Here is a 72,089-nt window from a genome sequence, read left to right on the forward strand (position 1 = left end):
AGACAGCAAATTGCAATTGATGGAGGGAACAAGTAGTGTATGAGATAAAGATAAGGAAGGGGAAAGTGATATAGTTCCTTCACCAGCAACATTAGAGGGGACTCCATTGGCACTAGTGATGTAAGGATGACGAGACTTAGAAGATATTGTGGAAAACATAGTAGAGTCAAAAGTCATATGATCAGTGGCACCTGTGTCAATTATCCATGTAGTGGGTCGTGTACCTGATTCGGAGTCGGAGAGTAGGGTGGAAGATGGAGAGGCATCAGTAGTTATAACACATGCTGCCTTGGGTGTTTTGTTGCGGGATTTGAAAGCATCCCACCACTCAGGATAACCATGAAGCTTGAAGCACTTCTCAACAAGATGATCACCACCACAATGAGTGCACTTCTCAGTTCCCTTTGCATTGTCAGTTTTGGGACCCCGGGGGGGAAGTCCGGAGGACGTACGGTGTGGTGGCCGATATGGCTTGACCGCCATTGCACTCCCACCGCCAAGTATGGAAGATTGGCGATTATCTTCTTCTACCACTAGTGCATAAGCTTCAATGACTGCTGGAAGCGGATTCATGGCAAGAATCTGACTACGAACGGAATCAAAGTTGGGATCGAGTCCTCCCAAAAAATCGTACACACGTTCCACCTCAAGTGCTTGTTGGTGAAGAGCCACATCATCGGGATTGGTATGTTTGCAGGGACGGAGGCTGTCAATTTCCTGCCATATTATGTGTAATTTTTCGTAGAATACATTCACAGGTTCACCACTTTGAGAGGTGGTGACTGACTGACGACGGAGTTGGTACAACTTGGAGCTATTCTGTGTGACAGTATATGTCTTCCGAGCTGCGTCCCACACCGCATAAGCCGTTGAGCAGTGATCAAATAAGGCACGTACATTTTTGGTCATGGAGTTGAGGAGCCATGACTGCACCAAACATTTGTCTTCATCCCAAGCTTCATAGCTAGGATCATCAATGGCAGGGGCAATCTTTTTACCATTAATGAAACCAGCCATACGACGAGCAGTGATGGCCAAGCGAACACTACGAGACCATGCAGGATAGTTGGACCCATCCAACTTATCAGGAGTAATTGGAGAGTAGTCATGAGAGGACCGGGGTGGTGGTGGTGTTGTGGAGTCGATCTTGGTGGAGTCGATTTTAAAGGAGTCGCCCGTGGAGTCGTTGATGGAGTCGTTGGTGTCACCCATGAGGTAAATATATAAAAGGATGTAGAGGAAGAAATAGCTTAAAACTTCAGCAAACAAGAGCACAAAAAAGGGCTTGTGATCAAGACCAATTTTGAGGCAAGGCAAAGTATGAGGTATGAATAATATAACAGCAAATTATGGGCAAGGATAGGTAGAGATTTAGGCAAGAACAAGGTTATGCAGAGGCAACCAAAATCGATTGCTCTGATACCATGCCAAATATAGTGTAATTGAGAAAGTTGAGAATGTATAACAAGAAGAACAAGATAGGTTTTGCAGAGAATTCAAATCTGCCAATTAAATTTCTTACTTGGTGAAGTGTGTTAGATATACAATTATACAAGGTGATTATTAGTTACAAACAATGCACAAGACATGAAGGGAAACATGGAGAGTTTCCATCCCTAAAACAAGGAATATGAAAACAAGGAAAAATAACAAGGTGGTAGACAAGCCATTTAGGGATGTCTATATTTTGTCTTTGTCTTTACTAACAATGTCATGTAGTGGTGGAACATGGGTTCGAGTTGTATATGGATGACTCAACATTCATTGATTTTTCTTGGTTGTCTCAACTCAAGGTCTGCTTCAATATACACGATTCACATTTTAGATAGTATCATGATGATGAGTCATAGATGCATGCTCCTAGTCCTAGCTAGTGTAAAAATCTAATCTCAACTCAAGTACGAGTAAGCATTTCTATTTGGGTTGGGTGATTTTCTTTCATTTCTCTATTGCTTTAACTGGCCTCAATTACACCAACAAAAGTAGAACAAAAACAACACTTTCTTTTTCTCCAAACCACACAAAGCCCAAGCAAATTCCAAATAATCTCCCTCACAAACTCTAAAAACAAAAATAAAGGCCAGTAAGCCTTTTACTATGATATATATCCTCATTCAAACACGTGCTGCCAACATTTAAAATTTTTTACAAAAATAAAAAAAATCACTACAGTACTTGCAGTAATTTCATGAATTAACAAAGGCATGCGACCAACTTCAATTACTTCCCAAAAATAATATTCTTCCTATAAAAATATTTTCAAAACTCTCCATTCTCTACTCTTTCAATGGAGCATACTCGAAAGAAAAACTACCGGTATAAGGGTCGCAATTAAAAACAACACAAGGATAATATTTCCTCTCGCGGCTTGGGCACTCAAAACTCATGTGTTCACGTTCCTTTTCACATATTGAACAACTCTTGAGGATTGCACGTCCTTGGCTTCCGCCACAATTGGCACAACATGAGCCTCTAAAGCGGCAACCGCAAACCTTGCAATTGACCACACAACCACTGCCAACAATGGCGTTCTTTGGGACATCGGATTTGTAAGGGCAAAGGCGTGAAATGTGATCACCCACCTTTAAACAATACAAACATTCACCTGTGTGCAATTTGTAGATCCATTATTAAATACAACAAAAGCAATACAAATAATTATTTATTATTTAAAAATATAGTGAATGAATGAAGGTGTCTAATTTTTTTTTGGTCTGTAAAATATTAAGACAACAAGGTCTAGACTAGTAAAAATTGACCTAGACTTGCAGATTACTTGATATTGTGTGTGAGAAATCCACATCTACTTGAAGTTTAGACTATGACTTGTATTAAAAAATAAAAAAATTTATGTTCAAAAACATATACCAATAGAACTCTTATCCTTTGGTTCATCAGCCTTCCTACCTGTTTGGAGCAATTACATTGTTAAATAAGAAAAATAAAAAAGATGATGAGTTAAAGAAGTCCCATTAACAAATTACTATATATATTATTAAATATCGGCTATGCATCATGCATACACCATAATAACTTGGCTAGAGAAATCATCTTTTTAACATATACGAGCTAGTTTCAACATAACATAAAACAACAAAAAATACATAGATATTATGTCATAAAATAGAGATGTAGCAAAAATATTTTATTTTTGTCTCTAAAATCAAAATCATACCAATACGATTAGGAGGGAGAAGGCTCTCTAGTATTTTTTTTTTTCCCTTTTTGTCTCTAAAATCAATAGGCCAACGGGATCTAGTATAGAGAAAAAGGGCTTAACTTTTAGACCAATAGTCTCTGGTTCGAACATATATGTGAGAAACTCACCTCTAACTTGCAGTTTAGACTATTGCTTGTATTCAATAAAAATAAAAATAAAAATGAACAAAAGCATACCAAAAATAGGATTTGGAGGAGGGGTCCAGTGCAGTTTAAAATAAGTCGAAGGTGTTTCGAGGCATTGTTTTGCAGCCTTTCGTTCTTCAGCCTTGCTATCTGTTTGCATGCAAATAAATTGTTAAATATGAAAAGAAAAAGGATAAGAAAGGGTGATGATGTCAAAGAAGTTAGAAGGAATGACATTGATCCCATAAAAAAATAACTATATCAAATAAATATAGACTATCAAAATAACTTGGCTGGAAAAAATCATCTTCAAAAACCGATTCAAAATGTTTGCACAATATATATCCTCTAATTACATTAAAACAACACTTTGTTTTTTACAAACCAGACAAAGCCCAAGCAAAATTCATATAATCTTCCTCACAAAGCATTAGGACATAAGGTAAAAATATAATTTTTCATACACAAAAGCTGAGGCATAAAATTCAAAGCCCAAATAATTATATTGCAGATAGTCTTGGTCACCCATGAATTAAAAGAAAAAAGAAAAGCATACCAAGTATTGGTGTATCGCAGTTGAGGGGGACCGTATCTGGCGATAAAAGGTCCTTTCCACCGCCGTCCTTATCGAACACCTCAGACTGGGAATCCAATTTCAGGCACTCCAAAGATGAGTCGTGGTCCATGGCTGTGTTGTGTAGAGCTTGGGGTTTGGCTTTACGGTTGTGACTTGTGAGAGAAAAAATGACGGGTGGTTTGGTTTGGCTTTAGGGTGAATTCATTTGTGAGAGAATAAAAGAAGGGCGATGAATTCTTTCTTGTTAATCAATATTATTGTTCTCCATTTAAGCCTTGATTGAATAATAAATTATCATTAAAAACTAATTGGTGACGTCTTTAATAAGCAGGGCATTAATTTCTTTTTAGTTTTGATTTTCGGATTTCGTTTCCTCAAGTAGCATTTCAGTTTTTTTTTTCTTTGGAGATTTTGAGTTCCAAATAAAGGAAGTTAATGCGGTTTTTCCATGTAGAGGAAAAGGATAGTAACCTAACCGTCATGCCTTCTCTCAGTAACCTTCCCTGCTTCTTGGTCTCTTGTTCATGTTCATATCAATTTTTTGTTGTTGCATTTAATATATATTTATTTTATACTAAATCTTACTGAATATTAGTCATAGCTATGAATTAACGTGATTTATATGATTTAATGTGTACTTTATTTTAGCTAAAAAATTTAGCTAGCCTACTTGTCGAAAAATTACCGATTCCACTCCATTGCAAATACAGCTTTTTCTAAATGATAAAATGAATGAGCTTTTATTAACCACAGAGAAAGTTTGAATCCGGGTTAGTGCTTAATTAAATCAAATGAACCTACAAGTAAAAAATATATAAATGAGTCCTGAAATTCATGGTCCAACTAAATAAGAAAAAAAGACAGATATTTTACATTATAGTCAGTTCATTTTAAAATCTTCCCATGAATTTACTGTTTGATTGAATTTTCCTTTAGTTTCCCAGCAGCCAAACGGCGGGCCGGAGAGATTGAGGTCCAACTACAGAGAAACAAACGTTTATGCCAAATGATTTCAACCAAAACAGAAGAAAAGCCGCAGTGCTGTTTCACACAAATCTCCCCTTGAAGCCCATGGACATGGTATTATGATACCAATGTTTATCTAGTGGACCTCAGGGTCAGGGATACAAATGAAGGCATCCATTTCTTTAAATTTAAAAATACAATACACTATACATCAACACAGACCTTAAGAATAAGGAGAATTAATTAAAGCATAATAAAGTCCAATTAGGCTATCACGACCATATCTTGTATGCACAATAAAGTCCAAGAAAATTCCAAATAATTTTCCTCACAAACTCTAAAAACAAAAATAAAGGCCATTAAGCACGTTTACTATGCTATATATCCTCATTCAAATACGCATTGCCAAACATGAAAAAAACAAAATCAACACAGTACTTGCAGTAATTAACCATTGGAATTTGGATCTGTCTACAAACAATCCAAATAAAATCCGTTACAACTTAATTTCATGACTTGGTAAGGGCATGTGACCAACTTCAATTACTTCCCAAAAATTATATTCTTCCTATAAAAGTATTTTCAAAACTCTCCATTCTCTACCCCTTTCAATGGAGCATACTCGAAAGAAAAAGCACCGGTATAAGGGTCGCCATTAAAAACAATGGAAGGATAATATTTCTTCTCACGGCTCGGGCAATCATAAGTCATGTGTTCACCTTCCTTCCGACATATTGAACAACGCTTGAGTTCTGCACGTCCTTGGCTTGGGCCACATTTGGCACAACATGAGCCTCTAAAGCGGCAGCCGCAAACCTTGCAAAAGATCACACAAGCACTGCTAACAATGGCGTTCATTGGGACATCAGATTTATAAGGGCAAGAGTCTGAAATGTGATCACCCACCTTTAAACAATACAAACATTCACCTGTGTGCAATTTGTAGATCCATTGTTAAATACAACAAAAGCAATAAGTATTGTGAGCACAGGACATAGAATAACAACAACTATACATAGATAAAATATATGTAAATAGAGAAGATAAGCTGCAGACGCATTTTTTTTTTCTTTTTTGTCTCTACAATCAAAAGCATACCAATAGGATTAGCAGGGAGGAGGGAGGGTGTCTAATTTTTTTTTTTTTTCTTTTTGTCAGTAAAATCATTAAGACAACAAGGTCTATCATAGTGAAAAAGGACCCTATCTTGCTGACTACTTGATAGTGTTTGAGAGACCTAAATCTACTTGCAGTTTAGACGAACGCTTATATTTATAAAAAAAAATAAAAAAATCAAAAGCATACCAATAGAACTCTTATCCTTTGGTGCATCAGCCTTGATACCTGTTTGCAGCAATTACATTGTTAAATACCCAAAAAAAAAAAAGGGGTGATGAGTCAAAGAAGTTAGAAGGAATGACATCTATGATCCCATCAACAAATAACTATATCATTAAATATCGGATATGCATCATGCATACACCAAAATAACTTGGCTAGAGAAATCCTATTTTCAACATGACATAGAATAACAACAAATTATGTCATAAAATAGAGAAGTTGCAAAAAATTTATTTTATTTTTTGTCTCTAAAATACGATTAGGAGGGAAGAGGGAGGAGGGTCTCTAGTATGTTTTTTTTCTTCCTTTTTGTCTCTAAAATCAATAGGCCAACGAAATCTAGTACAGAGAAAAAAGGACTTAACGTTCATACCAATAGTCAATGGTTTGAGCCTGTGTGTGAGAAACTCACCTCTAACTTGCAGTTTAGACTATCTCTTGAATTCAATAAAATAAAATAAATAAATAAATAAAATAAAAACAAAAGCATACCAAAAAAAGGATTCGGAGGAGGGGTCCAATGCAGTTTAAAATAAGTTGAAAGTTCTTCAAAGCATTGTTTTGCAACCTTTCGTTCTTCAGCCATGGTATCTGTTTGCATGCAATTGAATTGTTAAATATGAAAACAAAAAAGAATATAATGGGTGATGATGTCAAAGAAGGTAGAAGGATGACACTGATCCAATTAAAAAATAACTTTATACATTAAACATCGACTAACCATCATGCTCACACCAAAATAACTTGGCTTGAAAAAATCATCTTCAAAAACCGATTCAAAATTTTTGCACAATATATATCCTCTAATTACACCTAGAGAAGTAAAAATTAAAATAACACTTTGTTTTCTCCGAACCACACAAAGCCAAATCCAATTTCATATAATCTTCCTCACAAAACAGAAAAACAAAAACCAATTTCATACTGTAAAAATATAATTTTTCATACAAAAGCTGGGGCATAAGATTCAAAGCCCAAATAATTATATTGCAGATAGTACTGGTCACCCTTGAATTAAAAGAAAAAGGAAAAGCATACCGATTACTGGCGTATCGCAGTTTAGGGGGACTGTATCTGGCGATAAAAGGTCCTTTACGCCGACGTCTTTATCAAGCACCTCCGACTGGGAATCCAATTTCAGGCACTCCAAGGATGAGACGTGGTCCATGGCTGGCTGTGTTGTGCAGAGCTTGGGGTTTGGCTATACGTTTGTGACTTGTTAGAGAAAAAAAGGACGGGTGGTTTGGTGGTTTTGTTTGGCTTTAGGGTAAATTCAATTTTGAGAGAATGAAAGAAGGGAGATGAATACTTACTTGTTATATAGGCGCGGGCGTGCACCACAAATCTTTATCAACCGCCCAAAGTAATCAATATTATTTTTCTCCATTTCAGCCTTGATTGAATAATAAATTATCATTAAAAACTAATCGGTGACGTCTTTAATAAGCAGGGCATTAATTTCTTTCTAGTTTTGATTTTCGGATTTCGTTTCCTCAAGTAGCGTTTCAGTTTTTCTTTCTTTGGTGATTTTGAGTCCCCAATAAAGGAAGTTAATGTGGGATTTCCATGAAGAGGAAAGGGATAGTAACCGTCCCTCCTTCCTGGTCTTCTCGTTCAGGATCAGGACCATGGTCTTTAACAGTATCATCACAAGATAACGTGATGCAAAATATGAATCTATCACATCATAACCCAAATTATCCATAATTCATTCCTACTCAGTTCAGGAGGGTCCCAAGCAAAAGAAGCCTGCACTCAGCTTTCATACCAGAATCACTATTAGCCTTAATCCAATCAGAAGCAGCAGAAAAAAAAAAAAATTATTGTTCTTGGATTGAAAGGCAAATCCTTCTCATCACTAAAAATCTGCCTATTTCTCCAATTCCAAAATGTACCAGCAAGTAAAGGCAAATAAAATATTCCAATCCAAACCTGCAGGCCCTTTAGCTTTTGAAAACAGATTACTTAGAAACCAAGGCTTAAACTCAGAAGCAAAGAAATGAGAAAAATTATCCAAGCTCAATGAAACCTTCGACACGTACGTCCAAAGTCAAGCTTTACAAGCAGAATCATCCGTGAAACTCCTTTTAACTTGTTGCACATTAGGGTCCCATACGAATTTTTTTTCAAAGATCCAAACCATTGTATATTAATAAATATTATTTTTCTCCATTTCAGCCTTGATTGAATAATCAATTATCATTAAAAACTACTAGACCCCAATGCACGCATCTTTAATATGAAGGGATGGCATTTATGCCAAAAACGACAGAAAATATACTCCTTTTTTTTTTCTTTTTTTTTTTGGTATGCAGTCCATCTAGGGCCACACATAGAAGTGGTCGAATTAGATATTGCAGGAGATTTTTTTCTTGATTGAGTAATAAATTATCATTAAAAACTAATAGACCCCCAATGCAGGCATCGGTGACGTCTTGAATAAGCAGGGAATTTATTTCTAGTTTTGATTTTCTCATGATTTCGTTTGGGAATTTCGTTTCCTGAACTAGAGCCTAGCCTTTTTACCAACAAAAGGGTAAGTTGTTTATTGATTTCTTGAGGTTCAAGCATGGAAAGTTCTAGTTTAGAGAGTAAGATTGTTTTACTTCCTAAACGAACAACTCAACTCTTATAAAAGCATGGCTGCCGCTGTTGAACTTTTTCAAACTTTCAAAACAACTTGCTTTTATTTTTCAAGAAGAAATTGGTGATTGTAGCCGAGTTTGTTTTTGCATTATGGCTGAGGTATACTTGGAGAAAACTAGCCAACAGTTGAAGGTTTGTCACATTACCACTATTCTTTTTTCTATCATACGTACTTTTTTGAGTTAAATCTATTATACGTACTAGTTACGCGTCTATATATCTCTTGAACCCAAATTCTGTGTGCCCTCCTGTCCCCCTCCCTTTGTTTTTGTCATCTGTCCATCTAGTTAACCAGCTAATAATTCTGTTAACTCATATAAGAAAATTAATCAAATATATTACTTCCTATCCCTTCGTCTTCCCAGGCCATCAACTTAGTAAAATATACTGTTTCCTATCCCTTCCCTCCTAATTAATAGCATGAGAATTCAATCTAAATTCAGCAAATAAATATTATGAACACACAAAAAAACCCAAATCTGTACTCTCCTTTGGTTTATACATATGTTTTATGTTTCTTCTACCTATCGGTATATTCATCTGTACTATCCTTTGGTTATTGTTCTAGTTGATGTATCAGTTTGCTGTCTTTCTTAGCTTCAGTTATTGACAAACAAAAAAAACCCGCAAATAGTATATATACTTGGTTGAGGCATATTCTCCTTCTTTTTTTCTTATCCTTTTTTACCCAGTAAATTTCAAATTTTTATGCAGGTAGAGGGAACACATATCGTTGCAATTCCTAAGGAAGACTGCTGGGAATCAATATATGTTGGTGTCTGTTCGAGGGCTACATGTCCTAAAAGGGAAGGATTTATATTAAAAGACGACGCAACAAATTATTTCTATATGGGGAGTTGCAATATATTTGCAACTATGGTGGGAAATTACATGGATTGTGAAAATATGTTAAATACTGTGAATGGCGTAATGGAACGTGCATGGGAGAAAGTAGTTAATAATGCCATCCATTGTGCACAACAAATAGCTTGTAATTATATTGGCTGGTGGGAAACATGCTCGACACCGTATTTATTTCAGTGGCGTACACAATATTTATTTCAGGGGTGTACTGTTATGGTTGGATGGGATGCAACAAGTGGTCTTCCTTATATATATGACATTAATCGTGATGGAGTGCATTACAAAACCAAATCCAAAGTTTGCAATGGATTTGTGAATGGAAGCGGTCGTGAAAGGGTTTATGAATATTTCAGAGATTGCAATATAGAAAACCAGAGTTCAGCTGAATTGTTAGAAAGTGTGATAAGGGCATTATTATATGCAAGCCTTTTTTATGGAAAGAGCGGTGGAGATCTACGTGTGTTTAATGTAAAAAAAGAAGGCGTTATAGAGGCATATCGACAATCTGTTCTGAAAGCGCTTTTTGAGCATTACAATGCCTTAGCTAGTTATCTTCGCAAGTCATTGTTCTTTCTCTTTCACATTGATAGTTACAAGTATACACATGAACTTAATGTGTATGTGGACGAAAAATTCAGAGAAAAATTTCCAGAAGATTATGTGGGTAATGTTGTCCTAAAGATAGGAAAAGAATACACTGTACGACTGGTACATTTTAAGGAGCCAGTTGATGAACTATATGAGCAGCTGAGAAGAGAAAATCGTGACCGTGATGTGAGTCCTCAATTGGAAGCTCTAATGGAACAACTTGGTCTGGAACAATTTCAGAAGGATGGTGTTTTGTTTGGTATGCCAACACAGATGTTGGTGGCATGTTTAACAGACGTGTTGGGCGTCTAATATTTTGTCTAGACTAGTCATTTGTTTCATTTTGTTTTCTTTTTCTTTAGGGATTATCCAATATAGGTCCCTACAATTTCTATTTCCTAGACATATGCCCATCATTCTATAAATCTATGTGTAAAACCCAATTTCAAACTTAAATGACCAGTAGGATATAAGAGGTCATAGTATTCCTACGTTTTTACATCCTTGCCATCAAACTTCATATTTTTTTTATAATTTATTCCAAGCATTTCATTAACTGCCATAATTGTAATTAAAACTCCCTATTAATAGCATATCAATCACCTCATTTCTTTTGGTTAATATTCCCTCTAACATATTGCCCCCTAAAATTGCAAACCAAAAAAAAAATGTAAATTACATATCTAATAATGTACATATGAAAAATATAAATATAAATATATACATATAAAAATATAGGTATATTATTTACCAAAAAAAATTAACAAAAATAGGTCAGTTACTTTGTAATTGAAATTTCCATACTTTTTTCATAAATTAAAAATAGGTACACAATAATTTATAGAAAATAGGTACGTTGTATAATTGAAATTTATGCATATTTTTTATAAATTAAAAATAGGTGCATTATTTAGAAGAAAAAAATAAGTTCATTATTCTAGGTAAATTGTTTTACTATGTATACATTATTAGAGAAAAAAAAATAGGTACATTATTTAGAGAAAAAAAATAGATACAAAATTTAGCCAAAAAATAGGTTCATTATATTAGGTAAATTTTTTTACTAGGTACATTATTAGAGAAAAAAAAAAAAGGTACATTATTTGGAGAGAAAAAATAGGTTCATTAAAAAAAAATTGTTTTCATAAAACAAACAATAAAAGATGATCAAATTATTTATCATAAAATAAGTAATAGTTGCTTTATTTAGAGGAAAAAAAAAAAGGGTACATTATTTAGAGAAAAAATTGGTTCATTAAAAAAAAATGTTTTTCAAAAAACAAACAATAAATAGATTATCAAATTATTTTTCAACATAATTAGAATGTACACTATTATTCATAAAACTATAATAAAATAAAATGCTAGTTGTATAATTCATAAAAGGAAAACAACATTAATTCCTAAATTTAATATTGAATTTAAATTACTAATATGTTAAATATATTACTAGTCGTAATTCATAAAAGGAAAACAACATTAATTCAAAAATAGATTACTAGTCGTAAAATAGATTACTAATACTTTAATGTGGAATTTAATATTTAATTCAAATAAGTTTCTAAATTAATTCCTACATCCATTACAACTATTTGGAGATCTTTCCAAATTCAATGTGTGTCATTAGTTACACCCCCCATAGCACATTAACTTATAAATAGGGGTAGTTTTGGACTTCGAAAAATACAATAAATCAGATTTTAAGTTATATGAGGTAACTTGCTTAGTTGGATCCTAGTCATCGGGTATTATTTGAAAAAATTGGGTATTTTAAATAGAAAACTAAAGGAAAGGGTTGTTGGTGATTTAAAATGAATTTTAGCCCTGCTCAGGTCAAATGCAGTTCTGGGCAATATAATTAATCTCACCAGTTTCTTTGGGGAGTATTATGACAATGATTTCCATGCTTTATCCAAAAAGGTCTCTCTTTTTGGCAATAACTCACAAGATATTTTTGGGGACTATAATCTCACAAGTTTCTTTGGGGAGTATTATGACAATGATCTAAATGCAGTTCTGGGCAGTATAATCTCACAATATATTTTTCTCCAGAAAAGAAAAATTCAATGGCAATAACTCAAATGTGGTTCAAAATGTCCGCAAACTATCAACATTGTCACGCCTTTGACTGGAAAGGTCTCTCTTTCTCTCTGCTCTTTGCTAAGACTATCGTGCAAAACTTCACATCAACTATTTATGCAGAAACTGACTGACTGCATTGATAACACAGGAAATAAGTGTCCCTATGAACATGAAAAAGAAACAAGCTAACATCTTGACAAAAAGAGCAAGGGTATTAGAAGATGTCCATTATTCAACCATTTATCATACTTGGGGAACACAGGTTTTTAATAGCCATGCACATGAAATTATCACAATTAAACCACTTTTCTTGATAGAAAAAGATCATTCTACAAACAAGGTTCTATATTCCCTATAAACAGCAGCTTCAAAACAAGATTCTGTAATTACATTACATATGAGGCACTAACTGTGCGCAAGCTCAAAAAGTGTACTTCATGAGACAGAATCCTTCCCTTTGTTTTGCGCCAAGGATCCAAAATCTTTAGGTGGCCATATCTAATGACAAAAAATGATCAAAGATAAGAAATCTTAGTATTCTTTCTAGTAGTAGAAAATAGAAATACCAAAACGCAGTTCATTGTTCACATCCATCAGACTTCAGTTCTACCAGTAAAATACATGTTTTCAATTTTCCCTGGGAGAAAGATAACAGCAATCACTTATGTGTATCTCAATGCTTGCAAAATTTTTACCACAACTTCATTACTATTTGAACTTTTATTGAAGCTACACATCATACATTCTCTCCCAAATCATACCACTCATAAATTCAAAGGCATCCTTTTAACAATTCCACTTGGAAACCAACATAGATGTGTTCCTTTATGCTTAGCAAGTCAATCTAAAACCAATGTAAAACAATGTAACGCAAATAATTCAAATTGAGCTGCAAGAAGAAAAGATTCTCACCCTCCAAAAGACTCTGCCTTGAAGAAGCCCATAAGGAACAGGCCCAAATTTTCTTGAATCATTTGACTCATAGATGTTGTCTCCCTCTATCCAAACATGCCCCTTAGGAACCTAGTAGCACCACCAACAACAACAACAATATAATCTCCAAAATCCCAAAATACAAAAACACCAACATTCAAAACCAAAAACCCAAAACCCAAACAAAACCAACATTACAAGCTTGAATTGGAACATTGACATACCACAATAGTCTCAGACTTGTCACTGTTTTTAGGGTCGACAAAATATGTAACAGACTGGCCTTCCATGGCTTTCAAGCGCTTGGTCATGAACTTCCAAGGAACCTCAGGGGACTGTACGAGGACAATGTCCCCAACAGCCAGTTTGTCGAACCGGGGCGAGATGCGTTCAGCCAAGCACAAATTTCCGGCCAGGCCGAGGGTCGGGAGCATGCTGGGACCGTAGGACTGCATACATGGAATCACAACCCATTTAATTTCTCTCTGCTCATTAAGCTCATTGAATTCAAATCCAAATCCAAAAAAAAGTAAAAAAGTAAAAACCAAGAGAATTGTCTGAGAATGAGAGTGGTTCAGTGATTAGAACTTACCAGAGTGACGGTGAAAAGGTGAGTCTTGGTGACTTGGAGGCAGCAGAGAAACTTCACCAGTCGTGGAACGACGTCGCTTACTTCTCTCCCTGCGTTTTTAAATGCCTCCGAAGCCAAAAACTCCCTTATGTATCTGGACGCCATGGGAGAGAGAACAGAGGCATATACAGAACAGAAGGTTGAAGAGTGAGAGTCGTGTCTTGAATTTCAGTGCGTTTTTGAGCTTTTCGTTATGGGCTTTAGAATCAGCCCATGTTGAACCTTCTAATGGGCCATCATGTCATATGTGTTTGTAAATTGTACGGATAAAATCTGGACGAAGTCAATGCTTCAATCAAGGGAGTCAAGGGAATTTACCAACTACTCACCCTCCGTTGAGTTTGTGTTATAGTTCAACTAAAATACTGGACGAGATTAGCGTTGACATGGAAAACAGAATTGACCACGTAGATAGTAAATTGTCAGAAATTTATGGACCCACGTAGATAATATATATATAGGTTGGTTGGTAATTCCCACAGTGATATATCATCACCTTCACTTCACCTAGCTAGAGGACTGGAGCAACCATGTCTAACAATATTGTTACTTTTCTAGTTTTCTTCTTCTACCTTGCTTTCTTTGCCATTGTTTCTCCTGCTAGAAGAGTCCTTCTAGACTCAAAAAACATTGCAGCCTCCTCCATTGATGGTGGTAGCAACTTCACCTATGTATGTGATCCTTCATGGTATTCTAGCCTTGGCCTGGACTTGTCATCCTTTGCCTTCTGTGACTCTAAATTGCCGTATGACGTTAGAGCTAAGGACTTGGTGGACCGGATGACATTGATGGAGAAAGTGAAGCAGCTTGGTGATGGTGCATTCGGGGTGCCTAGGCTAGGATTGCCCAAGTATGAGTGGTGGTCTGAAGCACTCCATGGTGTGTCCAATGTTGGTCCGGGGGCTTATTTTGATGACGTCGTTCCGGGTGCAACGAGCTTTCCTCCGGTTATTCTTACAGCTGCGTCGTTTAATCAGTCCTTGTGGAAAACCATTGGCCAGGTATAGCTGCGTGTATGCTCAAACTGCGTTATCTTTGAAGAAGAAAAAAAATGGATTTGCCTACCTTTTTCTTCTATGTTTAATTGGTTGGAGAAGATAATGTTTTTTGTCTTATTATTGGTTAAGATGGAGAAGAAGGTAACATTAATTATCAGCAAAGCTAGGACAATTAACAAGCAAACAAAAAGAAACCGCACACATCGATTGTTGTTTGTCCATTTCAGGTTGTTTCAACAGAAGCAAGAGCTATGTACAATTTAGGAAGAGCTGGGTTAACATTTTGGAGTCCTAACATTAATGTAGTGAGGGATCCGAGGTGGGGAAGAATCACAGAGACACCTGGGGAAGATCCTTACGTTGTCGGCGTTTATGCTACTAATTACGTCAGAGGCTTGCAGGATGTTGAGGGCACAGAGAACGTCACAGATTTAAACCTTAGGCCTCTCAAAGTTTCCTCATGCTGCAAGCATTATGCCGCCTATGATGTTGACAACTGGCTTGGGGTTGATCGTCTCCATTTCGACGCAAGGGTGAGTTTTGATTAGTTTCTTCAAGAGCTAATTTGATGATTTAAGCTTCTTTAATGGTTTTTTGTTGTTGTTCTTTTCGGCCGAAAAGGTGACAGAGCAAGATATGGTGGAAACTTTCCTTAGACCCTTTGAGATGTGTGTTAAAGAGGGTGATGTTAGCAGTGTAATGTGCTCTTATAACAGAGTCAATGGCATACCCACCTGTGCTGATCCGAAGCTTTTGAGAGATACCATTAGAGGAGACTGGGGGCTTCATGGGTAACCTAATTAATTAACCCTAGCTAGATTGCTCTTCCTGTACATGGATTTAACTGGTTCCTTTTGTTTTTGATGTCTTGCAGATATATAGTCTCGGATTGTGATTCTATCGACGTAATGGTGGATGACCACAAATTTCTTGATGACACTAAAGAGGATGCTGTTGCACAAGCATTTAAAGCAGGCTAGTCCCTGGCTTGTCAAGTTAAAATTCTTTAATTGTTTGAGTTTTTAGCTATAAATATAACTCAATTAATTAAATTCCATGTTAATTAATACAGGATTGGATTTGGACTGTGGAGCCTACTACCCCAATTTCACCCAAACTGCCGTGGAACAAGGAAAGGTGAATGTGGGAGACATAGATAGGGCACTCAACTACCTTTATGTTGTGCTTATGAGGTTAGGGTACTTTGATGGAAGCCCTACTTTTAAATCTCTTGGCAAGAAGGACGTATGCACCAAAGAACATATTGAATTGGCAACAGAAGCAGCTAGAGAAGGATTGGTCTTATTGAAGAATGTCAATGAAACTTTGCCTTTGAACTCGGATAAAATCAAAACACTAGCCGTTGTCGGGCCTCATGCCAATGCTACCGAAGTTATGATTGGAAATTATGCAGGTATTGACGATATAATTGTGCTACATGTAGCATTACTCTTTACATTATGTACGTACTACATTTGAACAATAATGTGTACTAAGTAAACATTACACACTTCCAATTTATTTGTAGGTGTTCCTTGCCAATACACATCACCTATTGATGCTTTCAAATCCTACGGAGAAGTGATGTATGAAGTGGGATGTGATGTTGCATGTCAAAATGAGAGCTTGATATTCCCTGCCATGAGAGCCGCAAAGAAAGCTGATGCAACGATACTTGTGGTGGGATTGGACTTATCAGTTGAGGCAGAGGGCTTGGACAGAGTGGACCTCCTTCTTCCTGGTTACCAAACTCAACTTGTCAACCAAGTTGCTCAAGTCTCAAAGGGTCCAGTCATCCTTGTGGTAATGTCTGCCGGTTGTGTCGATATCAGTTTTGCCAAACAAAATGATAAAATCAAAACCATCTTGTGGGCTGGGTACCCTGGAGAGGAAGGTGGCCGCGCCATTGCAGATATTGTTTTCGGACATCACAATCCTGGTAAGTACGAAATATGGTAACAGAAACACAAATTTAGACCACATGACATGACTGTTAATATCTTAACAAATATTTGATAATTTCGTCACGTGGTCAGCTAATGTGGTCTAACATCCTACATATACTTTTACTATTTTACAGGAGGAAGATTACCTCTTACATGGTATGAAGCTAATTATGTGGACATGCTACCCATGACATCCATGCCATTGAGGCCGATAGATAGTCTAGGCTATCCCGGTCGTACCTACAAATTCTTCAATGGCTCCACAGTCTACCAATTTGGCTATGGCCTTAGCTACACACAGTTCAACTACACTCTAAAAGCTGCAGATAGATCAATGGATATTTTGTTAAATAACACGCAACATTGCCGTAACATTAAGTATGAGGATGAAGCATCCAAGCCACCTTGCCCTGCAGTCCTTGTAGATGACTTGTATTACGAACATGATTTTTCAGTTAAGGTTGAAGTGAAAAATGTGGGTAAAAGGGATGGGAGTGAGGTGGTGATTGTTTACTCAAAGCCCCCAGATGGTATTGTAGGCACACATGGTAAGCAGATGATTGGATTTGAGAGGGTGTTTGTGAAAGCTGGACAAAGCGAGGAGGTTTATTTTGTGTTTAGTGTTCCCAAGGCCTTGGGGATTGTTGATTTCACTGCTTATAAGCTTTTACCATCAGGCATGCACACCATCATGGTTGGAGATGATCATGGGCTCTCATTCCCTCTTCAAATCAACCTTGAGACCAAGTAAACTGAAGTGGTAGTTAATTTGTTGTTAATCTTTCTCTTCAATTCTCAATTTGTATACAGTAGGCCCAAATGATCAATTTAATAATAAAGAACTCTTTCTTCTCATTTTTGTTCTCATGATTATAACACATCAAAATCCAACTCAAACTGAGAATCACTTGTATTCAAATGTAAGGTCCAAGGAAACATGAACTCAAAATTAGGTAAGGGTTCTTTTCAAAAATTTCAAATTTTCAAAAGGAGATAAAGTAAAGAGATGGATGGGCAAAAGCAAACCGAAAAATGACCAGAAAACATGAGCACTGCCATCGTCCCCAACTTGACCAAATTGATTTCAGAGTGGGGCCAAAAGGCACAAAACATGAGCAAGCAAGAAAATGGGTTTTAGTTTAGTGGAAAAAAGTCTTCAATGGTGCGCCACTATAGCCACAGGCTATTGGGGCTTTCAATATACGAATGGGGGGAGGACGCAATAGCGCCATCCATCCATGTCCCTACAATTCCAGCATCTAAAAGATAATGAAAAGCATACATTAGGGTATTTTTACATTAAAATAGCCGAAGATAGTGACACAGATTTGGGCAAGTCATGCTCACAAAAAGCAGGCAGTGGCCATCTAACCCTTTAAAGAAAAGAGATATAACTGAAGCTAGCACCAAATACAAGTGTTCCACAAACATGACAGCCTATTGGCTCAAACGGGAGGAGATACAATAATGCACCATGATGCATGCTCATGTCTCTGGATTTCAAACAGATGAATGTGAGATGTGGAAGGAAGGGGGGAGGAAACAGTGACATTATAAGCAAGAACGGAAACATCAAATATGGCTAACATAAGGAAATTCATTTATTAACCCAACCCGAGGCTGGAGAAAAAAGGCGCATAGTTGTATAGCAGTCGATAGCTGCAACTTGCCATACAAAATTAACTGAAAACAAGAAACTGGGTAGTCATGCTACAAATCAAAGAGGAGATTAGAATACAACTTAAGGAGCCACACCAGAAAGCTCCATAATCAGATTCAGAGTGACACCACTGCCATTACATTTAGTGGTCCAATATGAGTACCAAATATCAAGGGATAACTATTGGCACCATAGCTCAAGATCAAGCTTAGTCATTCAAATTCTCAACTCCAAGGTTCTGCAGCTCAACCTTGAGAGACTTCAAGTATTGCACAGCTTCATCTAGAACATCGACAGTGTTCATTTCATTCCCTCCGGGTACAATCCCTCTCAGCACCCTCACCATCTTCTTCATTTTCTGTCGCTTCCTTTCACCGTTGCAGCTGCTGCTACCAATGCCAGAAGATTTTCCAAGTGAAGAGCACTGCCTATTCTTCTTGGTTTTCAAACCATAATTGGAGCAAGAATCAGAGGACGTGCTCCCATAATTTCCATGAGTTCGTGCTGTACTGACCTCTTCCTCATCATATTCTTCCAGCTCTTCCTCTTCCAAGCTCAACAATGCATCAATATCATCTGAGTCCTCCTTCAGAGAAGAGGATGTTTCTCTATCCTCATTATTTCCCTCGTTCAATCCCAGATTGTCTTGGATGTAAGCTGCACAGATGTTAAAGGCAGGACCAGTAATTTTGTGGGCAATTGCAGGATTGAACATTATCTGACTTCGATGATCGGTCTGGTCGAAGATAATGAAATTCTTCGGGCAAATGTCAGAGGTTTGAAATTCAACACCATGGAAAGGTTTGATGTGCTTTGCCTCACGAGGTAAAACTGCCCCACGCGCAGATGCAACTGGAATATGCATGTAATTATTACCCACTTGATTTGCAAAGGGGGGAGCTGCCTTGTTGGGGTCAAACTGTTGGTCACTCTGCATCAGAAATCCTAAGTAGTTAAAGCTGAATAGATGGAGTTTCACCTAAAGTCTAAGATTCTTTGACTTTTGACTGGATGAACGTTTGCAAAATACTACAAGGACTGTAATGAAAATCAAGTTATCGCCATTCTGGTACAGGAGAGCTGCCTATTCTCAATCAAAAGCAACCAGAATCAATACAACTGCCTTCTTATGTATGAATACAGCCGGAAGTCCAGTTTATCCCAAATCCCAGATTTCAGAGGGTATGTAAAACTATACTACGTAACAGGTTTAAGCAACTGACGGAAGTATTCAGCCTGTAAGAGCAAATAGAAGAATATCAACAAATTAGTTTTTAATATCTTCAAAGTGGTACAATCAAGCATGCTAAAGCACATTTTATTGAAATCAACTGAAGCTGAAAGAAGATGTTAATATCATAGCATGGCTGAATGGAAACAAGAAGATCAGATGTACCTGACAAACTTGCATCAGTTGGTAGTAGGCAATGACCCCAACACTCATTATAATCTTCCCAACTTCCTTAATAGCTCGATATCTCTTAAAGGTTACCCCAATGTTCATTCTCACTCCTGCAACCACCTTTTAAAATCCCCAAATAAAAGAACTTCTTCAAAAAGCAACGAGTTTCACCTGCAGCAGTAAACCCTCAAAACAAAATTGTTAGAATGGAGACTAAAACAGCAACGAGAAACAGAACTATATAACAAATGCTACATTGATAATTAAGCACTGAAACGTCATTTTGTCCCAAAAATTTAAACATTATTTGTCTAAAGGAAATTACTTCAGTTCATCTGTTTTTGTTCTACGATAACCAAAAAATTAAAAGAAACACCTAAAAAAAACCGAGCAGTTATATTTTTCCTTTAAAAGTCTTGGCAGCAAGCACATAGAGGGAAAAGGAAATGCTGGTGTTAATTGGGCCATCAAGTTTCAATTTTTACACCAATTTCTTAAACTTAGGCAAAGCTAACTTGAGTGAAGCAAATGAAGAACAAAAAACAGCAATATAGGGAGAGTATAATCTCACCAAAATGAATGAAACTACAGTATGACGCGGAAGAACACCACCAATCGAACACAGTTCCTGCTGTAATTCACAAAAGAAGACGTCCACGGCATCTTGATTTTACTTCTTCAATACCAAGTCAATAGTAAATAGTCACAAAATTCCACTGCAAAGAAAAAAGGAAAAAATTTCCAAAGTTAGTCGAATCAATCTTATCCAACATTGATGTCTTTGAAAGAAGTCACTTTTAGCAGAATAAGCACTCACACAAAGAAACCCAGTTTGGCTAATGAGGAAAGTACGAAGAAAACAAATCAAAATTAACAATTAACATTATTTCATTTTGTGGGTCTAGCAAAGCAAAGCTCATCACTAAACTGAGCCTGATTAAATCAAAATTAAAATTATCCCATAGCTCACAACTCAGAAAACCCCGAATCAACAAAATTAATAATGACCACAACAGTAGTTCCAATTCAAAACCCTAATTCATGTGACCAAACCAAACAAAATCTTTCATTTTATATATAAGCATCCAAGAAAGCAACAAAAAAACACCTCAGAACAACAAACAAACTTCAAGCCCCCCTGACCTAGACCCACCAAAAAAACCCAAAACGAAAAGATGACAAATTTCAGAGTAAAACCTAGGTTGAAGGAGAAGATGGCAGAACAAATCCAGGTTAACGATTACAGAGGATCAGATTTCAGATTTCGTATTTCAGTACGTTTTTCTGAGATAAAAATTCCCTAGATTTGCGCTGCTAAACAAGATCTACCACTACTGCTTGCTTCTAGTGAGAGAGAGAGATGAGAGAGACAGAGATGGGGAGGGCGTGTTTGGGAGTGGTGGTATTTAATTTTGGAGTTTCGTTGGGATGCGTGCAGGGACTTAGACATAGAGGAGTCAAACACGGAGCGTGGGAGCCGTCGGATTGGGGGCCTTGGAAATGCTTTCCGTCTATTGCGGATGCAATGATGACCGTCGGATGGAGCACGCGTGCAAGGGGGACATTGTGGGGCCCTTTCACGGGGTTTGACGAATGCGTATCGTGGAAATGACTCCTCCTCTCCTCATACTCCTCGTGTGAAAGCCTCGCCATTCACACTCACCTTTATTTATTACCCTTCTAATCTCCTTCCGTTCAATTATGCTTTCCATAATTTTGCTTTTACTGAGCTTTTATCCTCTGCAACCGCACCCACCTACTTCACCATCGATCTCCCTTTTTTCTTTTTGTTTTTTACAGATGGTTATTTATATGAATTTTTAATATGTAAAATACGACACCCCCCAAAGGTGCATGACAAACGAGATAAAGAAGATGGTGATGGATGTGTCAAATTGTGAATTGGTGGCAAAAGATTATTGGCTGCCAAGTGCCAAGAAATTCTAACCACATACCCACTCCTTTCATGAATTGACAAAAGTTGCAAGGCCTATATATAATATATACTTTGTATCGCACTTTACCCACACAGAAACAATGGTCGGATGAGTTGTATATTACCAGAACATAAATTCAAGTGGACTTGATACAACTCAAGAGAAATTACCAACATATTAAACTTTAAAAAAAATATATATCTTCTCTCATGTAGAGAATAAAACGAGTTAATCGACCGTCACGTACTTAATATTTTGGTTAGTAGAAGCGTGGTTGTGATTTAATTGCATAAACTAATTATTGTAGTTTAGTGGGTTAAGTGGAACTCTGTAAGGGCTGAAGTAATTAATAAGTAGTACTCTGAACCTAGTTTGATGTGTAAATTTAGCATACAAAGCTTAACAAATTCAATGAAATGTGGGCAGATGTCCATAATTGGCCTTGAGTAGGTCCGCCAATGTTGAATTGATCGATGCACCACATTGTCGAACTCTCTTAAAATTGTGGCAAACTTGTCATAAGTGTGATCACAAATTTCATAGTAATATATAACCAATTCATTTGCTAAGCTTGACTTGTTAGCCTTTTTAATATCCCATTCAGAGCATAAATATTTAATTTGTTTTGGAATCCACGTATGAGTATATATGATGCTTCCATTTGTTTATGCACTTAGATTCTTTGTTAGTTGTTTACCTTTAAATTTTGTTTTTATATTTATATCTTGTTTTGAATACTCATTATTAGGTCAAGTCAAACCCAATCTTACATAAGCTTGTCTCATACAAAGCCAACTCGACACAAAGGCAAGCTACCGTCCACAGTCTCAATGGGGTAAATTTATTAGATTATATAACACAAGAAAATGGACCTTCTTCATCATCCATCGGATGGAAATTATATTACAATAAACTTATTATTCTGAACATCATCAAATTACAGTTTCCATTTTCCCATTGGGCATACTCAGACATAGATACAATCACCAAAACCTGCAACATATACAAGAATAAGCACACTTTGTTTGCTAAATTCATGTTAAGAAAACATAAGATTTTGTAGTGCATTATATCAAACAAATTGGCTTACTTGGATTAGTGACGACGATAAGGCCAACGCCATTGAAATCACAATTGTAGCGTCCATCAGTCTTATAGTAAAGATTCAGGGCAAATGAGGCATGGTTTATGAGGGAATTTGGAAAGTAGCATGAACCATGTTCTTGTATTTCACTGCATTCTTTTAATATTCCACAAGTGAAGTTTATGATGTTCTGTAATGCAGAGTCTGGGGTTCCTGGCTTAGGCACACACCAAGTATCCTGCAAACCCAACACAGCATAATAGTAATTAATTAAGTTTAATTAAGCATTTGAAATGATTTTGATATAATTAAGATGATTTGATATCTTGGTTTAAATTATACTGTTTGGACTTGAGTTACCTCCTTTTCTTGTGGCAGTGGAGGTCCTGATCCTCCTACAAATTTCAAAAGGGAAAGTGAAAGTAAAGTTATACAATTATTTTTGCATATGAAAATGTGCAAAACTCATTATAGTTATAGACACATACCACTCACAAATTGGCAGCAGGGATTGTAACCTGCAAAAATGGTATAGAACCAAAATGTTTAATTTGCTGAAAAAGAAAGTCTGAACTTTTGAAACAAATTATTATTCTGAAATTGAAGGCCTACTTGGATCTGCCAAGGAAATGAGACTGGTATTGTTAAAATGACAGTTCCATTGGTTTCTTCCCATCTTCTGGTAGTAAGCATTCATGGCAAATGAGGCATGGTGCGCTGGCCTATCCGGGTCATAGCAAGAACCTCCTTTCTTTGTAGGGCTGCAATCTGCATAGTTACAGGCATAGTCCAGAGCTGACTGCAGTGCTTGTTGTGGTGCTGCAGGCTTTGCCACACACCAAGCTTTCTACAACACCATGTATATATGTAAATTAATTGCTAATTAATTTAAGAATTGTTCTTTTTAATTCTTACCTGTCCATTCACCAACATCGAAATCTCCCCTGAAAAAAAAGAAAAGAAAAAGCCATGGATGAACATAGGTGAAAATGTAGAGAGAGAGCAGAAAAGGGCGAAAGAAATTACAACAATGTGGAATGCTCTATGGAGTTGTTGAAAATAAAAACATCAACTTTGCAGCTTAAGGGTCTACAAATCTCTACCGTACCCGAGAAGAAGAACAGAAGCAGGAGAGAAATAACAGGACCTGGCAGAGCTAGCTTAGCCATTGATGATATGTTATACAAAGTAGTCTAATTTCTATGGTTGACTAATTCATGAAGAGGAAGATGCGATATTTGTAGCAGTGCTGCAGAGGAGGCCACATAATGATCATGCAAGAACAACTGAGTAACAATCTGATATGCTCCATTACAGTCAGATATTGCATATAGGCTGGCATTTGTACTTTTGGGCCACCTGTTACACACAATAAATTGCTTGCCTCAGCTTCTTTCGTTTGGTTATAACTTACAACTTGTTATCAATTAATTTCAGTCTTCCCTGTCATATAATTCCAAATTCAATTTAAACAAAAATTTCAGAGTGTAAGACTTTTCTTTGTCTGGGCTTGAGATTTCTTTGGTCAGAATTCTTCATTAAATTTTCTTGGAAGGTTATAACTGTCAACCTTGGATCCTGAGAAAAGTTGGAGAGTTGGTGGAAAGAGATGTGAAGACATCCAAACTTTCTTCCTTTTAAAAGACATCTAACTTTTCCCTTTTTCTGTTGTGCCAGTTGAGGTTTCTTGCATTAGAATTAGATTTGTATTCTTACAGAACGATCAAGTTGGTTTTTATCATAGTAATTCTAGACTACAATCCCCATAATGGGTCCATCCCATTCATGAGTAAATTCAAATACCATTTTCCTTTTGGTCAGACTCAGGCATAGATGCAATCACCAAACATGTCATGAACACTTCAATGGAGAAATTGATGGTAGGGAGCTTAGGCACTGATAAGAGTAGTTTAGATCATTAAAATATAAAATATTAAAAAAAAACTTGCGTACAGCCGACCGGCTATACTATTTTGGAAAAAAAAAACCAAGTATAGCCGCGCGGCTATACTATTTATAAATTAAAAAAGGTACCCACCGAGCTCCTGAACGGCCACGTGTGAAGACAAGTATAGCCGCGGCTGTACTTTTTTTTTTTTAAATGCCCGCGTCTATACTCTTTATAAATTAAATAAGGGACCCGCCTGGCGCGTAAGTGCTATGTGTGAAACAAGTATAGCCGCGGCTTGTTTAGGGATTGGCGGACCTTTTTTAATTTATAAAGAGTATGGCCGCGCGGCTATACTTGTTTAGGGTGCACTTGAGCGCCCACGTGTGAAAACAAGGGCAAATTGGATGAAATGTTGATGATTTAGACGGCAGGGGGAACATTGATAATAAAATTTAATTCGAGCCCTTAATTCGCTAAAAAAAAGGTCATGGGGTAAATTGATAGTTATGTACAAGTTTAGGGGGCAATTCGGCAGTTTACCCGTGAAAACAAGTATAGCCGTCCGTCTATACTAATTTTAAAAACAAAAAAACCCAAGTATAGCCCGATTTGCTATTAAAGAAATGCCAAACTCTTCCTTGAAAATTATAAAAGGCCATATGAGTCCACGAATATGGCAAATCACAAAATTGCACTCTCACCACACACACGTAGGAAACACATGGCTGCACATACGAGAGAGAGAGAGAGAGAGAGAGAGAGAGAGAGAGAGAGATGGTGATGCGATGGGTTTTGGGTGGGCGGAGGAGGAGGCTGTGCAGTAAGGGTTTAAACTTGTTAGAAGGGGCGGCAAGAAATGAGAAGAAACTCTGTCAACATGTATTAATTTTCTCTCTCTCTCTCTTTCTCTCTCTCTCATTGCAGGTGTATATACTCATAGTAGATGAAAAGCAGAGGCTTCTACAGGAAACCCAACACATTATGATATTCTGTAATGCAGAGTCTGGGGTTCTGGCTTGGGCACGGACCAAGTATCCTGTAAACCCAACACATTAATTAAGCATTTGAAATGATTTTGATATATCTTACAACCAAGGTTCAATTAATTCCAGTCTTCCCTATCATATAATTCAAAATTCAAGTTAAACAGAAATTTCAGAGAGTGTAAGACTTTTCTTTGTCTGGGCTTGAGCTTTCTTTGGTCATGAATTCTCCATTCATGAGTAAATTCAAATACCATTTTCCTTTGGGTCTGACTCAAGCATAGATGCAATCACCAAAACCTGCAACACATGATCATGAACACTTCAATGGAGAAATTGATGGTAGGGAGCTTAGGCACTGATTCGAGTAGTTTAGATCATTTTAAAAATAAAATAAAAATACTTGCGTAAAGCCGCTCGGCTATACCCTTTTTTTAAAATAAAAAAAAAAGAAAACGCCCGCGTATAGCCGAACGGCTATACTATTTATAGATTTGTAAAAGGGACCGGCCTAGCGCCGGAGTGAAAACAAGTATAGCCGCGCGGCTATACTCTTTTTATTTTAAAAAGACCGAGTATAGTGCGGCTATACTTTTGACAAAAAAAACAAAGGATAGAGAATAGTGCTCGAGGACAGTATAGCCATGCGGCTACACTATTTGCTATTAAAGAAATGTCGAACTCTTCCTTGAAAATTATAAAAGGCCATATGAGTCCAGGAATAGGGCAAATCACAAAATTGCACCCTCACCACACACACGGAAACACATGGCTGCACATACGAGAGAGAGAGAGAGGGAGGAGTTTTGTGCAAAGTGTGAGAGGGTGGGGAGGAGGGATGGTGATGCGATGGGTTTTGGGTGGGCGGAGGAGGCTGCTGCGCAGTAAGGGTTTAAAGTTGTTAGAAGCGGCGGCAAGAAATGAGAAGAAAATCTGTCAACTTATATTAATTCTCTCTTTCTCTCTCTCTCTCACTCTCTCTCTCTCATTGCAGGTGTATGTACTTGTAGCAGATGAAAAGCAGAGGGTTCTAGATTACGAAAAATCCATACTCTGCATTACGAAAAATTGGCCTATGCGGCCTGGGCGGGTCTGGGAGGACCTAGCTTTCTCCATAGTCCAGAGCTGACTGCAGTGCTTGTTGTGGTGCTGCAGGCTTTGCCACACACACACCAAGCTTTCTACAACACCATGTATATATGTAAATTAATTGCTAATTAATTTAAGAATTGTTCTTTTTAATTCTTACCCGTCCATTCACCAACATCGAAATCTCCCCTGCAGAAAAAAAAAAGAAAAAGAAGAAGCCATGGATGAACATAGGTGAAAATGTAGAGAGAGAGCAGAAAAGGGGGAAAGAAATTATAACAATGTGGAATTCTCTATAGAGTTGTTGAAAAAAAAAAAATCAACTTTGCAGCTTAAGAGTCTACGAATCTCTACCATACCCAAGAAGAAGAACAGAAGCAGGAAAGAAAGAACAGGACCTGGCTTAGCTAGCTTAGCCATTGATGTTATGTTATACAAAGTAGTCTAATTTCTATGGTTGACTAATTCATGAAGAGGAAGATGGGATATTTGTAGCAGTGCTGCAGAGAAGGCCACATAATGATCATGCAAGAACAACTGAGTAACAATCTGATATGCTCCATTACAGTCAGATTGCATTTGCACTTTTGGAGCACCTGTTACATACAATAAATTGCTTGCCTCAGCTTCTTTGGTTTGGTTATAACTTACAACTAAGGTTCAATTAAGGGAGCTTTAGTAATATACCCAAAATAGGGACTGAAATTATAAAAAAAACCCTACATGAAATGCACTTTAGAAACATACCCAAAAATCATTTACTACATACAAAATGAGTGTTAATTTCCTATAAATTACATGACTGCCACTAACTAACTTAAAAGAAGCCCAATACAAAAAACACAAAAAAACCCAAAACAAGCCCAATTCAGATTTTTTTTTTTTTAAACCAAACCTTTTTTTTTTGGACGGAAAAAAAAAAGAAAAAGAAAAAACCAAACTTAAGTATTAAAAAAAAAAGCACGAAAACCCAGGGCACCCTTCCTTCTCCATCAAACCTCTACAAACCATGTTATAGAAGTACATTGTTAATACCATATCATAGAAGTGCATTGTTAATACCATTTCATAGAAAAACATTGTTAATACCATTTCAAAACGAAAAACGAAACATTGTTAATACCATTTCATACCAAAAAAAAATCATTATTAATATTAATACCATTTCATACAAATAGAACATTGTTAATACAATTTCATACAAAAAGACATTGTTAATACCATTTCATACAAATAGAACATTGTTAATACAATTTCATACAAAAAACCATTGTTAATACCATTTCATACAAAAAACATTGTTAATATCATTTTATATAAAAAAAAACCCAAAAAAGCCCAGCAAGACATCCGATATCATTTGCAGGAACCATCTCCAATTGTCTACAATTTCACCAAGGAAATACCTCTACAAGAAAAAAAAGTACACTGTTAATACTATGTCATAGAACTATCTTCCTAGTAAAAATTACATTTTGCATATCATAAACTTGAAGTGCACAGCTATATATAGAGCAAAATCTAGAGCATGCTTTGTTACTGAAAATATGTTAATACTATGTCATAGAAGTACATTGTTAATACCATGTCATAGAAGTACACTGTTAATACCATGTCATAGAACTATCTTCCTAGTAAAAATTACATTCTGCATATCATAAACTTGAAGTGCACAACTATATATAGAGCAAAATATAGAGCATGCTTTGTTACTGAAAATCTGTTAATACTATGTCATAGAAGTACACTGTTAATACCATGTCATAGAAGTACACTGTTAATACCATGTCATAGAAACCAAACCAAATCAAATCAGATCCGTCCATCAAACTGGTGCAAAATATACTTATGTGAAACAAAACTGTTATTTTCTAAATTTTATTTCTTGGTGACACAGTACCTGTCCAAAATTTGTTCTCTATTTATTACCAAAAATTAAATAAAAAATCAGAACAGAAGAATTTAGTTATAACTGCTTTATATCTCACTATCCACAAGCAATTGCTCCAGTGCCTTTGGGAGGTAGGGAAAAACAGATGCTCCTAGAGTGTCCACCATGCGGTGTACAAATGATGTTACCTGGATACCACATACACTAGCATCAGGTTACAAGCGCAGATGATAAAATATCAAAACAAAGTACTTCTGGTATCCCACACACGACTCCTTACCTTACTGCGCAAAGTCTCTACATCAGGAAACACAACAAGTACTTGTAGGAGAACATCCAATGTCTGGATAACCATGGGAAAAGAAACACATTGTTAAGACATGAAATATTTAGACAGCTTCTCCACAAGTATGGAAAGACTAGTTCCCATCCATATGCCAACAATCACTAATTACAAGGGGCTGTACTTAAAAAGGGAAACAGTAACATCAGAATGTTATAAAACAGCATTGAAATATCAGAGAGCCCACGAGTGCTAATCATAAAGTTCATTAAATAGGCAAACATCAAGGTGTAGAGACAGTGAGTCACAAAAAACAAACAAAAAGGCACACATAAATCCCTATATTCACAATTTTAATTCAGAGAAACAGGCATTCAGAAAAATTAATTAGACCATGTACTTGAAGGAAGGTGAACAAAATAAAGATATAGATACTAACCTGCTTGAACATGAGACCTATTGCAGGGCGACTAGCAGTTACAACTTACAAGACGCTCACTGAAGCCCTGGATGGCATATAAATTTCAGTAGAGTAATTTCATGTATATAAAAACAAATCTCGAAGCATTCAAACATAGTGAATTTTCTGAGACCATACAGCTTACTAAGCAGGACTGGCAGAAGGGGTAAAGGACTCTGAAGACTTTTATTTTGTCACTTATATTAAAAGTTTTAATATAAGTGACAAAATAAAAACTCCTCTTTTACCAGATCTTGTAAGCAAATTGATCAAGAGTTTTATAACTTTTTTGGGGGCATATGCCATTTTACATATAAAGAAATCAACCAAGAAACATGTTAACTAGAAGGTCAAAGGATGTTGAAAAACCTTGATGAGAGAATTAATCGCGACGATTATCTACTGAATATTAGCAAATTTTTGAGGTGCCTCTTTAGGAGTCAATACTTTGGCATTCCTGAGCAATGCTTCAACCTAGACAGTAGGATGACCACGTCAAATGCTTATCCCACATTCTCTATTAAGAATACTTCCTTTCTTTCCTAAACACACTCATGAGCGCACATAAAAGGTATAATACCAGATGTCAAAAAATATTAAGTGAATACCTCAAAAATATGACTACCATCTTCAGATCCCGGAAGCTCTTTCGATGTATAATCCATACTTGTAAATCCAACGATTGTATCTTGCAAACTCTGTAAAATTCATTTAAATTAATTTAAAACCCTGTAAACTCTGTGAAAAAAAATGGTAATATGTATAAAGCAATTCAAATGAGATAAAAGTAAAAGGCGAAAGCAAATTAATGAGGTCTGGAGGAACTGAAATGTAAGTACGTGGATATATAGGAATGTAGCAGCCAACTATGACTACCCGGCATATATTCTGTTGTACAACCGAGGCACACTACAAAATAATGTAGGTCTCAGTGTTACGACCGTCGAGGTTCTGGTCGTTCATGCCTTCGATCGCGTCCCTCATGGCCTTCTAGTTGCTGAAGGTGATGAAGCCGAAGCCGAAGCCCCTGGACCTCCCGGTCTCACGATCGTTGATGATCTGGAAACACAAAAAGAAACCAAATCAAATCAGATCCGTCCACCAAAACCAAAACGCCTGAGTATAATCAAACAAATACACAATAATAGACAAAAATGAAAAGGAATCGATCGATCTTCAATCTTTGGGAGAGAAAGATCAAGTAACATAGAGAAACAGAAGATCAAGTAGTGCGTCAAACGGCCCTTCAATTCGATGATCTCACCGAACTGAGAAAAGGCCCTCTCCAGGCGAGCCCTCCGACAAAGCTTCGAATGATGAGGTTGAACAAAAACTGGTGGAAGAACAAAAACTGAAAATTGGGGTTGAAGATGAAGATGAGAGACTGGAGGTCGTGAAATGAGTTCTGATCTGGTGTTGATTAGAATTCCAATTTTACGTTAAAAGGGTAAAAAGGTATTTCATCTTAATAATTAAATTAAAAAATATACAGCTGTCGATTTTTGGGTTTATTTTGGGTGTGTTTATATACATTAAATAATATAGGGTATTTTTATAGTTTTATGTCTAGAAATGGGTATTTTACTAATTTTCTATTCAATTAATTCCAATCTTCCCTATCATAGAATTCCAAATTCAAGTTAAACAGAAATTTCAGAGAGTGCAAGACTTTTCTTTGTCTGGGCTTGAGCTTTCTTTGGTCATGAATTCTCCATTCATGAGTAAATTCAAATACCATTTCCTTTCGATCTGACTCAGGCATAGATGCAATCACCAAAACCTGCAACACATGATCATGAACACTTCAATGTTGAAATTGATGGTAGGGAGCTTGGGCACTGATTCGAGTAGTTTAGATCATTAAAAAACATTATAAAACAAAATACGTGCATAACGCCGCTCGACTATACTATTAATAAATAAAAAAAGGGACCTGCCTAGCGCGGCTCCTGTAGGGCCACGTCTGAAAACCAGTATAGCCGATCGGCTATACTATTTATAAATTTAAAAAAAGGACCCACCTAGCGCCGGAGGTGTGAAAACAAGTATAGCCATGCGACTATACTAATTTGTTTTTTAAAAAAATGACAGAGTATAGCCGTACTATTTTGAAAAATAATCGAGGAGAGTAAAGCAACTCGGCTATACTATTTTGAAAAATGATCGAGGAGAGTATAGCCACGCGGCGACACTATTTGCTATTAAAGAAATGTCAAACTCTTCCTTCAAAATTATAAAAGGCCATATGTGTCCACGAATATGGCAAATCACAAAATTGCACTCTCACTGTAGGAAACACATGGCTGCACATACGAGAGAGAGAGAGAGAGAGAGAGAGAGAGAGAAGTTTTATGCAAAGTGTGAGAGGGTGGGGAGGAGGGATGGTGATGCGATGGGTTTTGGGTGGGCGGAGGACGCTGCTGTGCAGTAAGGGTTTAAAGTAGTTAGAAGGGGCGGCAAGAAATGAGAAGAAACTCTGTCAACATATATTAATTCTCTCTCTCTCTCTCTCTCTCTCTCTCTCTCTCTCTCTCTCTCTCTCTCTGCAGGTGTATATACTCGTAGCAGATGAAAAGCAGAGGCTTCTACAGGAACATACATAAGCTGCGCTAGGCGGGTTTGGGCGGCGCTAGGCGGATCTAGGCTGGTCTGGGCGGCGCTAGGCGGATCTAGGCATGTCTGGGCGGCGCTAGGCGGATCTAGGCGGCATTAGGAGGATCTGGGTGCCAGGGTGGGTCTGGTTCTTTTCTTTTGTTCTTTAAGCCTACTGCCTAGCGATTCTTCTTTGAAGCCGATATTTCGAGCAAGAACTGTATCAGATGCACCACGAATATGGCAAATCACAAAATTGCAATCTCAGCACACACACGTAGGAAACACATGGCTGCACATACGATACGAGAGAGAGAGAGAGAGAGAGAGAGAGAGAGAGAGAGAGGAGTTTTATGCAAAGTGTGAGAGGGTGGTGTTGCATTCCTAAAAGGACACAAATTAATGTGCAAACAACCAATTAAAAATACCCGCAAGTGCACGAATCTAATGAAGTATAGATTGTGTAAGTACGGGGTCGATCCCACGAAGAACTTGTCGGCTTCCTATAAGTTCTAATTTGAGTACGTAGAGAACACTTACTTGACACACCACGAATGCACAAATGCAAATTGGAAACTAAAAATGAGTAAAGAAATGTAAAAGAAATGAAACAACACAAGAAACCAAAGAAAAACAGAAACAATACTTTCTATCACCCTTTTATCACCTATTTATCACATGTGAACAGTGCCGTGAACAGTGAAAATGAACAGTGAGACCGGTCATGAACAGTGATGACCGGTCGTTTTTGGACAGATTCATGTGCGACCGGTCGTCTGAACAGTAACGACCGGTCGTTTTTGGGCAGATTCGTTTCTCAGTTTTTCAGTTTCGACCTCTGTCCAGTTTTTGACCTATAACTTTCCAACCGTACGTCCAAAATTCACGTTCTTTATACGGTTGGATTCAACACAGAAAATGGAAGAACACAACGAGGACCAAAAGTCCAAAACAATTACAGAAACAAATAAAATTCAGTAACAAAGACACATAACGTGTCGAACACGCAACTCACACACACATTGGGGGGGGGGTTTGATTTGTTTGAAGTGACCTATTTCTATTGCATGAAAGTAAATGGACCTTGAAATTAAATGAGAATGGCAGAGATGAATTATCAAATTGTGAAATTAAAATGTAACAAACACTAGGGTTTCGGAATCCACCCTAAACAATTCTACCCAAGTTCATGAATACTCAAGTGATGAACTCTAAACGTGTTGTTGAAGATGTTCGCAATCAAGACCAGTATGAGTGGCTCAAGATGCATTGATTCTCTCTAATGTACGTAAAGTGCAGTACGAGTGCTACAATACTTGTGCCTTCCCTATAATCGAATCTAGGTGTGCTTAGTACTTTGATTCAATTACAAGGAAAACCCATTAAGTTCAAAGAGAATATGAACATCACAGGAATCCTAATAGCATGGTGTTTACATTAGGTATTCAAGAAACCAATTCACATGGATGGTTCTTACTCCATCCATTTATTGCTTAGGAAAACATGAAGATACACATAATCCCAACAACCTCAAGAAGCATGCTTTCAAAGGTAATCAATCAAGGAAAACACACATCAAGGATAGATTAATTTGGTGAATTGGAATTCATCAATTGTTGTCAAGAAACCAATTCACATGATGCTCACTTAAACAAGTTCAATCATTTGTTGCTAATTAGAAATTATGTTCTTGGTTATCTTACACAACTTCTCAACTTTAGCTACATGCATACAACCTAAGGTGATTAAGCAAAGGAAGCAAACACATATCATAAGATTCAATTAGTGAATGGGGTTCATCAACAACATCTAGAAATTCATACACTCAAAGCATCAAAATAATAAGGTATTCATGTTTAGGACTTCAACCTAAGCCCTAGCTATGGAGTTTAGTTCCTCATACTTATTTCAAATACAAACTCAAAACAAAACTAGAAAGAATTTACAGATTTTGTGAACATGGGAGCTCAAGGTCTTCAATGGTGGAAATCTCTTCCACTTCTTGCTTTGTTGCCCTTGTCTTCCTCCTTGAGCTCCCTAGCTCCAAGCTTCATCTCCAGCTCCAAAATCTCTGCAAATTGTGTGGAATGATAGAATTCCTAGGTTACCCACGTTCAAAAGCCTCTCATACTTCAGATTGCACTCACCTTTCCCTTGCCCATCAATTTACAGCTCACACTTTGAATATAAAATTCATTCTTTCCTCCAAAGCCTTCACCCATTGTCCCCTTGCCATGATGAAGCTTTGTCCTTGAAAATATGCTCTTTGCCTCAGAAAATATCTCTTTCACTAAAGTAAATTCTTGTTACCAAGTGTTATGGTAACAAGAAGAATCAAGTGACACATTGGAGGTAAAAGCTGGACTACTTCGGATTTCTAGAGCTGTGGTAACATGCTGGATTGGTTGGATAGGCAATACTTGTCCAATGGAGCTCAAATTTGGATATGTTGTAGTTAACATCCATTGGAACAAGTTTCATGAAGATCTTCACCTCATCCGAGCACCAGAGCATGTTGATCCCAGGCCAAGAAGTTGACCTACGAAAATGAACAAAAACAGAATTTATAACCAATAATGCATTTTTAGCTCATTTTCATTCTAACCAAGGTAAATCTAAGAAAACACAAAAAGGAAGTAAAAAGCTATAAAATGTCAAGAACTAACTCAAAATAATAGGTGAATAACATGAAAAATCATGTGTAAAAATGAACCGAACAGGTGGGGAGGAGGGATGGTGATGCGATGGGTTTTGGGTTGGCGGAGGAGGCTGCTGCGCAGTAAGGGTTTAAAGTTGTTAGAAGGGGCGGCAAGAACAACTGAGTAACAATCTGATATGCTCCATTACCGTCAGATTGTTGATCAATCATTACATTATAACATCTTGTTATTAATCTAAACGATGAGATGTGCTTAACTATATCTGTTAGATTCATCCACATGAAATTAATAGTTGGAGAGCAAATCGTCCATCTATGTTTAATGTTCGACTCTCTGGCTTCTAGAAGATACGCGAAATTGATTATGAAGCTTAGCACCACCGGAATTTATATGTTATTATACAAATTATAGTTTAATTAAGAAAAACATGCGTCTTTTTTCTTATTCGTAGGAATTTTATCAACTATGTTAGTTAGATATATTTAAGGAATATGTTTGTGATTCGTGATCTGGATTCAATACTAGGAGAATATAGGTCAAACATCTTACATGAAACCCCCGGCAATGGACATTCTTTTTCTTTCGGATCATTTAAAAGCTATTTAAACTTTGAACTTAATTCCCTCCTAAGCCAATCAGTTTAACAAAGAATTCTACAATTGCAAACATCTTGTCCAGCAACAGTCAATAAGCAATCCAATCCAATCTAATGGAGCGACAACCTGGTTTCCTCTTGACAATAATAACGTTGCTACTGCTGTGTATAACTAAAGGCCCAGTAGCAGCACGAATTACCAACTTCACCACAGATCAGTCTGCTCTTAAAATGATCGATGCACCACAATGTCGAACTCCCTTAAAATTGTGGCAAACAAACTTGTCATAAGTGTGATCACAATTCATTTGCTAAGCTTGACTTGTTAGCCTTTTTAACATCCTAATCAAAACATTAATATGGACCTTCTTCATCATCTATCAGATGGAAATTACATTACAATAACTTATTATTCTGATGCATCATCAAATTACAATTTCCATTTTCCTTTTGGGCAGAGTCAGACATAGATACAATCACCAAAACCTGCAACATATACAAGAATAAGCACACTTTGTTAGCTAAATTCATGTTAAGAAAACATAAGATTTTGCAGTGCATTATATCAAACAAATTGGCTTACTTGGATTAGTGACGACGATAAGGCCAACGCCATTGAAATCACAATTTTAGCGTCCATCGGTCTTATAGTAAAGATTCATGGCAAATGAGGCATGGTTTATGAGGGTATTTGGAAAGTAGCATGAACCATGTTCTTGTATTTCACTGCATTCTTTTAATATTCCAAAAGTGAAGTTTATGATGTTCTGTAATGCAATCAGGCAAATAAATCAGGCAAATATAATTACTAAATGAATAATATTCTTTAATATTCTTTTAATATTCACTAAATAAATAATAATTAAAATATAATTACTAATTTAACTAATTCAATCAGACAAATATATTATTTAATTACTAAAAATAAAATTTTTAAAAATTAATTAACCTAAACATCCTAAGTTTATATATATATATATATATATATATATATTTTTTAAAAGACCTTTCCCGATGAAATTTCGTCGACGAAGGTTCTTTCGTCGGGAGAAACCTAATCCAACAAATTTTTGTCGGCATAAACCCGTGCCGACGAAAATTCGTCGGGAGAAGTGTTTATGTTATTTTTTAAATTTAAAAAAAAATATAATATTAGTTTCTTTACTTATTTTTGTTTGGGTGTCCTAATTAAATTTCCCCAGAGCCCAACAACAACTATAGTCTTTTATATATATACACGTACGTATTTTATAATAATACGTTCGTATTCTATACACATCTACCGTTTTTTAAAAAGCAAATGTACAATAGTCGTATTGTACATGTACGTACGTATTTCTAATGCTTAATACACATATTTTTTACAAAATTTTCAGTAAGACACACAAAGTTCACGTATTATACAAATAATTCTCACATATTATTGAATAAGAATAATGTATGTTATAAAAATTATACTAAAATAATGCATAGTGGACGATTAATATCTAGTCTCAATAAGTTTAAGCTAGCAAATTAATATCTATAAAGTACAAACTAATGAAACTTGGAGGGTCCTTTTTTCTTTTATTAATTTATTTATGAAATAGTTTAGATAGACCTTTTAGAATCGTATAGCCGTGCGGCTATACTACGAGTTTTTTCGAAAATAGTGTAGTGACACGTGGCATCTAATCGCTGGAGGGTCCTTTTTTTTAATAAAATAAATAGTACAGCCGCGCGACTATACTCTGTTTTAAATTTTCTTTTGAAAAGAAAATTTGTCTTGACACGTGGCGCCTAATGCCTGGGGTCCTCCTTTTTTATATTAAAAATAGTACAGCCGTTCGGCTATACTCGGTTTTTTAATTTTTTATGATATGTATTTCCCTTTTTTAATTACTTTGATTAGTAGTTATGTTTTAGTTCTTTTTTACTTAATGAATATTAAAGGAAAAAAAGAAAAAGAAAAATTGAATTACTATTTACTAAGTAATATAATTCGTGAAGTTAATTATAAAATTTAATACTAATTATTCACTAAATAAATAATAATTAAAATATAATTACCAATTTAATCAATTCAATCAAGCAAATATATTATTTAATTACTAAAAATAAAATTTTAAAAAATTAATTAACCTAAACATCTTAAGTTTATATTTATTTATTTTTAAAAAGACCTCTCCCGACGAAATTACGTCGGCAAAGGTTCTTTCGTCGGGCGAAACCTAATCCGACAAATTTTTGTCGGCTTAAACCTGTGCCGACGAAAAGTCGTCGAGAGAAGTGTTTATGTTATTTTTTTAATTTTTTTTAAAATTAAATATAAAATTAGGATGTTTAGGTTAATTAATTTTTTAAAATTTTATTTTTAGAAATTAAATAATAGATTTGACTGATTTAATTAGTTAAATTAGTAATTATATTTTAATTATTATTTATTTAGTGAATAATTAGTATTAAATATTTTAATTCATTTCATGAATTATATTACTTAATAAATAGGAATTCAAATGTTCTTTTTCTTTTTTTCCTTTAATATTCACTAAGTAAATAATAACTAAAACATAATTACTAATCAAAGTAATTAAAAAAGAGAAATACATATTATGCTACTTAAAGGGTTCGTAAAATAATATAGCCGCGCGGATATACGTTTTTAAAAAAATTTATAAAACTGAGTATAGCCGTGCGGCTGTACTATTTTATATGTATAAAAAAAGAGGACCCCAATCATTAGGCGCCACATGTCAATACAATTCGGCTTTCCAAAAACAGAGTATAGCCGCCCGGCTGTACTATTTTTTTTTTATAAATTTAATAAAAAATTTATATTAAAAGGGCCCTCCAGCGATTAGACGCCACGTGTCACTATACTATTTTTGGAAGAAAAAAAAAATTCGTAGTATTGCCGCATGGCTATACTATTCTAAAAGGTCTATCTATACTATTTAATATATAAATTAAAAAAAAAAAAGAGGACCCTCCAAGTTTCATTAGCTTGTACTTTATAGATATTAATTTGATAGTTTCAACATATCCAAAGTAGATATTAATATTTATAAAACTGAGTATAGCTGTGCGGCTGTACTATTTTATATGTATAAAAAAAGAGGACCCCAATCATTTCGTCGGGAGAGGTGTAAGAGACTTGTGCCGACGAAATTTCGTCGGGAGAGGTCTTTTACAAAAAATTAAATATAAAATTAGGATGTTGAGGTTAAATTAATTTTTTAAAATTTTCTTTTTAGAAATTGAATAATAGATTTGACTGATTTAATTAGTTAAATTAGTAATTATATTTTAATTATTATTTATTTAGTGAATAATTAGTATTAAATATTTTAATTCATTTCATGAATTATATTACTTAATAAATAGGAATTCAATTGTTCTTTTTCTTTTTTTCCTTTAATATTCACTAAGTAAATAATAACTAAAACACAATTGCTAATCAAAGTAATTAAAAAAGAGAAATACATATTATGCTACTTAAAGGGTTCGTAAAATAGTATAGCCGTGCGGCTGTACGTTTTTAAATTTTTTTATAAAACTGAGTATAGCCGTGCGGCTGTACTATTCTATATGTATAAAAAAAGAGGACCCCAATCATTAGGCGCCACGTGTCAATACAATTCGACTTTCCAAAAACACAGAGTATAGCCGCCCGGCTGTACTATTTTTTATTTTATTTTAAATTTAATAAAAAATTTATATTAAAAGGGCCCTCCAGCGATTAGACGCCACGTGTCACTATACTATTTTTGGAAGAAAAAAAAAAATTCGTAGTATTGCCGCACGGCTATACTATTCTAAAAGGTCTATCTATACTATTTAATATAGAAATTTAAAAAAGAAAAGAGGACCCTCCAAGTTTCATTAGCTTGTACTTTATAGATATTAATTTGCTAGTTTCAACATATCCAAAGTATATATTAATAAGTCACTATACAATATTTTAGTATAATTTTTATAACATCTATTATTCGTATTTAATAATATGTGAGAATTATTTGTATAATACGTGAACTTTGTGAGAATTACTAAAAATTTTGTAAAAAAATATGTGTATTAAGCATTAGAAATACGTATGTACATGTACGATACGACTATTGTACGTTTGCTTTTTAAAAAATAGCAGACGTGTGTAGAATACGAATGTATTATTTAAAAATACGTACATACATACATATATATGTATAAGACTATATTTTAAAGAAACTAATTTCGTATTTTTTCTTTAAAAAATTTAAAAAATAACGTAAACACTTCTCCCGACGAAATTTCGTCGGGATAGGTCTATGCCGGCAAATACTCGTCGGATTAGGTTTCTCCCGACAAAATAACCTACGCCGACGAAATTTCGTCGGGAGAGGTGTAGGAGACTTGTGCCGACGAAATTTCGTCGGGAGTGGTCTTTTACAAAAAATTAAATATAAAATTAGGATGTTGAGGTTAAATTAATTTTTTAAAATTTTCTTTTTAGAAATTAAATAATAGATTTGACTGATTTAATTAGTTAAATTAGTAATTATATTTTAATTATTATTTATTTAGTGAATAATTAGTATTAAATATTTTAATTCATTTCATGAATTATATTACTTAATAAATAGGAATTCAATTGTTCTTTTTCTTTTTTTCCTTTAATATTCACTAAGTAAACAATAACTAAAACATAATTGCTAATCAAAGTAATTAAAAAAGAGAAATACATATTATGCTACTTAAAGGGTTCGTAAAATAGTATAGCCGTGCGGCTGTACGTTTTTAAATTTTTTTTTATAAAACTGAGTATAGCCGTGCGGCTGTACTATTCTATATGTATAAAAAAGGAGGACCCCAATCATTAGGCGCCACGTGTCAATACAATTCGACTTTCCAAAAACACAGAGTATAGCCGCCCGGCTGTACTATTTTTTATTTTATTTTAAATTTAATAAAAAATTTATATTAAAAGGGCCCTCCAGCGATTAGACGCCACGTGTCACTATACTATTTTTGGAAGAAAAAAAAAAATTCGTAGTATTGCCGCACGGCTATACTATTCTAAAAGGTCTATCTATACTATTTAATATATAAATTAAAAAAAGAAAAGAGGACCCTCCAAGTTTCATTAGCTTGTACTTTATAGATATTAATTTGCTAGTTTCAACATATCCAAAGTATATATTAATAAGTCACTATACAATATTTTAGTATAATTTTTATAACATCTATTATTCGTATTTAATAATATGTGAGAATTATTTGTATAATACGTGAACTTTGTGAGAATTACTAAAAATTTTGTAAAAAAATATGTGTATTAAGCATTAGAAATACGTATGTACATGTACGATACGACTATTGTACGTTTGCTTTTTAAAAAATAGCAGACGTGTGTAGAATACGAATGTATTATTGAAAAATACGTACATACATACGTATATATGTATGAGACTATATTTTAAAGAAACTAATTTCGTATTTTTTCTTTAAAAATTTTAAAAAATAACGTAAACACTTCTCCCGACGAAATTTCGTCGGGATAGGTCTATGCCGGCAAATACTCGTCGGATTAGGTTTCTCCCGACAAAATAACCTACGCCGACGAAATTTCGTCGGGAGAGGTGTAAGAGACTTGTGCCGACGAAATTTCGTCGGGAGTGGTCTTTTACAAAAAATTAAATATAAAATTTGGATGTTGAGGTTAAATTAATTTTTTTAAATTTTCTTTTTAGAAATTAAATAATAGATTTGACTGATTTAATTAGTTAAATTAGTAATTATATTTTAATTATTATTTATTTAGTGAATAATTAGTATTAAATCTTTTAATTCATTTCATGAATTATATTACTTAATAAATAGGAATTCAATTGTTCTTTTTCTTTTTTTCCTTTAATATTCACTAAGTAAATAATAACTAAAACATAATTGCTAATCAAAGTAATTAAAAAAGAGAAATACATATTATGCTACTTAAAGGGTTCGTAAAATAGTATAGCCGTGCGGCTGTACGTTTTAAATTTTTTTTTATAAAACTGAGTATAGCCGTGCGGCTGTACTATTCTATATGTATAAAAAAGGAGGACCCCAATCATTAGGCGCCACGTGTCAATACAATTCGACTTTCCAAAAACACAGAGTATGGCCGCCCGGCTGTACTATTTTTTATTTTATTTTAAATTTAATAAAAAATTTATATTAAAAGGGCCCTCCAGCGATTAGACGCCACGTGTCACTATACTATTTTTGGAAGAAAAAAAAAAATTCGTAGTATTGCCGCACGGCTATACTATTCTAAAAGGTCTATCTATACTATTTAATATATAAATTAAAAAAAGAAAAGAGGACCCTCCAAGTTTCATTAGCTTGTACTTTATAGATATTAATTTGCTAGTTTCAACATATCCAAAGTATATATTAATAAGTCACTATACAATATTTTAGTATAATTTTTATAACATCTATTATTCGTATTTAATAATATGTGAGAATTATTTGTATAATACGTGAACTTTGTGAGAATTACTAAAAATTTTGTAAAAAAATATGTGTATTAAGCATTAGAAATACGTATGTACATGTACGATACGACTATTGTACGTTTGCTTTTTAAAAAATAGCAGACGTGTGTAGAATACGAATGTATTATTGAAAAATACGTACATACATACGTATATATGTATGAGACTATATTTTAAAGAAACTAATTTCGTATTTTTTCTTTAAAAATTTTAAAAAATAACGTAAACACTTCTCCCGACGAAATTTCGTCGGGATAGGTCTATGCCGGCAAATACTCGTCGGATTAGGTTTCTCCCGACAAAATAACCTACGCCGACGAAATTTCGTCGGGAGAGGTGTAAGAGACTTGTGCCGACGAAATTTCGTCGGGAGTGGTCTTTTACAAAAAATTAAATATAAAATTTGGATGTTGAGGTTAAATTAATTTTTTTAAATTTTCTTTTTAGAAATTAAATAATAGATTTGACTGATTTAATTAGTTAAATTAGTAATTATATTTTAATTATTATTTATTTAGTGAATAATTAGTATTAAATATTTTAATTCATTTCATGAATTATATTACTTAATAAATAGGAATTCAATTGTTCTTTTTCTTTTTTTCCTTTAATATTCACTAAGTAAACAATAACTAAAACATAATTGCTAATCAAAGTAATTAAAAAAGAGAAATACATATTATGCTACTTAAAGGGTTCGTAAAATAGTATAGCCGTGCGGCTGTACGTTTTTAAATTTTTTTTTATAAAACTGAGTATAGCCGTGCGGCTGTACTATTCTATATGTATAAAAAAGGAGGACCCCAATCATTAGGCGCCACGTGTCAATACAATTCGACTTTCCAAAAACACAGAGTATAGCCGCCCGGCTGTACTATTTTTTATTTTATTTTAAATTTAATAAAAAATTTATATTAAAAGGGCCCTCCAGCGATTAGACGCCACGTGTCACTATACTATTTTTGGAAGAAAAAAAAAAATTCGTAGTATTGCCGCACGGCTATACTATTCTAAAAGGTCTATCTATACTATTTAATATATAAATTAAAAAAAGAAAAGAGGACCCTCCAAGTTTCATTAGCTTGTACTTTATAGATATTAATTTGCTAGTTTCAACATATCCAAAGTATATATTAATAAGTCACTATACAATATTTTAGTATAATTTTTATAACATCTATTATTCGTATTTAATAATATGTGAGAATTATTTGTATAATACGTGAACTTTGTGAGAATTACTAAAAATTTTGTAAAAAAATATGTGTATTAAGCATTAGAAATACGTATGTACATGTACGATACGACTATTGTACGTTTGCTTTTTAAAAAATAGCAGACGTGTGTAGAATACGAATGTATTATTGAAAAATACGTACATACATACGTATATATGTATGAGACTATATTTTAAAGAAACTAATTTCGTATTTTTTCTTTAAAAATTTTAAAAAATAACGTAAACACTTCTCCCGACGAAATTTCGTCGGGATAGGTCTATGCCGGCAAATACTCGTCGGATTAGGTTTCTCCCGACAAAATAACCTACGCCGACGAAATTTCGTCGGGAGAGGTGTAGGAGACTTGTGCCGACGAAATTTCGTCGGGAGTGGTCTTTTACAAAAAATTAAATATAAAATTAGGATGTTGAGGTTAAATTAATTTTTTAAAATTTTCTTTTTAGAAATTAAATAATAGATTTGACTGATTTAATTAGTTAAATTAGTAATTATATTTTAATTATTATTTATTTAGTGAATAATTAGTATTAAATATTTTAATTCATTTCATGAATTATATTACTTAATAAATAGGAATTCAATTGTTCTTTTTCTTTTTTTCCTTTAATATTCACTAAGTAAACAATAACTAAAACATAATTGCTAATCAAAGTAATTAAAAAAGAGAAATACATATTATGCTACTTAAAGGGTTCGTAAAATAGTATAGCCGTGCGGCTGTACGTTTTTAAAATTTTTTATAAAACTGAGTATAGCCGTGCGGCTGTACTATTCTATATGTATAAAAAAAGAGGACCCCAATCATTAGGCGCCACGTGTCAATACAATTCGACTTTCCAAAAACACAGAGTATAGCCGCCCGGCTGTACTATTTTTTATTTTATTTTAAATTTAATAAAAAATTTATATTAAAAGGGCCCTCCAGCGATTAGACGCCACGTGTCACTATACTATTTTTGGAAGAAAAAAAAAATTTCGTAGTATTGCCGCACGGCTATACTATTCTAAAAGGTCTATCTATACTATTTAATATAGAAATTTAAAAAAGAAAAGAGGACCCTCCAAGTTTCATTAGCTTGTACTTTATAGATATTAATTTGCTAGTTTCAACATATCCAAAGTATATATTAATAAGTCACTATACAATATTTTAGTATAATTTTTATAACATCTATTATTCGTATTTAATAATATGTGAGAATTATTTGTATAATACGTGAACTTTGTGAGAATTACTAAAAATTTTGTAAAAAAATATGTGTATTAAGCATTAGAAATACGTATGTACATGTACGATACGACTATTGTACGTTTGCTTTTTAAAAAATAGCAGACGTGTGTAGAATACGAATGTATTATTTAAAAATACGTACATACATACGTATATATGTATAAGACTATATTTTAAAGAAACTAATTTCGTATTTTTTCTTTAAAAAATTTAAAAAATAACGTAAACACTTCTCCCGACGAAATTTCGTCGGGATAGGTCTATGCCGGCAAATACTCGTCGGATTAGGTTTCTCCCGACAAAATAACCTACGCCGACGAAATTTCGTCGGGAGAGGTGTAGGAGACTTGTGCCGACGAAATTTCGTCGGGAGTGGTCTTTTACAAAAAATTAAATATAAAATTAGGATGTTGAGGTTAAATTAATTTTTTAAAATTTTCTTTTTAGAAATTAAATAATAGATTTGACTGATTTAATTAGTTAAATTAGTAATTATATTTTAATTATTATTTATTTAGTGAATAATTAGTATTAAATATTTTAATTCATTTCATGAATTATATTACTTAATAAATAGGAATTCAATTGTTCTTTTTCTTTTTTTCCTTTAATATTCACTAAGTAAACAATAACTAAAACATAATTGCTAATCAAAGTAATTAAAAAAGAGAAATACATATTATGCTACTTAAAGGGTTCGTAAAATAGTATAGCCGTGCGGCTGTACGTTTTTAAATTTTTTTTTATAAAACTGAGTATAGCCGTGCGGCTGTACTATTCTATATGTATAAAAAAGGAGGACCCCAATCATTAGGCGCCACGTGTCAATACAATTCGACTTTCCAAAAACACAGAGTATAGCCGCCCGGCTGTACTATTTTTTATTTTATTTTAAATTTAATAAAAAATTTATATTAAAAGGGCCCTCCAGCGATTAGACGCCACGTGTCACTATACTATTTTTGGAAGAAAAAAAAAAATTCGTAGTATTGCCGCACGGCTATACTATTCTAAAAGGTCTATCTATACTATTTAATATATAAATTAAAAAAAGAAAAGAGGACCCTCCAAGTTTCATTAGCTTGTACTTTATAGATATTAATTTGCTAGTTTCAACATATCCAAAGTATATATTAATAAGTCACTATACAATATTTTAGTATAATTTTTATAACATCTATTATTCGTATTTAATAATATGTGAGAATTATTTGTATAATACGTGAACTTTGTGAGAATTACTAAAAATTTTGTAAAAAAATATGTGTATTAAGCATTAGAAATACGTATGTACATGTACGATACGACTATTGTACGTTTGCTTTTTAAAAAATAGCAGACGTGTGTAGAATACGAATGTATTATTGAAAAATACGTACATACATACGTATATATGTATGAGACTATATTTTAAAGAAACTAATTTCGTATTTTTTCTTTAAAAATTTTAAAAAATAACGTAAACACTTCTCCCGACGAAATTTCGTCGGGATAGGTCTATGCCGGCAAATACTCGTCGGATTAGGTTTCTCCCGACAAAATAACCTACGCCGACGAAATTTCGTCGGGAGAGGTGTAGGAGACTTGTGCCGACGAAATTTCGTCGGGAGTGGTCTTTTACAAAAAATTAAATATAAAATTAGGATGTTGAGGTTAAATTAATTTTTTAAAATTTTCTTTTTAGAAATTAAATAATAGATTTGACTGATTTAATTAGTTAAATTAGTAATTATATTTTAATTATTATTTATTTAGTGAATAATTAGTATTAAATATTTTAATTCATTTCATGAATTATATTACTTAATAAATAGGAATTCAATTGTTCTTTTTCTTTTTTTCCTTTAATATTCACTAAGTAAACAATAACTAAAACATAATTGCTAATCAAAGTAATTAAAAAAGAGAAATACATATTATGCTACTTAAAGGGTTCGTAAAATAGTATAGCCGTGCGGCTGTACGTTTTTAAAATTTTTTATAAAACTGAGTATAGCCGTGCGGCTGTACTATTCTATATGTATAAAAAAAGAGGACCCCAATCATTAGGCGCCACGTGTCAATACAATTCGACTTTCCAAAAACACAGAGTATAGCCGCCCGGCTGTACTATTTTTTATTTTATTTTAAATTTAATAAAAAATTTATATTAAAAGGGCCCTCCAGCGATTAGACGCCACGTGTCACTATACTATTTTTGGAAGAAAAAAAAAATTTCGTAGTATTGCCGCACGGCTATACTATTCTAAAAGGTCTATCTATACTATTTAATATAGAAATTTAAAAAAGAAAAGAGGACCCTCCAAGTTTCATTAGCTTGTACTTTATAGATATTAATTTGCTAGTTTCAACATATCCAAAGTATATATTAATAAGTCACTATACAATATTTTAGTATAATTTTTATAACATCTATTATTCGTATTTAATAATATGTGAGAATTATTTGTATAATACGTGAACTTTGTGAGAATTACTAAAAATTTTGTAAAAAAATATGTGTATTAAGCATTAGAAATACGTATGTACATGTACGATACGACTATTGTACGTTTGCTTTTTAAAAAATAGCAGACGTGTGTAGAATACGAATGTATTATTTAAAAATACGTACATACATACGTATATATGTATAAGACTATATTTTAAAGAAACTAATTTCGTATTTTTTCTTTAAAAAATTTAAAAAATAACGTAAACACTTCTCCCGACGAAATTTCGTCGGGATAGGTCTATGCCGGCAAATACTCGTCGGATTAGGTTTCTCCCGACAAAATAACCTACGCCGACGAAATTTCGTCGGGAGAGGTGTAGGAGACTTGTGCCGACGAAATTTCGTCGGGAGTGGTCTTTTACAAAAAATTAAATATAAAATTAGGATGTTGAGGTTAAATTAATTTTTTAAAATTTTCTTTTTAGAAATTAAATAATAGATTTGACTGATTTAATTAGTTAAATTAGTAATTATATTTTAATTATTATTTATTTAGTGAATAATTAGTATTAAATATTTTAATTCATTTCATGAATTATATTACTTAATAAATAGGAATTCAATTGTTCTTTTTCTTTTTTTCCTTTAATATTCACTAAGTAAACAATAACTAAAACATAATTGCTAATCAAAGTAATTAAAAAAGAGAAATACATATTATGCTACTTAAAGGGTTCGTAAAATAGTATAGCCGTGCGGCTGTACGTTTTTAAATTTTTTTTTATAAAACTGAGTATAGCCGTGCGGCTGTACTATTCTATATGTATAAAAAAGGAGGACCCCAATCATTAGGCGCCACGTGTCAATACAATTCGACTTTCCAAAAACACAGAGTATAGCCGCCCGGCTGTACTATTTTTTATTTTATTTTAAATTTAATAAAAAATTTATATTAAAAGGGCCCTCCAGCGATTAGACGCCACGTGTCACTATACTATTTTTGGAAGAAAAAAAAAAATTCGTAGTATTGCCGCACGGCTATACTATTCTAAAAGGTCTATCTATACTATTTAATATATAAATTAAAAAAAGAAAAGAGGACCCTCCAAGTTTCATTAGCTTGTACTTTATAGATATTAATTTGCTAGTTTCAACATATCCAAAGTATATATTAATAAGTCACTATACAATATTTTAGTATAATTTTTATAACATCTATTATTCGTATTTAATAATATGTGAGAATTATTTGTATAATACGTGAACTTTGTGAGAATTACTAAAAATTTTGTAAAAAAATATGTGTATTAAGCATTAGAAATACGTATGTACATGTACGATACGACTATTGTACGTTTGCTTTTTAAAAAATAGCAGACGTGTGTAGAATACGAATGTATTATTGAAAAATACGTACATACATACGTATATATGTATGAGACTATATTTTAAAGAAACTAATTTCGTATTTTTTCTTTAAAAATTTTAAAAAATAACGTAAACACTTCTCCCGACGAAATTTCGTCGGGATAGGTCTATGCCGGCAAATACTCGTCGGATTAGGTTTCTCCCGACAAAATAACCTACGCCGATGAAATTTCGTCGGGAGAGGTGTAAGAGACTTGTGCCGACGAAATTTCGTCGGGAGTGGTCTTTTACAAAAAATTAAATATAAAATTTGGATGTTGAGGTTAAATTAATTTTTTTAAATTTTCTTTTTAGAAATTAAATAATAGATTTGACTGATTTAATTAGTTAAATTAGTAATTATATTTTAATTATTATTTATTTAGTGAATAATTAGTATTAAATCTTTTAATTCATTTCATGAATTATATTACTTAATAAATAGGAATTCAATTGTTCTTTTTCTTTTTTTCCTTTAATATTCACTAAGTAAATAATAACTAAAACATAATTGCTAATCAAAGTAATTAAAAAAGAGAAATACATATTATGCTACTTAAAGGGTTCGTAAAATAGTATAGCCGTGCGGCTGTACGTTTTAAATTTTTTTTTATAAAACTGAGTATAGCCGTGCGGCTGTACTATTCTATATGTATAAAAAAGGAGGACCCCAATCATTAGGCGCCACGTGTCAATACAATTCGACTTTCCAAAAACACAGAGTATGGCCGCCCGGCTGTACTATTTTTTATTTTATTTTAAATTTAATAAAAAATTTATATTAAAAGGGCCCTCCAGCGATTAGACGCCACGTGTCACTATACTATTTTTGGAAGAAAAAAAAAAATTCGTAGTATTGCCGCACGGCTATACTATTCTAAAAGGTCTATCTATACTATTTAATATATAAATTAAAAAAAGAAAAGAGGACCCTCCAAGTTTCATTAGCTTGTACTTTATAGATATTAATTTGCTAGTTTCAACATATCCAAAGTATATATTAATAAGTCACTATACAATATTTTAGTATAATTTTTATAACATCTATTATTCGTATTTAATAATATGTGAGAATTATTTGTATAATACGTGAACTTTGTGAGAATTACTAAAAATTTTGTAAAAAAATATGTGTATTAAGCATTAGAAATACGTATGTACATGTACGATACGACTATTGTACGTTTGCTTTTTAAAAAATAGCAGACGTGTGTAGAATACGAATGTATTATTGAAAAATACGTACATACATACGTATATATGTATGAGACTATATTTTAAAGAAACTAATTTCGTATTTTTTCTTTAAAAATTTTAAAAAATAACGTAAACACTTCTCCCGACGAAATTTCGTCGGGATAGGTCTATGCCGGCAAATACTCGTCGGATTAGGTTTCTCCCGACAAAATAACCTACGCCGACGAAATTTCGTCGGGAGAGGTGTAAGAGACTTGTGCCGACGAAATTTCGTCGGGAGTGGTCTTTTACAAAAAATTAAATATAAAATTTGGATGTTGAGGTTAAATTAATTTTTTTAAATTTTCTTTTTAGAAATTAAATAATAGATTTGACTGATTTAATTAGTTAAATTAGTAATTATATTTTAATTATTATTTATTTAGTGAATAATTAGTATTAAATATTTTAATTCATTTCATGAATTATATTACTTAATAAATAGGAATTCAATTGTTCTTTTTCTTTTTTTCCTTTAATATTCACTAAGTAAACAATAACTAAAACATAATTGCTAATCAAAGTAATTAAAAAAGAGAAATACATATTATGCTACTTAAAGGGTTCGTAAAATAGTATAGCCGTGCGGCTGTACGTTTTTAAATTTTTTTATAAAACTGAGTATAGCCGTGCGGCTGTACTATTCTATATGTATAAAAAAAGAGGACCCCAATCATTAGGCGCCACGTGTCAATACAATTCGACTTTCCAAAAACACAGAGTATAGCCGCCCGGCTGTACTATTTTTTATTTTATTTTAAATTTAATAAAAAATTTATATTAAAAGGGCCCTCCAGCGATTAGACGCCACGTGTCACTATACTATTTTTGGAAGAAAAAAAAAAATTCGTAGTATTGCCGCACGGCTATACTATTCTAAAAGGTCTATCTATACTATTTAATATAGAAATTTAAAAAAGAAAAGAGGACCCTCCAAGTTTCATTAGCTTGTACTTTATAGATATTAATTTGCTAGTTTCAACATATCCAAAGTATATATTAATAAGTCACTATACAATATTTTAGTATAATTTTTATAACATCTATTATTCGTATTTAATAATATGTGAGAATTATTTGTATAATACGTGAACTTTGTGAGAATTACTAAAAATTTTGTAAAAAAATATGTGTATTAAGCATTAGAAATACGTATGTACATGTACGATACGACTATTGTACGTTTGCTTTTTAAAAAATAGCAGACGTGTGTAGAATACGAATGTATTATTTAAAAATACGTACATACATACGTATATATGTATAAGACTATATTTTAAAGAAACTAATTTCGTATTTTTTCTTTAAAAAATTTAAAAAACAACGTAAACACTTCTCCCGACGAAATTTCGTCGGGATAGGTCTATGCCGGCAAATACTCGTCGGATTAGGTTTCTCCCGACAAAATAACCTACGCCGACGAAATTTCGTCGGGAGAGGTGTAGGAGACTTGTGCCGACGAAATTTCGTCGGGAGTGGTCTTTTACAAAAAATTAAATATAAAATTAGGATGTTGAGGTTAAATTAATTTTTTAAAATTTTCTTTTTAGAAATTAAATAATAGATTTGACTGATTTAATTAGTTAAATTAGTAATTATATTTTAATTATTATTTATTTAGTGAATAATTAGTATTAAATATTTTAATTCATTTCATGAATTATATTACTTAATAAATAGGAATTCAATTGTTCTTTTTCTTTTTTTCCTTTAATATTCACTAAGTAAACAATAACTAAAACATAATTGCTAATCAAAGTAATTAAAAAAGAGAAATACATATTATGCTACTTAAAGGGTTCGTAAAATAGTATAGCCGTGCGGCTGTACGTTTTTAATTTTTTTTTTATAAAACTGAGTATAGCCGTGCGGCTGTACTATTCTATATGTATAAAAAAGGAGGACCCCAATCATTAGGCGCCACGTGTCAATACAATTCGACTTTCCAAAAACACAGAGTATAGCCGCCCGGCTGTACTATTTTTTATTTTATTTTAAATTTAATAAAAAATTTATATTAAAAGGGCCCTCCAGCGATTAGACGCCACGTGTCACTATACTATTTTTGGAAGAAAAAAAAAAATTCGTAGTATTGCCGCACGGCTATACTATTCTAAAAGGTCTATCTATACTATTTAATATATAAATTAAAAAAAGAAAAGAGGACCCTCCAAGTTTCATTAGCTTGTACTTTATAGATATTAATTTGCTAGTTTCAACATATCCAAAGTATATATTAATAAGTCACTATACAATATTTTAGTATAATTTTTATAACATCTATTATTCGTATTTAATAATATGTGAGAATTATTTGTATAATACGTGAACTTTGTGAGAATTACTAAAAATTTTGTAAAAAAATATGTGTATTAAGCATTAGAAATACGTATGTACATGTACGATACGACTATTGTACGTTTGCTTTTTAAAAAATAGCAGACGTGTGTAGAATACGAATGTATTATTGAAAAATACGTACATACATACGTATATATGTATGAGACTATATTTTAAAGAAACTAATTTCGTATTTTTTCTTTAAAAATTTTAAAAAATAACGTAAACACTTCTCCCGACGAAATTTCGTCGGGATAGGTCTATGCCGGCAAATACTCGTCGGATTAGGTTTCTCCCGACAAAATAACCTACGCCGATGAAATTTCGTCGGGAGAGGTGTAAGAGACTTGTGCCGACGAAATTTCGTCGGGAGTGGTCTTTTACAAAAAATTAAATATAAAATTTGGATGTTGAGGTTAAATTAATTTTTTTAAATTTTCTTTTTAGAAATTAAATAATAGATTTGACTGATTTAATTAGTTAAATTAGTAATTATATTTTAATTATTATTTATTTAGTGAATAATTAGTATTAAATCTTTTAATTCATTTCATGAATTATATTACTTAATAAATAGGAATTCAATTGTTCTTTTTCTTTTTTTCCTTTAATATTCACTAAGTAAATAATAACTAAAACATAATTGCTAATCAAAGTAATTAAAAAAGAGAAATACATATTATGCTACTTAAAGGGTTCGTAAAATAGTATAGCCGTGCGGCTGTACGTTTTAAATTTTTTTTTATAAAACTGAGTATAGCCGTGCGGCTGTACTATTCTATATGTATAAAAAAGGAGGACCCCAATCATTAGGCGCCACGTGTCAATACAATTCGACTTTCCAAAAACACAGAGTATGGCCGCCCGGCTGTACTATTTTTTATTTTATTTTAAATTTAATAAAAAATTTATATTAAAAGGGCCCTCCAGCGATTAGACGCCACGTGTCACTATACTATTTTTGGAAGAAAAAAAAAAATTCGTAGTATTGCCGCACGGCTATACTATTCTAAAAGGTCTATCTATACTATTTAATATATAAATTAAAAAAAGAAAAGAGGACCCTCCAAGTTTCATTAGCTTGTACTTTATAGATATTAATTTGCTAGTTTCAACATATCCAAAGTATATATTAATAAGTCACTATACAATATTTTAGTATAATTTTTATAACATCTATTATTCGTATTTAATAATATGTGAGAATTATTTGTATAATACGTGAACTTTGTGAGAATTACTAAAAATTTTGTAAAAAAATATGTGTATTAAGCATTAGAAATACGTATGTACATGTACGATACGACTATTGTACGTTTGCTTTTTAAAAAATAGCAGACGTGTGTAGAATACGAATGTATTATTGAAAAATACGTACATACATACGTATATATGTATGAGACTATATTTTAAAGAAACTAATTTCGTATTTTTTCTTTAAAAATTTTAAAAAATAACGTAAACACTTCTCCCGACGAAATTTCGTCGGGATAGGTCTATGCCGGCAAATACTCGTCGGATTAGGTTTCTCCCGACAAAATAACCTACGCCGACGAAATTTCGTCGGGAGAGGTGTAAGAGACTTGTGCCGACGAAATTTCGTCGGGAGTGGTCTTTTACAAAAAATTAAATATAAAATTTGGATGTTGAGGTTAAATTAATTTTTTTAAATTTTCTTTTTAGAAATTAAATAATAGATTTGACTGATTTAATTAGTTAAATTAGTAATTATATTTTAATTATTATTTATTTAGTGAATAATTAGTATTAAATATTTTAATTCATTTCATGAATTATATTACTTAATAAATAGGAATTCAATTGTTCTTTTTCTTTTTTTCCTTTAATATTCACTAAGTAAACAATAACTAAAACATAATTGCTAATCAAAGTAATTAAAAAAGAGAAATACATATTATGCTACTTAAAGGGTTCGTAAAATAGTATAGCCGTGCGGCTGTACGTTTTTAAATTTTTTTATAAAACTGAGTATAGCCGTGCGGCTGTACTATTCTATATGTATAAAAAAAGAGGACCCCAATCATTAGGCGCCACGTGTCAATACAATTCGACTTTCCAAAAACACAGAGTATAGCCGCCCGGCTGTACTATTTTTTATTTTATTTTAAATTTAATAAAAAATTTATATTAAAAGGGCCCTCCAGCGATTAGACGCCACGTGTCACTATACTATTTTTGGAAGAAAAAAAAAAATTCGTAGTATTGCCGCACGGCTATACTATTCTAAAAGGTCTATCTATACTATTTAATATAGAAATTTAAAAAAGAAAAGAGGACCCTCCAAGTTTCATTAGCTTGTACTTTATAGATATTAATTTGCTAGTTTCAACATATCCAAAGTATATATTAATAAGTCACTATACAATATTTTAGTATAATTTTTATAACATCTATTATTCGTATTTAATAATATGTGAGAATTATTTGTATAATACGTGAACTTTGTGAGAATTACTAAAAATTTTGTAAAAAAATATGTGTATTAAGCATTAGAAATACGTATGTACATGTACGATACGACTATTGTACGTTTGCTTTTTAAAAAATAGCAGACGTGTGTAGAATACGAATGTATTATTTAAAAATACGTACATACATACGTATATATGTATAAGACTATATTTTAAAGAAACTAATTTCGTATTTTTTCTTTAAAAAATTTAAAAAACAACGTAAACACTTCTCCCGACGAAATTTCGTCGGGATAGGTCTATGCCGGCAAATACTCGTCGGATTAGGTTTCTCCCGACAAAATAACCTACGCCGACGAAATTTCGTCGGGAGAGGTGTAGGAGACTTGTGCCGACGAAATTTCGTCGGGAGTGGTCTTTTACAAAAAATTAAATATAAAATTAGGATGTTGAGGTTAAATTAATTTTTTAAAATTTTCTTTTTAGAAATTAAATAATAGATTTGACTGATTTAATTAGTTAAATTAGTAATTATATTTTAATTATTATTTATTTAGTGAATAATTAGTATTAAATATTTTAATTCATTTCATGAATTATATTACTTAATAAATAGGAATTCAATTGTTCTTTTTCTTTTTTTCCTTTAATATTCACTAAGTAAACAATAACTAAAACATAATTGCTAATCAAAGTAATTAAAAAAGAGAAATACATATTATGCTACTTAAAGGGTTCGTAAAATAGTATAGCCGTGCGGCTGTACGTTTTTAATTTTTTTTTTATAAAACTGAGTATAGCCGTGCGGCTGTACTATTCTATATGTATAAAAAAGGAGGACCCCAATCATTAGGCGCCACGTGTCAATACAATTCGACTTTCCAAAAACACAGAGTATAGCCGCCCGGCTGTACTATTTTTTATTTTATTTTAAATTTAATAAAAAATTTATATTAAAAGGGCCCTCCAGCGATTACACGCCACGTGTCACTATACTATTTTTGGAAGAAAAAAAAAAATTCGTAGTATTGCCGCACGGCTATACTATTCTAAAAGGTCTATCTATACTATTTAATATATAAATTAAAAAAAGAAAAGAGGACCCTCCAAGTTTCATTAGCTTGTACTTTATAGATATTAATTTGCTAGTTTCAACATATCCAAAGTATATATTAATAAGTCACTATACAATATTTTAGTATAATTTTTATAACATCTATTATTCGTATTTAATAATATGTGAGAATTATTTGTATAATACGTGAACTTTGTGAGAATTACTAAAAATTTTGTAAAAAAATATGTGTATTAAGCATTAGAAATACGTATGTACATGTACGATACGACTATTGTACGTTTGCTTTTTAAAAAATAGCAGACGTGTGTAGAATACGAATGTATTATTGAAAAATACGTACATACATACGTATATATGTATGAGACTATATTTTAAAGAAACTAATTTCGTATTTTTTCTTTAAAAATTTTAAAAAATAACGTAAACACTTCTCCCGACGAAATTTCGTCGGGATAGGTCTATGCCGGCAAATACTCGTCGGATTAGGTTTCTCCCGACAAAATAACCTACGCCGACGAAATTTCGTCGGGAGAGGTGTAGGAGACTTGTGCCGACGAAATTTCGTCGGGAGTGGTCTTTTACAAAAAATTAAATATAAAATTAGGATGTTGAGGTTAAATTAATTTTTTAAAATTTTCTTTTTAGAAATTAAATAATAGATTTGACTGATTTAATTAGTTAAATTAGTAATTATATTTTAATTATTATTTATTTAGTGAATAATTAGTATTAAATCTTTTAATTCATTTCATGAATTATATTACTTAATAAATAGGAATTCAATTGTTCTTTTTCTTTTTTTCCTTTAATATTCACTAAGTAAATAATAACTAAAACATAATTGCTAATCAAAGTAATTAAAAAAGAGAAATACATATTATGCTACTTAAAGGGTTCGTAAAATAGTATAGCCGTGCGGCTGTACGTTTTTAAAATTTTTTATAAAACTGAGTATAGCCGTGCGGCTGTACTATTTTATATGTATAAAAAAGGAGGACCCCAATCATTAGGCGCCACGTGTCAATACAATTCGACTTTCCAAAAACACAGAGTATAGCCGCCCGGCTGTACTATTTTTTATTTTATTTTAAATTTAATAAAAAATTTATATTAAAAGGGCCCTCCAGCGATTAGACGCCACGTGTCACTATACTATTTTTGGAAGAAAAAAAAAATTTCGTAGTATTGCCGCACGGCTATACTATTCTAAAAGGTCTATCTATACTATTTAATATATAAATTAAAAAAAGAAAAGAGGACCCTCCAAGTTTCATTAGCTTGTACTTTATAGATATTAATTTGCTAGTTTCAACATATCCAAAGTATATATTAATAAGTCACTATACAATATTTTAGTATAATTTTTATAACATCTATTATTCGTATTTAATAATATGTGAGAATTATTTGTATAATACGTGAACTTTGTGAGAATTACTAAAAATTTTGTAAAAAAATATGTGTATTAAGCATTAGAAATACGTATGTACATGTACGATACGACTATTGTACGTTTGCTTTTTAAAAAATAGCAGACGTGTGTAGAATACGAATGTATTATTGAAAAATACGTACATACATACGTATATATGTATGAGACTATATTTTAAAGAAACTAATTTCGTATTTTTTCTTTAAAAAATTTAAAAAATAACGTAAACACTTCTCCCGACGAAATTTCGTCGGGATAGGTCTATGCCGGCAAATACTCGTCGGATTAGGTTTCTCCCGACAAAATAACCTACGCCGACGAAATTTCGTCGGGAGAGGTGTACGAGACTTGTGCCGACGAAATTTCGTCGGGAGAGGTCTTTTACAAAAAATTAAATATAAAATTAGGATGTTCAGGTTAAATTAAATTTTTTAAATTTTCTTTTTAGAAATTAAATAATAGATTTGACTGATTTAATTAGTTAAATTAGTAATTATATTTTAATTATTATTTATTTAGTGAATAATTAGTATTAAATATTTTAATTCATTTCATGAATTATATTACTTAATAAATAGGAATTCAATTGTTCTTTTTCTTTTTTTCCTTTAATATTCACTAAGTAAATAATAACTAAAACATAATTGCTAATCAAAGTAATTAAAAAAGAGAAATACATATTATGCTACTTAAAGGGTTCGTAAAATAGTATAGCCGTGCGGCTGTACGTTTTTAAAATTTTTTATAAAACTGAGTATAGCCGTGCGGCTGTACTATTTTATATGTATAAAAAAGGAGGACCCCAATCATTAGGCGCCACGTGTCAATACAATTCGACTTTCCAAAAACACAGAGTATGGCCGCCCGGCTGTACTATTTTTTATTTTATTTTAAATTTAATAAAAAATTTATATTAAAAGGGCCCTCCAGCGATTAGACGCCACGTGTCACTATACTATTTTTGGAAGAAAAAAAAAAATTCGTAGTATTGCCGCACGGCTATACTATTCTAAAAGGTCTATCTATACTATTTAATATATAAATTAAAAAAAGAAAAGAGGACCCTCCAAGTTTCATTAGCTTGTACTTTATAGATATTAATTTGCTAGTTTCAACATATCCAAAGTATATATTAATAAGTCACTATACAATATTTTAGTATAATTTTTATAACATCTATTATTCGTATTTAATAATATGTGAGAATTATTTGTATAATACGTGAACTTTGTGAGAATTACTAAAAATTTTGTAAAAAAATATGTGTATTAAGCATTAGAAATACGTATGTACATGTACGATACGACTATTGTACGTTTGCTTTTTAAAAAATAGCAGACGTGTGTAGAATACGAATGTATTATTGAAAAATACGTACATACATACGTATATATGTATGAGACTATATTTTAAAGAAACTAATTTCGTATTTTTTCTTAAAAAATTTTAAAAAATAACGTAAACACTTCTCCCGACGAAATTTCGTCGGGATAGGTCTATGCCGGCAAATACTCGTCGGATTAGGTTTCTCCCGACAAAATAACCTACGCCGACGAAATTTCGTCGGGAGAGGTGTAAGAGACTTGTGCCGACGAAATTTCGTCGGGAGTGGTCTTTTACAAAAAATTAAATATAAAATTTGGATGTTGAGGTTAAATTAATTTTTTTAAATTTTCTTTTTAGAAATTAAATAATAGATTTGACTGATTTAATTAGTTAAATTAGTAATTATATTTTAATTATTATTTATTTAGTGAATAATTAGTATTAAATCTTTTAATTCATTTCATGAATTATATTACTTAATAAATAGGAATTCAATTGTTCTTTTTCTTTTTTTCCTTTAATATTCACTAAGTAAATAATAACTAAAACATAATTGCTAATCAAAGTAATTAAAAAAGAGAAATACATATTATGCTACTTAAAGGGTTCGTAAAATAGTATAGCCGTGCGGCTGTACGTTTTTAAATTTTTTTATAAAACTGCGTATAGCCGTGCGGCTGTACTATTTTATATGTATAAAAAAGGAGGACCCCAATCATTAGGCGCCACGTGTCAATACAATTCGACTTTCCAAAAACACAGAGTATAGCCGCCCGGCTGTACTATTTTTTATTTTATTTTAAATTTAATAAAAAATTTATATTAAAAGGGCCCTCCAGCGATTAGACGCCACGTGTCACTATACTATTTTTGGAAGAAAAAAAAAATTTCGTAGTATTGCCGCACGGCTATACTATTCTAAAAGGTCTATCTATACTATTTAATATATAAATTAAAAAAAGAAAAGAGGACCCTCCAAGTTTCATTAGCTTGTACTTTATAGATATTAATTTGCTAGTTTCAACATATCCAAAGTATATATTAATAAGTCACTATACAATATTTTAGTATAATTTTTATAACATCTATTATTCGTATTTAATAATATGTGAGAATTATTTGTATAATACGTGAACTTTGTGAGAATTACTAAAAATTTTGTAAAAAAATATGTGTATTAAGCATTAGAAATACGTATGTACATGTACGATACGACTATTGTACGTTTGCTTTTTAAAAAATAGCAGACGTGTGTAGAATACGAATGTATTATTGAAAAATACGTACATACATACGTATATATGTATAAGACTATATTTTAAAGAAACTAATTTCGTATTTTTTCTTTTAAAAATTTAAAAAATAACGTAAACACTTCTCCCGACGAAATTTCGTCGGGATAGGTCTATGCCGGCAAATACTCGTCGGATTAGGTTTCTCCCGACAAAATAACCTACGCCGACGAAATTTCGTCGGGAGAGGTGTACGAGACTTGTGCCGACGAAATTTCGTCGGGAGAGGTCTTTTACAAAAAATTAAATATAAAATTAGGATGTTCAGGTTAAATTAATTTTTTTAAATTTTCTTTTTAGAAATTAAATAATAGATTTGACTGATTTAATTAGTTAAATTAGTAATTATATTTTAATTATTATTTATTTAGTGAATAATTAGTATTAAATATTTTAATTCATTTCATGAATTATATTACTTAATAAATAGGAATTCAATTGTTCTTTTTCTTTTTTTCCTTTAATATTCACTAAGTAAATAATAACTAAAACATAATTGCTAATCAAAGTAATTAAAAAAGAGAAATACATATTATGCTACTTAAAGGGTTCGTAAAATAGTATAGCCGTGCGGCTGTACGTTTTTAAATTTTTTTATAAAACTGCGTATAGCCGTGCGGCTGTACTATTTTATATGTATAAAAAAGGAGGACCCCAATCATTAGGCGCCACGTGTCAATACAATTCGACTTTCCAAAAACACAGAGTATAGCCGCCCGGCTGTACTATTTTTTATTTTATTTTAAATTTAATAAAAAATTTATATTAAAAGGGCCCTCCAGCGATTAGACGCCACGTGTCACTATACTATTTTTGGAAGAAAAAAAAAATTTCGTAGTATTGCCGCACGGCTATACTATTCTAAAAGGTCTATCTATACTATTTAATATATAAATTAAAAAAAGAAAAGAGGACCCTCCAAGTTTCATTAGCTTGTACTTTATAGATATTAATTTGCTAGTTTCAACATATCCAAAGTATATATTAATAAGTCACTATACAATATTTTAGTATAATTTTTATAACATCTATTATTCGTATTTAATAATATGTGAGAATTATTTGTATAATACGTGAACTTTGTGAGAATTACTAAAAATTTTGTAAAAAAATATGTGTATTAAGCATTAGAAATACGTATGTACATGTACGATACGACTATTGTACGTTTGCTTTTTAAAAAATAGCAGACGTGTGTAGAATACGAATGTATTATTGAAAAATACGTACATACATACGTATATATGTATGAGACTATATTTTAAAGAAACTAATTTCGTATTTTTTCTTTAAAAATTTTAAAAAATAACGTAAACACTTCTCCCGACGAAATTTCGTCGGGATAGGTCTATGCCGGCAAATACTCGTCGGATTAGGTTTCTCCCGACAAAATAACCTACGCCGACGAAATTTCGTCGGGAGAGGTGTACGAGACTTGTGCCGACGAAATTTCGTCGGGAGAGGTCTTTTACAAAAAATTAAATATAAAATTAGGATGTTCAGGTTAAATTAATTTTTTAAAATTTTCTTTTTAGAAATTAAATAATAGATTTGACTGATTTAATTAGTTAAATTAGTAATTATATTTTAATTATTATTCATTTAGTGAATAATTAGTATTAAATATTTTAATTCATTTCATGAATTATATTACTTAATAAATAGGAATTCAATTGTTCTTTTTCTTTTTTTCCTTTAATATTCACTAAGTAAATAATAACTAAAACATAATTGCTAATCAAAGTAATTAAAAAAGAGAAATACATATTATGCTACTTAAAGGGTTCGTAAAATAGTATAGCCGTGCGGCTGTACGTTTTTAAAATTTTTTATAAAACTGAGTATAGCCGTGCGGCTGTACTATTTTATATGTATAAAAAAGGAGGACCCCAATCATTAGGCGCCACGTGTCAATACAATTCGACTTTCCAAAACCACAGAGTATAGCCGCCCGGCTGTACTATTTTTTATTTTATTTTAAATTTAATAAAAAATTTATATTAAAAGGGCCCTCCAGCGATTAGACGCCACGTGTCACTATACTATTTTTGGAAGAAAAAAAAAAATTCGTAGTATTGCCGCACGGCTATACTATTCTAAAAGGTCTATCTATACTATTTAATATATAAATTAAAAAAAGAAAAGAGGACCCTCCAAGTTTCATTAGCTTGTACTTTATAGATATTAATTTGCTAGTTTCAACATATCCAAAGTATATATTAATAAGTCACTATACAATATTTTAGTATAATTTTTATAACATCTATTATTCGTATTTAATAATATGTGAGAATTATTTGTATAATACGTGAACTTTGTGAGAATTACTAAAAATTTTGTAAAAAAATATGTGTATTAAGCATTAGAAATACGTATGTACATGTACGATACGACTATTGTACGTTTGCTTTTTAAAAAATAGCAGACGTGTGTAGAATACGAATGTATTATTGAAAAATACGTACATACATACGTATATATGTATGAGACTATATTTTAAAGAAACTAATTTCGTATTTTTTCTTTAAAAATTTTAAAAAATAACGTAAACACTTCTCCCGACGAAATTTCGTCGGGATAGGTCTATGCCGGCAAATACTCGTCGGATTAGGTTTCTCCCGACAAAATAACCTACGCCGACGAAATTTCGTCGGGAGAGGTGTACGAGACTTGTGCCGACGAAATTTCGTCGGGAGAGGTCTTTTACAAAAAATTAAATATAAAATTAGGATGTTCAGGTTAAATTAATTTTTTAAAATTTTCTTTTTAGAAATTAAATAATAGATTTGACTGATTTAATTAGTTAAATTAGTAATTATATTTTAATTATTATTCATTTAGTGAATAATTAGTATTAAATCTTTTAATTCATTTCATGAATTATATTACTTAATAAATAGGAATTCAATTGTTCTTTTTCTTTTTTTCCTTTAATATTCACTAAGTAAATAATAACTAAAACATAATTGCTAATCAAAGTAATTAAAAAAGAGAAATACATATTATGCTACTTAAAGGGTTCGTAAAATAGTATAGCCGTGCGGCTGTACGTTTTTAAAATTTTTTATAAAACTGAGTATAGCCGTGCGGCGGTACTATTTTATATGTATAAAAAAGGAGGACCCCAATCATTAGGCGCCACGTGTCAATACAATTCGACTTTCCAAAAACACAGAGTATAGCCGCCCGGCTGTACTATTTTTTATTTTATTTTAAATTTAATAAAAAATTTATATTAAAAGGGCCCTCCAGCGATTAGACGCCACGTGTCACTATACTATTTTTGGAAGAAAAAAAAAAATTCGTAGTATTGCCGCACGGCTATACTATTCTAAAAGGTCTATCTATACTATTTAATATATAAATTAAAAAAAGAAAAGAGGACCCTCCAAGTTTCATTAGCTTGTACTTTATAGATATTAATTTGCTAGTTTCAACATATCCAAAGTATATATTAATAAGTCACTATACAATATTTTAGTATAATTTTTATAACATCTATTATTCGTATTTAATAATATGTGAGAATTATTTGTATAATACGTGAACTTTGTGAGAATTACTAAAAATTTTGTAAAAAAATATGTGTATTAAGCATTAGAAATACGTATGTACATGTACGATACGACTATTGTACGTTTGCTTTTTAAAAAATAGCAGACGTGTGTAGAATACGAATGTATTATTGAAAAATACGTACATACATACGTATATATGTATGAGACTATATTTTAAAGAAACTAATTTCGTATTTTTTCTTTAAAAAATTTAAAAAATAACGTAAACACTTCTCCCGACGAAATTTCGTCGGGATAGGTCTATGCCGGCAAATACTCGTCGGATTAGGTTTCTCCCGACAAAATAACCTACGCCGACGAAATTTCGTCGGGAGAGGTGTACGAGACTTGTGCCGACGAAATTTCGTCGGGAGAGGTCTTTTACAAAAAATTAAATATAAAATTAGGATGTTCAGGTTAAATTAATTTTTTAAAATTTTCTTTTTAGAAATTAAATAATAGATTTGACTGATTTAATTAGTTAAATTAGTAATTATATTTTAATTATTATTTATTTAGTGAATAATTAGTATTAAATCTTTTAATTCATTTCATGAATTATATTACTTAATAAATAGGAATTCAATTGTTCTTTTTCTTTTTTTCCTTTAATATTCACTAAGTAAATAATAACTAAAACATAATTCCTAATCAAAGTAATTAAAAAAGAGAAATACATATTATGCTACTTAAAGGGTTCGTAAAATAGTATAGCCGTGCGGCTGTACGTTTTTAAAATTTTTTATAAAACTGAGTATAGCCGTGCGGCGGTACTATTTTATATGTATAAAAAAGGAGGACCCCAATCATTAGGCGCCACGTGTCAATACAATTCGACTTTCCAAAAACACAGAGTATAGCCGGCCGGCTGTACTATTTTTTATTTTATTTTAAATTTTATAAAAAATTTATATTAAAAGGGCCCTCCAGCGATTAGACGCCACGTGTCACTATACTATTTTTGGAAGAAAAAAAAAAATTCGTAGTATTGCCGCACGGCTATACTATTCTAAAAGGTCTATCTATACTATTTAATATATAAATTAAAAAAAGAAAAGAGGACCCTCCAAGTTTCATTAGCTTGTACTTTATAGATATTAATTTGCTAGTTTCAACATATCCAAAGTATATATTAATAAGTCACTATACAATATTTTAGTATAATTTTTATAACATCTATTATTCGTATTTAATAATATGTGAGAATTATTTGTATAATACGTGAACTTTGTGAGAATTACTAAAAATTTTGTAAAAAAATATGTGTATTAAGCATTAGAAATACGTATGTACATGTACGATACGACTATTGTACGTTTGCTTTTTAAAAAATAGCAGACGTGTGTAGAATACGAATGTATTATTGAAAAATACGTACATACATACGTATATATGTATGAGACTATATTTTAAAGAAACTAATTTCGTATTTTTTCTTTAAAAAATTTAAAAAATAACGTAAACACTTCTCCCGACGAAATTTCGTCGGGATAGGTCTATGCCGGCAAATACTCGTCGGATTAGGTTTCTCCCGACAAAATAACCTACGCCGACGAAATTTCGTCGGGAGAGGTGTACGAGACTTGTGCCGACGAAATTTCGTCGGGAGAGGTCTTTTACAAAAAATTAAATATAAAATTAGGATGTTCAGGTTAAATTAATTTTTTAAAATTTTCTTTTTAGAAATTAAATAATAGATTTGACTGATTTAATTAGTTAAATTAGTAATTATATTTTAATTATTATTTATTTAGTGAATAATTAGTATTAAATCTTTTAATTCATTTCATGAATTATATTACTTAATAAATAGGAATTCAATTGTTCTTTTTCTTTTTTTCCTTTAATATTCACTAAGTAAATAATAACTAAAACATAATTCCTAATCAAAGTAATTAAAAAAGAGAAATACATATTATGCTACTTAAAGGGTTCGTAAAATAGTATAGCCGTGCGGCTGTACGTTTTTAAAATTTTTTATAAAACTGAGTATAGCCGTGCGGCGGTACTATTTTATATGTATAAAAAAGGAGGACCCCAATCATTAGGCGCCACGTGTCAATACAATTCGACTTTCCAAAAACACAGAGTATAGCCGGCCGGCTGTACTATTTTTTATTTTATTTTAAATTTTATAAAAAATTTATATTAAAAGGGCCCTCCAGCGATTAGACGCCACGTGTCACTATACTATTTTTGGAAGAAAAAAAAAAATTCGTAGTATTGCCGCACGGCTATACTATTCTAAAAGGTCTATCTATACTATTTAATATATAAATTAAAAAAAGAAAAGAGGACCCTCCAAGTTTCATTAGCTTGTACTTTATAGATATTAATTTGCTAGTTTCAACATATCCAAAGTATATATTAATAAGTCACTATACAATATTTTAGTATAATTTTTATAACATCTATTATTCGTATTTAATAATATGTGAGAATTATTTGTATAATACGTGAACTTTGTGAGAATTACTAAAAATTTTGTAAAAAAATATGTGTATTAAGCATTAGAAATACGTATGTACATGTACGATACGACTATTGTACGTTTGCTTTTTAAAAAATAGCAGACGTGTGTAGAATACGAATGTATTATTGAAAAATACGTACATACATACGTATATATGTATGAGACTATATTTTAAAGAAACTAATTTCGTATTTTTTCTTTAAAAAATTTAAAAAATAACGTAAACACTTCTCCCGACGAAATTTCGTCGGGATAGGTCTATGCCGGCAAATACTCGTCGGATTAGGTTTCTCCCGACAAAATAACCTACGCCGACGAAATTTCGTCGGGAGAGGTGTACGAGACTTGTGCCGACGAAATTTCGTCGGGAGAGGTCTTTTACAAAAAATTAAATATAAAATTAGGATGTTCAGGTTAAATTAATTTTTTAAAATTTTCTTTTTAGAAATTAAATAATAGATTTGACTGATTTAATTAGTTAAATTAGTAATTATATTTTAATTATTATTTATTTAGTGAATAATTAGTATTAAATCTTTTAATTCATTTCATGAATTATATTACTTAATAAATAGGAATTCAATTGTTCTTTTTCTTTTTTTCCTTTAATATTCACTAAGTAAATAATAACTAAAACATAATTCCTAATCAAAGTAATTAAAAAAGAGAAATACATATTATATTACTTAAAGGGTTCGTAAAATAGTATAGCCGTGCGGCTGTACGTTTTTAAAATTTTTTATAAAACTGAGTATAGCCGTGCGGCGGTACTATTTTATATGTATAAAAAAGGAGGACCCCAATCATTAGGCGCCACGTGTCAATACAATTCGACTTTCCAAAAACACAGAGTATAGCCGGCCGGCTGTACTATTTTTTATTTTATTTTAAATTTTATAAAAAATTTATATTAAAAGGGCCCTCCAGCGATTAGACGCCACGTGTCACTATACTATTTTTGGAAGAAAAAAAAAAATTCGTAGTATTGCCGCACGGCTATACTATTCTAAAAGGTCTATCTATACTATTTAATATATAAATTAAAAAAAGAAAAGAGGACCCTCCAAGTTTCATTAGCTTGTACTTTATAGATATTAATTTGCTAGTTTCAACATATCCAAAGTATATATTAATAAGTCACTATACAATATTTTAGTATAATTTTTATAACATCTATTATTCGTATTTAATAATATGTGAGAATTATTTGTATAATACGTGAACTTTGTGAGAATTACTAAAAATTTTGTAAAAAAATATGTGTATTAAGCATTAGAAATACGTATGTACATGTACGATACGACTATTGTACGTTTGCTTTTTAAAAAATAGCAGACGTGTGTAGAATACGAATGTATTATTGAAAAATACGTACATACATACGTATATATGTATGAGACTATATTTTAAAGAAACTAATTTCGTATTTTTTCTTTAAAAAATTTAAAAAATAACGTAAACACTTCTCCCGACGAAATTTCGTCGGGATAGGTCTATGCCGGCAAATACTCGTCGGATTAGGTTTCTCCCGACAAAATAACCTACGCCGACGAAATTTCGTCGGGAGAGGTGTACGAGACTTGTGCCGACGAAATTTCGTCGGGAGAGGTCTTTTACAAAAAATTAAATATAAAATTAGGATGTTCAGGTTAAATTAATTTTTTAAAATTTTCTTTTTAGAAATTAAATAATAGATTTGACTGATTTAATTAGTTAAATTAGTAATTATATTTTAATTATTATTTATTTAGTGAATAATTAGTATTAAATCTTTTAATTCATTTCATGAATTATATTACTTAATAAATAGGAATTCAATTGTTCTTTTTCTTTTTTTCCTTTAATATTCACTAAGTAAATAATAACTAAAACATAATTGCTAATCAAAGTAATTAAAAAAGAGAAATACATATTATGCTACTTAAAGGGTTCGTAAAATAGTATAGCCGTGCGGCTGTACGTTTTAAATTTTTTTTATAAAACTGAGTATAGCCGTGCGGCTGTACTATTTTATATGTATAAAAAAGGAGGACCCCAATCATTAGGCGCCACGTGTCAATACAATTCGACTTTCCAAAAACACAGAGTATAGCCGCCCGGCTGTACTATTTTTTATTTTATTTTAAATTTAATAAAAAATTTATATTAAAAGGGCCCTCCAGCGATTAGACGCCACGTGTCACTATACTATTTTTGGAAGAAAAAAAAAAATTCGTAGTATTGCCGCACGGCTATACTATTCTAAAAGGTCTATCTATACTATTTAATATATAAATTAAAAAAAGAAAAGAGGACCCTCCAAGTTTCATTAGCTTGTACTTTATAGATATTAATTTGCTAGTTTCAACATATCCAAAGTATATATTAATAAGTCACTATACAATATTTTAGTATAATTTTTATAACATCTATTATTCGTATTTAATAATATGTGAGAATTATTTGTATAATACGTGAACTTTGTGAGAATTACTAAAAATTTTGTAAAAAAATATGTGTATTAAGCATTAGAAATACGTATGTACATGTACGATACGACTATTGTACGTTTGCTTTTTAAAAAATAGCAGACGTGTGTAGAATACGAATGTATTATTGAAAAATACGTACATACATACGTATATATGTATGAGACTATATTTTAAAGAAACTAATTTCGTATTTTTTCTTTAAAAAATTTAAAAAATAACGTAAACACTTCTCCCGACGAAATTTCGTCGGGATAGGTCTATGCCGGCAAATACTCGTCGGATTAGGTTTCTCCCGACAAAATAACCTACGCCGACGAAATTTCGTCGGGAGAGGTGTACGAGACTTGTGCCGACGAAATTTCGTCGGGAGAGGTCTTTTACAAAAAATTAAATATAAAATTAGGATGTTCAGGTTAAATTAATTTTTTAAAATTTTCTTTTTAGAAATTAAATAATAGATTTGACTGATTTAATTAGTTAAATTAGTAATTATATTTTAATTATTATTTATTTAGTGAATAATTAGTATTAAATCTTTTAATTCATTTCATGAATTATATTACTTAATAAATAGGAATTCAATTGTTCTTTTTCTTTTTTTCCTTTAATATTCACTAAGTAAATAATAACTAAAACATAATTGCTAATCAAAGTAATTAAAAAAGAGAAATACATATTATGCTACTTAAAGGGTTCGTAAAATAGTATAGCCGTGCGGCTGTACGTTTTTAAAATTTTTTATAAAACTGAGTATAGCCGTGCGGCGGTACTATTTTATATGTATAAAAAAGGAGGACCCCAATCATTAGGCGCCACGTGTCAATACAATTCGACTTTCCAAAAACACAGAGTATAGCCGGCCGGCTGTACTATTTTTTATTTTATTTTAAATTTAATAAAAAATTTATATTAAAAGGGCCCTCCAGCGATTAGACGCCACGTGTCACTATACTATTTTTGGAAGAAAAAAAAAAATTCGTAGTATTGCCGCACGGCTATACTATTCTAAAAGGTCTATCTATACTATTTAATATATAAATTAAAAAAAGAAAAGAGGACCCTCCAAGTTTCATTAGCTTGTACTTTATAGATATTAATTTGCTAGTTTCAACATATCCAAAGTATATATTAATAAGTCACTATACAATATTTTAGTATAATTTTTATAACATCTATTATTCGTATTTAATAATATGTGAGAATTATTTGTATAATACGTGAACTTTGTGAGAATTACTAAAAATTTTGTAAAAAAATATGTGTATTAAGCATTAGAAATACGTATGTACATGTACGATACGACTATTGTACGTTTGCTTTTTAAAAAATAGCAGACGTGTGTAGAATACGAATGTATTATTGAAAAATACGTACATACATACGTATATATGTATGAGACTATATTTTAAAGAAACTAATTTCGTATTTTTTCTTTAAAAAATTTAAAAAATAACGTAAACACTTCTCCCGACGAAATTTCGTCGGGATAGGTCTATGCCGGCAAATACTCGTCGGATTAGGTTTCTCCCGACAAAATAACCTACGCCGACGAAATTTCGTCGGGAGAGGTGTACGAGACTTGTGCCGACGAAATTTCGTCGGGAGAGGTCTTTTACAAAAAATTAAATATAAAATTAGGATGTTCAGGTTAAATTAATTTTTTAAAATTTTCTTTTTAGAAATTAAATAATAGATTTGACTGATTTAATTAGTTAAATTAGTAATTATATTTTAATTATTATTTATTTAGTGAATAATTAGTATTAAATATTTTAATTCATTTCATGAATTATATTACTTAATAAATAGGAATTCAATTGTTCTTTTTCTTTTTTTCCTTTAATATTCACTAAGTAAATAATAACTCCAACATAATTGCTAATCAAAGTAATTAAAAAAGAGAAATACATATTATGCTACTTAAAGGGTTCGTAAAATAGTATAGCCGTGCGGCTGTACGTTTTTAAAATTTTTTATAAAACTGAGTATAGCCGTGCGGCTGTACTATTTTATATGTATAAAAAAGGAGGACCCCAATCATTAGGCGCCACGTGTCAATACAATTCGACTTTCCAAAAACACAGAGTATAGCCGGCCGGCTGTACTATTTTTTATTTTATTTTAAATTTAATAAAAAATTTATATTAAAAGGGCCCTCCAGCGATTAGACGCCACGTGTCACTATACTATTTTTGGAAGAAAAAAAAAAATTCGTAGTATTGCCGCACGGCTATACTATTCTAAAAGGTCTATCTATACTATTTAATATATAAATTAAAAAAAGAAAAGAGGACCCTCCAAGTTTCATTAGCTTGTACTTTATAGATATTAATTTGCTAGTTTCAACATATCCAAAGTATATATTAATAAGTCACTATACAATATTTTAGTATAATTTTTATAACATCTATTATTCGTATTTAATATTACTTAATAAATAGGAATTCAATTGTTCTTTTTCTTTTTTTCCTTTAATATTCACTAAGTAAATAATAACTCCAACATAATTGCTAATCAAAGTAATTAAAAAAGAGAAATACATATTATGCTACTTAAAGGGTTCGTAAAATAGTATAGCCGTGCGGCTGTACGTTTTTAAAATTTTTTATAAAACTGAGTATAGCCGTGCGGCTGTACTATTTTATATGTATAAAAAAGGAGGACCCCAATCATTAGGCGCCACGTGTCAATACAATTCGACTTTCCAAAAACACAGAGTATAGCCGGCCGGCTGTACTATTTTTTATTTTATTTTAAATTTAATAAAAAATTTATATTAAAAGGGCCCTCCAGCGATTAGACGCCACGTGTCACTATACTATTTTTGGAAGAAAAAAAAAAATTCGTAGTATTGCCGCACGGCTATACTATTCTAAAAGGTCTATCTATACTATTTAATATATAAATTAAAAAAAGAAAAGAGGACCCTCCAAGTTTCATTAGCTTGTACTTTATAGATATTAATTTGCTAGTTTCAACATATCCAAAGTATATATTAATAAGTCACTATACAATATTTTAGTATAATTTTTATAACATCTATTATTCGTATTTAATAATATGTGAGAATTATTTGTATAATACGTGAACTTTGTGAGAATTACTAAAAATTTTGTAAAAAAATATGTGTATTAAGCATTAGAAATACGTATGTACATGTACGATACGACTATTGTACGTTTGCTTTTTAAAAAATAGCAGACGTGTGTAGAATACGAATGTATTATTGAAAAATACGTACATACATACGTATATATGTATGAGACTATATTTTAAAGAAACTAATTTCGTATTTTTTCTTTAAAAAATTTAAAAAATAACGTAAACACTTCTCCCGACGAAATTTCGTCGGGATAGGTCTATGCCGGCAAATACTCGTCGGATTAGGTTTCTCCCGACAAAATAACCTACGCCGACGAAATTTCGTCGGGAGAGGTGTACGAGACTTGTGCCGACGAAATTTCGTCGGGAGAGGTCTTTTACAAAAAATTAAATATAAAATTAGGATGTTCAGGTTAAATTAATTTTTTAAAATTTTCTTTTTAGAAATTAAATAATAGATTTGACTGATTTAATTAGTTAAATTAGTAATTATATTTTAATTATTATTTATTTAGTGAATAATTAGTATTAAATCTTTTAATTCATTTCATGAATTATATTACTTAATAAATAGGAATTCAATTGTTCTTTTTCTTTTTTTCCTTTAATATTCACTAAGTAAATAATAACTAAAACATAATTGCTAATCAAAGTAATTAAAAAAGAGAAATACATATTATGCTACTTAAAGGGTTCGTAAAATAGTATAGCCGTGCGGCTGTACGTTTTTAAAATTTTTTATAAAACTGAGTATAGCCGTGCGGCGGTACTATTTTATATGTATAAAAAAGGAGGACCCCAATCATTAGGCGCCACGTGTCAATACAATTCGACTTTCCAAAAACACAGAGTATAGCCGGCCGGCTGTACTATTTTTTATTTTTAATAAAAAATTTATATTAAAAGGGCCCTCCAGCGATTAGACGCCACGTGTCACTATACTATTTTTGGAAGAAAAAAAAAAATTCGTAGTATTGCCGCACGGCTATACTATTCTAAAAGGTCTATCTATACTATTTAATATATAAATTAAAAAAAGAAAAGAGGACCCTCCAAGTTTCATTAGCTTGTACTTTATAGATATTAATTTGCTAGTTTC

General features: G+C 32.0%; 6 protein-coding genes and 1 long non-coding RNA gene across 10 annotated transcripts; 1 reads left to right on the forward strand and 6 right to left on the reverse strand.

The window, feature by feature from the left end:
- Positions 1 to 2,276: 2,276 nt before the first annotated feature.
- On the reverse strand, positions 2,277 to 4,031 carry LOC148295268 (uncharacterized). The gene is made up of 4 exons (XM_088252449.1): positions 3,902 to 4,031; positions 3,397 to 3,495; positions 2,869 to 2,907; positions 2,277 to 2,605 (listed from the first exon to the last, which is right to left on the reverse strand). The coding sequence occupies exons 1-4, from the start codon at positions 4,029 to 4,031 to the stop codon at positions 2,277 to 2,279; spliced, it is 597 nt and encodes a 198-aa protein (XP_088108575.1).
- A 1,199-nt stretch (positions 4,032 to 5,230) lies between these two features.
- On the reverse strand, positions 5,231 to 7,496 carry LOC110774078 (uncharacterized). The gene is made up of 4 exons (XM_021978607.2): positions 7,268 to 7,496; positions 6,722 to 6,820; positions 6,194 to 6,232; positions 5,231 to 5,817 (listed from the first exon to the last, which is right to left on the reverse strand). The coding sequence occupies exons 1-4, from the start codon at positions 7,395 to 7,397 to the stop codon at positions 5,471 to 5,473; spliced, it is 615 nt and encodes a 204-aa protein (XP_021834299.1). The 5' UTR covers positions 7,398 to 7,496; the 3' UTR covers positions 5,231 to 5,470.
- A 5,200-nt stretch (positions 7,497 to 12,696) lies between these two features.
- LOC110773992 (mitochondrial ATP-independent inner membrane protease subunit 1a) lies at positions 12,697 to 14,120 on the reverse strand. Of its 2 annotated transcripts, none has more exons than XM_021978509.2 (4): positions 13,935 to 14,120; positions 13,567 to 13,791; positions 13,322 to 13,432; positions 12,697 to 12,907 (listed from the first exon to the last, which is right to left on the reverse strand). In XM_021978509.2, the coding sequence occupies exons 1-4, from the start codon at positions 14,076 to 14,078 to the stop codon at positions 12,845 to 12,847; spliced, it is 543 nt and encodes a 180-aa protein (XP_021834201.2). In that variant the 5' UTR covers positions 14,079 to 14,120; the 3' UTR covers positions 12,697 to 12,844. The 2 variants fall into 2 exon arrangements, with proteins under 2 accessions (XP_021834201.2, XP_021834200.2); XM_021978508.2 differs by having other exon boundaries at positions 13,567 to 13,827; positions 13,935 to 14,096.
- Positions 14,121 to 14,503: 383 nt separating this feature from the next.
- Positions 14,504 to 17,724, forward strand: LOC110774073 (putative beta-D-xylosidase 5). The gene is made up of 7 exons (XM_021978603.2): positions 14,504 to 14,974; positions 15,199 to 15,504; positions 15,593 to 15,762; positions 15,846 to 15,946; positions 16,044 to 16,385; positions 16,500 to 16,910; positions 17,052 to 17,724. Exons 1-7 carry the CDS (start codon positions 14,504 to 14,506, stop codon positions 17,666 to 17,668), a joined length of 2,418 nt encoding a protein of 805 aa, XP_021834295.2. The 3' UTR covers positions 17,669 to 17,724.
- Positions 17,725 to 18,496: 772 nt separating this feature from the next.
- On the reverse strand, positions 18,497 to 21,396 carry LOC110774015 (basic helix-loop-helix (bHLH) DNA-binding superfamily protein). Of its 2 annotated transcripts, XM_088252235.1 has the most exons (4): positions 21,177 to 21,396; positions 20,551 to 20,695; positions 19,974 to 20,150; positions 18,497 to 19,508 (listed from the first exon to the last, which is right to left on the reverse strand). In XM_088252235.1, exons 3-4 carry the CDS (start codon positions 20,079 to 20,081, stop codon positions 18,786 to 18,788), a joined length of 831 nt encoding a protein of 276 aa, XP_088108361.1. In that variant the 5' UTR covers positions 20,082 to 20,150; positions 20,551 to 20,695; positions 21,177 to 21,396; the 3' UTR covers positions 18,497 to 18,785. The 2 variants fall into 2 exon arrangements, with proteins under 2 accessions (XP_088108361.1, XP_021834224.2); XM_021978532.2 differs by lacking the exons at positions 20,551 to 20,695; positions 21,177 to 21,396 and having other exon boundaries at positions 18,497 to 19,813; positions 19,974 to 20,135.
- Positions 21,397 to 22,883: 1,487 nt separating this feature from the next.
- On the reverse strand, positions 22,884 to 24,169 carry LOC148295269 (PLASMODESMATA CALLOSE-BINDING PROTEIN 2-like). Its single transcript, XM_088251448.1, has 7 exons — positions 24,109 to 24,169; positions 23,916 to 23,944; positions 23,613 to 23,847; positions 23,489 to 23,518; positions 23,361 to 23,395; positions 23,007 to 23,238; positions 22,884 to 22,909 (listed from the first exon to the last, which is right to left on the reverse strand). The coding sequence occupies exons 1-7, from the start codon at positions 24,167 to 24,169 to the stop codon at positions 22,884 to 22,886; spliced, it is 648 nt and encodes a 215-aa protein (XP_088107574.1).
- Positions 24,170 to 28,157: 3,988 nt separating this feature from the next.
- On the reverse strand, positions 28,158 to 31,017 carry LOC110774075 (uncharacterized). 2 transcript variants are annotated; one of them, XR_002529422.2, is made up of 7 exons: positions 30,474 to 31,017; positions 30,206 to 30,295; positions 29,967 to 30,071; positions 29,577 to 29,643; positions 29,135 to 29,197; positions 28,952 to 29,042; positions 28,158 to 28,371 (listed from the first exon to the last, which is right to left on the reverse strand). It is a non-coding gene; the product is annotated as an uncharacterized LOC110774075 (long non-coding RNA). The 2 variants fall into 2 exon arrangements; XR_002529418.2 differs by having other exon boundaries at positions 28,937 to 29,042; positions 30,474 to 31,016.
- Positions 31,018 to 72,089: the final 41,072 nt, after the last annotated feature.

The sequence above is a fragment of the Prunus avium genome, chromosome 4, assembly GCF_965620075.1.
Source record: "Prunus avium chromosome 4, drPruAviu1.hap1.1, whole genome shotgun sequence".
Taxonomy (NCBI): Eukaryota; Viridiplantae; Streptophyta; class Magnoliopsida; order Rosales; family Rosaceae; genus Prunus; species Prunus avium.

Coding starts and splice junctions, on each gene's coding strand:
- LOC148295268 (XM_088252449.1), bottom strand. CDS start 4,031: ATGGACCACGACTCATCTTTGGAGTGCCTGAAATTGGATTCCCAGTCT. Junction 3,496..3,901: donor CTGCGATACACCAATACTTG/GTATGCTTTTCT, acceptor GCATGCAAACAG/ATAGCAAGGCTGAAGAACGA. Junction 2,606..2,868: donor AAAGGATAAGAGTTCTATTG/GTATATGTTTTT, acceptor AATTGCACACAG/GTGAATGTTTGTATTGTTTA.
- LOC110774078 (XM_021978607.2), bottom strand. CDS start 7,397: ATGGACCACGTCTCATCCTTGGAGTGCCTGAAATTGGATTCCCAGTCG. Junction 6,821..7,267: donor CTGCGATACGCCAGTAATCG/GTATGCTTTTCC, acceptor GCATGCAAACAG/ATACCATGGCTGAAGAACGA. Junction 5,818..6,193: donor AAAGGATAAGAGTTCTATTG/GTATGCTTTTGA, acceptor AATTGCACACAG/GTGAATGTTTGTATTGTTTA.
- LOC110773992 (XM_021978508.2), bottom strand. CDS start 14,078: ATGGCGTCCAGATACATAAGGGAGTTTTTGGCTTCGGAGGCATTTAAA. Junction 13,433..13,566: donor ACAAGTCTGAGACTATTGTG/GTATGTCAATGT, acceptor TGGTGCTACTAG/GTTCCTAAGGGGCATGTTTG. Junction 12,908..13,321: donor AAGGCAGAGTCTTTTGGAGG/GTGAGAATCTTT, acceptor TTTTGTCATTAG/ATATGGCCACCTAAAGATTT.
- LOC110774073 (XM_021978603.2), top strand. CDS start 14,504: ATGTCTAACAATATTGTTACTTTTCTAGTTTTCTTCTTCTACCTTGCT. Junction 15,505..15,592: donor GTCTCCATTTCGACGCAAGG/GTGAGTTTTGAT, acceptor TCGGCCGAAAAG/GTGACAGAGCAAGATATGGT. Junction 15,947..16,043: donor TGCACAAGCATTTAAAGCAG/GCTAGTCCCTGG, acceptor TAATTAATACAG/GATTGGATTTGGACTGTGGA.
- LOC110774015 (XM_088252235.1), bottom strand. CDS start 20,081: ATGAACATTGGGGTAACCTTTAAGAGATATCGAGCTATTAAGGAAGTT. Junction 19,509..19,973: donor AACTGATGCAAGTTTGTCAG/GTACATCTGATC, acceptor TTTCTGATGCAG/AGTGACCAACAGTTTGACCC.
- LOC148295269 (XM_088251448.1), bottom strand. CDS start 24,169: ATGGCTAAGCTAGCTCTGCCAGGTCCTGTTATTTCTCTCCTGCTTCTG. Junction 23,239..23,360: donor CACTGCCACAAGAAAAGGAG/GTAACTCAAGTC, acceptor TTGGGTTTGCAG/GATACTTGGTGTGTGCCTAA. Junction 22,910..23,006: donor TATCGTCGTCACTAATCCAA/GTAAGCCAATTT, acceptor TATATGTTGCAG/GTTTTGGTGATTGTATCTAT.